The sequence below is a fragment of the Bidens hawaiensis genome, unplaced genomic scaffold, assembly GCF_021521415.1.
Source record: "Bidens hawaiensis isolate Kalapana, Puna unplaced genomic scaffold, B.hawaiensis_p1.1 tig00419396_1, whole genome shotgun sequence".
Classification (NCBI taxonomy): Eukaryota; Viridiplantae; Streptophyta; class Magnoliopsida; order Asterales; family Asteraceae; genus Bidens; species Bidens hawaiensis.
The window spans coordinates 1,047,781-1,119,869 of record NW_027504847.1 but is presented as its reverse complement, the minus strand read 5'-3'; the positions used below and the strand labels follow the sequence as shown (position 1 = coordinate 1,119,869).

Below are 72,089 nucleotides of genomic sequence, written 5' to 3'. Positions count from 1 at the left end.
GTTACTTGGTTTGAAATCTGGTTCACCGGATTCGCCTGTGTGATTTGCACTTGTAGTCTCGGGCACGCGTTCCGGAAATGACTGGCATCACAGCAGTTAAAGCACGATCTGGGTCGTGGGTTTTGGTAGGTTGGTTGAGGGTTTTGCGGGTAGACTGGTGGTGTTGGCGCAATTGGATTGGCGGGAAGGACTCTACAGTTTTCTGCAAGGTGACCAGCACGGCCACATCGGGTACAAAGTCGACATGGGACTTGAGGTGGGTGGTGGAGTCTACAGGTTGGGCAAAAGGGGTGGTTTCCTGTGTAAGGTTTCTTAGTTGGCGGGGCAGGGAGTGCTGGATTGGTTAAGGCATAGTTGTGGACTACAGGAGGTGTTGGGTAGGCTGACAGTGGGTTAGGCGCATAAACTGGAGGTTGGTATGCGGGTTGCTGGACTATGGGTGGGCTGGTAAGCGCGTAAGCTTGTCTGCGCCTACGTTTCTGGTTATGGTTTGAGGGTTCAGGTTTGGTTTCTGTTGGTCCAGGGGCAGTCTTGGTGAGTTTGGTCTTCTCAGATCCCCGCAGGAACAGGGTTCCTGCTCTGACATGGTTGTCGCTGAGCACAGCGGCCAACTCGATGGCGTCAGAGAGGGTAACTGGGTTTCTGGCCCATACAGAATCTTGAATTTCCATGGGGAGACCCCCAAGGAATTTCTCGATGGCTCGGCGGGAAGGGGTAACAAGGTGAGGGACAAGCAGGCTTAGTTCATGGAAGCGCGTCGCGTACTCGCGCGCTTCACCACTGTACTGCTTAAGATTCCAAAATTCCTCCTCCAGGCGCTTAACTTCGTTGGGAGGGCAGAATTCTCGCGTAAGAATTTCCTTGAATTCCTCCCATGTCATGCTAGAAGCAGCCTCTGCGCCACGCGCATGAGCTACTCCATTCCACCATGTAAGCGCTCTGGATTCCAGGACACTGGAAGCATATAGGGTTCGTCTGTCTGAGGGGCATTGGGTGTGGAGGAAAGTGTTTTCTATTTTCTCAAGCCACTGGAGCATCACGGTGGCTCCTTCAAGACCTGTGAACTTTGGAGGGTTACCCGCGTTGAAGGATTTAATGTTATAACTGGAGGTATTATTTTGGCTCAAGGCTTGGGCTATCGCGGCGGCCATTTCCTGGGAACGTTGCTGTCTACGCATGCGCGAGACTTCTCTTCTCTGAAATCGGCGAGATAGCGGAGGCATTCTATAAAAATTTTAATTTTAGTTAATATCTTGGTTTTAGCGCAAAGTTTTAATCTTATAAAGCTTGGTTTCGCGGAGTCAGTTACTGTCAAAAGTTAAAGTAAAATAAATGACCCTAAATGCAGACTTAATAAAGGTAACAAATTCGAATCAAGAATCGACAATTCATGTATCACCATGACTTTCCGAATTCCCAATTTAAAATATACGAGCAAACGAGTATTGGAGATTGACGATTCATGTATCACCATGACTTTTCAATCTTCAATATAAAATACACAAGAAAATGAGATTGGAGGTTGACAATTCATGTATCACCATGACTTTTCAAGTCTCCAACCTCAGAACATAATCGTAAATGGAAATTGAAAATCAACTATTCATGTATCACCATGACTTTTCGGATTTTCAAACCCAACAAACGAATATGTAAGAAAAATCAATAAAAATCGAAATTCAACAAAAATCGAAATATCGCGAAATAAAACATAAAATCATATACTGCGCAAGCGCGAGCATATTCATAAATAACGAGTAATTAACAATAAGCGCGCAAACATGAGATTTCTCTCATGCGCGAGAAGGGACTCTTAGGTATTCTAGGCCGTTACGTCTAACCACCTATCCTAAAGTCAACGAGCTCTGATACCAATCTGTAACACCCCGACCAAAGGCGGATTATACATCGGGGCGCCACATATTGTTTCATTACTCGTGACACTATTGGGTGTCAATATTTAGTAAATACATTTATTCGCGCACGCGCAAGGTAAACACAAGATAACATAAATCATCATAAATCAATATATTATAAATCATAATATTCGAACAGCAATAACTTGTCTTGATACATTTTAATCTAGGTCCAAAATAAAGAAAACTTCCTATGTGTCCACAAGCTCCAAAACAGCTACTGCAAACCTGAACATGTGTTAAAATAAACGTCAAACACTTGCGTGTTGGTGAGAAATCAAGTTTAATACAATACATAGATAACAATAAATCTGCGCGCAACATGTGTATGTCTGGTTTTCAACAAGGGTGTAACCTGATCGGGACCAACTCTAAGATTCATAGACTGCCAGTGCTCACAATTGAGCTCACAAACAAGACAAACTGTGCATGTGTAAACAAAAGAGAAAATCATAAACGATAGTTCTCCCGTGTTCATCTAATGGTACCATGAGAACTGCGGAATAGACCGACAAGACGGTTAATGATCCACACATACAAATAAACAGCCAAGTCTACGTCCTCAACACATGGGATACTGCGCGACTAAAGTTCATAAACAAGTTTAAGACTCTAAGTTTGTATGAACACATGAACATCCCAAAACATTAAAAGCAAAAAGGGATTAGGTACGAGATTACTCACTTGATAAACGATGCGGTGTAAGATAAAGCAAGAACCAACTTTAAACAAGCACAAGTTAACCTATAAATAAGATTATTGTTTTAATGATCTGTTTTAAGTCTTGATTATAAGTTAGCATAATTAATAAGTAAATTATTATATATAATATATATATATTACCGGAAGAGCAGGATAGAACAGGGAGGAAGACGGAGGCAGAGAGGAAGGCGGCAGAGAGAGCAAGGAGAACAGGAGAGATTAAGTGTTTTGTGTGTGTAGTGTTAGGAAAAATAATACTATTATTTATAGGGAAACCCTAGGAGACATGAATCCAGAAAAAGGGGAAAAGATTCCAAGACAAACAGAACAAGACAAAACAAAAGATAACAAAAGATATCAAAAGCAAGTAAAAGATATCAAGAGATATGGCAGCAGGGAAAAAGAGAAAAAGGCTGACAGGGAACAGTAAAAAGGCATGGGCCGGTCAGTTAAAGGTACTGGTCAAGCATGGCAAAAGCAGATCTCAAAAGATAATGTCAGTCACTTTTTCTGACAACCAATGGGGTTGGTGCGCATGCTGCGCCGAAAGTAACTTTTCAGACATAAAGCAGATTAGGTCAACAGCACAAAAGATAAGACAACACAAAAGCAAACGGCTAGATTAAACAGAAGAAAACTCAAAGGGTTAAACGTGAGAAGGCAGACACAGAAGGTCAAGAGAGCGCGAGCGCGAAGGCAGACAGAACCAACCTTAACGCGTCGCGGGAAGAACTACATTTCTAAGCGCGCCGCGGGAAGAATCACATTTCTTAGCGCGCCGCGGGAGGAACTAAAATTCCTAGCGCGCCGCGGGAAGAACTATAATTCTTCGCGCGTCGAGGGATGAACTACGATTCTTAGCGCGCTGCGAGAAGAACTACAATCCTTAGCGCGTCGCGGGAAGAACTACCGTTCTTAGCGCGCTGCGAGAAGAATTACAATTCTTAGCGCGCTGCGAGAAAAGTTCGTCTCGCGTATCGCTGAAACAGGTGGTCATCACGCAGGCTTCCTTGTAAAGAGTCTGGCGCGTGGAGCTGCGCAGACAACCTTAGGCGGGAAGGAACAAAGGACAAGGAAAGAGTTGGAAGAAAGAGGGAAACAAGGCTTAAGGGCGGAACGACGGCAAGAGAGAGAAAAAGGCGGGACGGCGACAAGAGGGAAAAGAAGGCGGAGAGAAGAAGAGGGACGGGACGGCGGAAAGGAAAAGAGAGGAAGAGGCGGGAAGGAAAACATTATTATTAAAAATAAAGTATAAGTATAAATAAATATCAAATCATAAAAGAAAGAGATCGGGTCAGAGAAACGGGTACCTGGGTCGGGTCGGATCGGGGCAGATGTTACAATCCGAACATTGTTCTCTCTTGTCCTCTGCGTGTAGAGGTGTGTACTCTGGGGAAGATCCCTTCCCAGTTGCTTCTCCGTCTCGGCAAAGCGCTTGGCCGCCGTCATGATGGCATCCCATGTTGATGGCATGCCATCCTTACCCGTCAATGTGCGGATAAGCTCTGGGTATTCGGCGCCCTGGATGAAAGCGGCGCGAACAAGATCTTCACTTATGTTGCGAGACTTAGCTTTTTGGAGTTGAAGCGAGTGATGAAGTCTAGTAAAGATTCATCCTCCTCTCTAACGCAGTTGAGGATCGTCCACTGTTCTTCAGTATATTTCCTCTGCTGGCTGAAGTGCTGGCTGAACTTGTTCTGAAAGTCCGCCCAATCATAAATGTGGTGGACCGGTAAATGGTCGAACCATGCCCTGGCCGCTCCAACCAGAGTCATCTGGAACATATAACACCACGTGGGTTCCGTCCAGTTACTGACGGTTGCCCAACTGGGCTCTGCTGGGACCTACCTCTTCAAAGTTTAACTTATCTGTACTTGAAGAGGTAGGTCCCAGCAGAGCCCAGTTGGACCCGCAAGACTCACCTTGAACAGGGACGTCTGCGCAACGACCAACTGCTCCAGCAGGACCCACCATGCTCAGAGAACCTTACGCGCAGTACGCCAGCTGTACCCGCAGGGAAAGCCTCCCAATGGTGAAGTACCCCGCCTGTTCCCGCAGTTGCGGATACAAGCCATCAGGGAAGGCTACTTGCACTAACAGCAAGGCTACACGCACAAGGCACTAGTTACTTCAGTAGTCACATGAAGGAATGAGCAAGGCGGGAATACTCCCGCCTAAATGAGCCAGTCCGTATGCTTCTGGAAGATCTTTTGTACTATACCTACTAAGGTATGGGCAGAACAGACGATTTGACCAGAACAGCCCATGAACCAATCACAGGGTGACAGCTCACCGACAACAGTACGAGGAGGAGCACCCTCTAGTACTGTTTCACTATTAGCCGCTGCCTACTCACCAACCCTTACGATGGGATGTGCGCAGCCTACAGTTGGTGGAACAGTGCGCAGCCGGCAGTAAAGGAACAGTGTACAGCCGACCTTGTTACTGTTGGCCGTAGCCTATCCACCAACCAGCATGGCCTGTGCGTAGTCCACTGTTGGTAGAACAGGAATACTATTCAGCCGGCTGTACCTTCTAGGAAACCTACCTCCGGCTATAAATACTCCAACACCTTGGAATGGTAAGGACAGGATCTGATATCTCAATCTTATCTAGCAATCTCTTAATATACACTTATATTCAGAGCAATCTAGTCTGATTCTCACGCCGGAGGGTGGTCACAAGGAGGAACCCCCCCTTCTCAGTGACGAGCTTACGGTGTCTGTTTTGCAGGTCCCCTGAAGAACAACCTTCTCTGCTGGACCTCATCCTCGTGGGAAACATTACTTAACCCCCAGATTATCTGTAATCTGCCCAGGGTTCACTTAGTGTTTCATCATTGGCGCCATCCGTGCATAAAAGCTAGAACTAATTATTAGTTTTTTCAAAATTTCTGAAGAAATGGTTAACGTTACTCCGGTCCCAAGGCCAGTAATCGACCAAGAAACCCCGGTAACCACAACCCCAGCAACTGGGGGGAACACCGGCGGTTATACAAATCTTACGAACACTACCCCGACTACCCAAGCCGGGGCAAGTGCAGTAAATATTCCACTGGGGTTCACTGATGCCCAGTTGGAAAAACGAACGAGGGTCCCTCGCCAAACACTAGATCAAGTGAAGGCATGGGCCGAAGCACGTCAGAGAGAGTTCCAAGCTGAATTGGATGAACGCTTGCGTTCAGTTCAACAGGCTGACGAATTCGGCAGTACTCGCAAACATCTCAATATGAACAGTGAGTGCGAGTACTCAGACGACGAGAGGGAAGAATCCGATACCGACGCAAACCCTCGCCATAAGGCGAAAGGGAAGCGTAAGGAAACGGACTTCCAACCGAAAAGGAATTTTGGGGAAGCTTTTAAACCAACAAATGCGGAGAGAAACCCGCGTGACTTCTCCAAAACCTTTAGACCAACTGCTACAAATGCAGGAAAGTCAAAGTTCGCAAGGGACATTGCGGAAGCAATCGCCCCGAGAAGTGCCAAACAAATGTCCAACATTGGCACTTATGATGGTCTATCCGACCCAGACGACCACTTGAACAGATTCATTGCGGGGGCAACCGTCAGTAACTGGACGGAACCCACGTGGTGTTATATGTTCCAGATGACTCTGGTTGGAGCGGCCAGGGCATGGTTCGATCGTTTACCGGTCCACCACATATATGATTGGGCGGACTTTCAGAACAAGTTCAGCCAGCACTTCAGCCAGCAGAGGAAATATACTGAAGAACAGTGGACGATCCTCAACTGCGTTAGAGAGGAGGATGAATCTTTACTAGACTTCATCACCCGCTTCAACTCCAAAAAGCTAAGTCTCGGCAACATAAGTGAAGATCTTGTTCGCGCCGCTTTCATCCAAGGCGCCGAATACCCAGAGCTTATCCGCACATTGACGGGTAAGGATGGCATGCCATCAACATGGGATGCCATCATGACGGCGGCCAAGCGCTTTGCCGAGACGGAGAAGCAACTGGGAAGGGATCTTCCCCAGAGTACACACCTCTACACGCAGAGGACAAGAGAGAACAATGTTCGGATCGCCCGGCAGAACAAAAAGAGGAAGCTAGGTATCTGGCAGTCAAGGGTAAACTTTGACACCTCATCCAGCTCTCACCCTCTTGTTGGCGGAAGAAATCACGCACACCCTTCAAGCCAAAAGCACCGGTGGACGCCACTCACCAAAAGCGTCACGGAGATATTTGCCACTGAAAAGCTACCATGGCCAAAAGCTCCAATGATCCGACAGCGACCTAATGCGGACCAGAGCAAATTCTGTGACTTCCACGGGACAAAAGGTCTTGGTACGGAAGAGTGTACATCCTTGAAGGATATCGTTGAAGCATTCGTCAAGGATGGAAGACTGGCACACCTGGTGGCATCAATCAAGAAGGGAGGAAGGAACGACAACCGGTACCGAGGCAACGGACGAAAGTCCGTTGACATCAGCATCAACATGGTTCATGGTAATATCAGAGGAAGAAAAAGGCGTACGACAGAACCATGTGCGTGGAAGGAAGCTGAGGTGCGCTTCCCGCGAGTGCCAGGAGGACCCAGCAAAGAAGGCCCTATCGTCATCAAAAGCCAGCTGGGGCACTACATCACTTCTCGCACTCTTGCTGACAATGGCGCCTCGTCTACGGTGATGTACAGGCAGTTCTTCGACAAGCTAGATGACGAAGACAAGGAACGCCTGGAAACGATCTGCGCCTCGATGGAAGGGTTTGATGGCAGCACAAACACCCCCCTGGGTATCCTATCTTTCCCCGTCACTCTTACGGATGGGAAACACTCCCGCATAGAAGATGTGGACTTTGTCGTGATGAGGAAGCAACACCACACATACGACATTCTCTTCGGGAGAGACGGGATGGCAAGATTCAACGCCGTGGTATCCTCAGTCCACGGCATGATGGGATGGCCAACAGCTGAGGGTGTAGCGATGATCACCGGCATTCCCCAGGTATGCATCGCATCTGTCTCATCTAAACCCAAACCAAAGATGGCTAAACCAACCATCACTGAACCAGAAAGATGGGCCTTCAACGGCAAGTACCCTGACCAGGCCGTCTCCATTGGCCCAACAATTGTTGATCCCACACGCACCTTACTCAAGCGCTTATTACAAAAAAACGCTGACATCTTCGCGTGGACACCAGCTGACATGACTGGTGTACCCCGAAGTAAGGCAGAGCATAAGCTCAAATGCGATCCGGCTGTTACGCCGATCGTACAAAAACGCAGAGTAATGGGGCCAGAACAAACTAACGCGTGTAGAACCCAAGTCAAGGAACTCCTTGACGCAGGCATCGTACGCGTTAGTAGATATCAAACTTGGGTTGCAAATCCCGTCATGGTACCGAAGAATAACAAACAATGGCGCATGTGCATAGATTTCAAAGACTTGAACAAAGCATGCCCCAAAGATTGTTATCCGTTACCCGAAATTGATCTTAAGGTGGACTCGTTGGCACCGTTCCGCCTTAAATGCTTCCTGGACGCGTATAAGGGGTACCATCAAATCCACATGGCCGTTGATGATCAGGACAAAACCGCTTTTCGGACGCCCGATGGCACATTTTGTTACCAAATGATGCCATTCGGACTTAAGAATGCCGGGTCCACATACCAACGCCTGATGGACAACCAGTTTCATGCCCAAATTGGGAGGAACTTGGAAGTCTACATGGATGACTTGGTCATCAAAAGCCCTGACCCAGAAGCGATGTTGAAAGACATCGAAGAGACTTTCAACACGCTCAGGAAGATAAACATGAAGCTCAACCCGAGCAAGTGTGCCTTTGGAATGGAAGAAGGGAAGTTCTTGGGGGTCATCGTCACTAAAGATGGCTTCAGAGCGAACCCTGAAAAGGTCGAAGCCATTATCAAAATGGAATCACCTACTACCATCAAACAGGCTCAGACACTGAATGGACGACTAGTGGCACTTAATCGCTTTTTGGCAAACCACGCGGATAAGTCGTTTCCCTTCGTGTCAACGTTGAGAAACTGTTTAAAGAAAACGCACTTCCGCTGGACACCAGAAGCGGAAGCAGCTTTTCAGGAGATTCTGTCACGCTTGATCGAACTCCCAACGCTCACAGCACCAAAAGCGGGAGAAGAGTTAATCCTATACCTTTCCGCAACAGATAGAGCAACCGGGGCAGTCCTGCTAGTAGAGCGAAAAGGCATCCAGATGCCAATCTATTATATCAGCCGTATCCTAACAGACGTAGAAACCCGGTACTCTACCCTCGAAAAATTAGTCTTAGCACTTATACACGCTTCACGCAGGTTAAGACGGTATTTCCAGGGTCACCCAATCACCATTCTCTCCAACTTCAAACTTGCAAACGTTCTAGGCAAACCCGAGTTATCAGGACGCCTAGCCAAATGGGCAATTGAGTTGGGGGAATACGCGATAAAGTATAAGCCAAGACCAGCCATAAAAGGCCAGGTTCTAGCCGACTTTATTGCAGAAGTGCCTGCATCGCGGGAAAAAGAGTGCCAGGAAGAGGCTCAACCCTCTCCAGCACAAGACATCAATGATGTCTGGCGACTCTACACTGATGGAGCAGCCAGTAACGAGGGTTCAGGCGCAGGGCTGAAACTAACCAACCCAGCAGGCCAAGAATACACTTACGCTATTCGACTGGATTTTCCAAGTACGAATAACGAAGCCGAGTATGAGGCATTCTTGGCTGGGCTGAGAATTGCGCGTAAGATGGGAGTGAAAAACTTGGAAGCCCACGTGGATTCCATGTTAGTAGCCAATCAAATCAACGGGACGTACACGGCCGTGAACGACACAATGGCCCTGTACCTCGCACAAGCAAAATCCCTTATGCGCGATTTCAACGACTGCAAAGTCATACACGTCAAGCGAAGTGAAAACAAATCTGCGGATGCGTTAAGCAAGCTTGCATCATTAGCCTTCACCCACTTAGGAAAGGATATCCGCATTGAACTCCTCGAGGCACCTTCGGTCCCGCACAAGGAAATTTGTGTCATCCAAACCGGCACGGAAACATGGATGACACCAATAATAAAATACCTTGCGGCAGGTACAATACCAGAATCAAAAACACAGGCAAGAAAACTACGCTGTAAAGCACTGAATTATCAACTCATCGATGACATCCTTTACAGACGTAACTTTCTTGGCCCACTCTTAAGATGCGTGGACAACCAAGATGCTGACTACCTCCTAAGGGAAGTACACGAAGGCATCTGTGGAGTACACGCAGGTCCCCGCGCTGTTGTAGCTAAGCTAAACAACGCGGGATACTTTTGGCCGGGGATGCATACGGATGCGCTGGCATACATCAGAAAATGCAGGTCTTGCCAGCTTTACGCACCCAACACGCACCGCCCGAAGAATGAACTTGTTCCAGTCACTTCTTCATGGCCATTTCAGAAGTGGGCCATCGATGTGACAGGCCCATTTCCTACAGCAGCAGGAAATGTTCAGTTCCTAGTGGTAGCCATCGACTACTTCACCAAGTGGATAGAAGCAAAACCCTTAGCCCAAACAACCGCAAAACATATCGAAAAATTTATTTGGGAATTTATTATTTTTCGTTTTGGACTTCCACAGAATTTGGTGAGCGATAACGGCACCAACTTTGCTGACAAGAAGCTACAACAGTGGCTGAAAGAACTTCAAATCACCCACACCTTTACCTCAGTGGCACACCCGCAAGGTAATGGTGAGGTGGAAAGAGCAAATAAGAGCATCGTCGAAGGCATCAAGAAAAGACTCTTGGAACACAGATCCGGCTGGGTGGACGAGCTTCCGCACGTCCTTTGGGCAAACAGAACGCTGAAGAAGGCCAGTACGGGAGAAACCCCGTTCAGCCTCACTTATGGCACGGAAGCCATGGTCCCGGTCGAAATTGGTTTACCCTCACCAAGGGTCTTGATTCAGCCAGAAGACAATGATGCGGAAAGACGGTTGGACCTTATGCTAACCGAGGAACGCAGAGACTTAGCCGCAGTGCGTGAAGAGAACTACAAGCGACAAATGCAAAAGTACTACAACACGCGGGTAAAACTCTGCAACTTCAAAGTAGGAGACTACATACTGCGTAACAACGAGGCTTCGAACCAAGAACGCCCAGGAAAGTTGGCCCCGGTCTGGGAAGGGCCATACATCATCAAAGAAGTCCTGGGAAAGGGCGCATACCGGCTCGAAAGGCTCGATGGCACTCCCATCCCAAGAACATGGAATGGAGCTCAATTACGCAAATGTTATATGTAGATCAATTCCAAACTTGTAAAGAAAAGGCCTAGAGCCACTTCTAATGGAAATGATTCTCCTTTCACAATGTGTTGATAGCCTTACCTTTATACTTATGAACTTCCCACACTAATGTGCCGGTATTCACCGCATAAATGGGGAAGAAGTAAGTCGCTACGTGTGGAAGGCGGCAAAACCCGCATAAACACAACGCTAGAAATCTCAAGTTTTAAGGAAAACCTACACGCAGGTCAGATGTAAGTAAAGTTTAGCCATCCTTATAAGTGCAAGTGACGGTCTTACCCGCACAATCACGAACAAGGAAGCAAAACTTCAACCTATCATCTACCACGTTCAAAGGTTAACTTATTCTGAACACTTAGAAAATTTCAAAGGAAAAGATGAGGAAAACTTCCACGCAGGTCGGATATAAGTAAAGTTAAGCCATCCTACTAAGTGTGACGGTCATATCCGCACAATCATGAAGGAGGAAGCGAAACAAACTTATAATTTGCCACGTTAAAAAGTTTAACTTATCTAAGTACTAAAGAAATTACTAAGTTAGATCAAAACATGCGTAAAATAAACAAGGCAAAGAACAAACACAATATTTATTTCATCAAATTCAAATATTACAAAGATAGCTATACAAAAGCAAAAATCTACGCTAATGGTGGAAAGGGATCTTCAGAATCAAGCTTCAGGACCACTTCCACTTGGACCCGCTCCATCAGTAGAGCGTGGTGGTTCAAGGAAGGCTTTAAGAATAGCTAGCCCATCATCAGCAGCAGCGACTTCGTTCACCTTCTCCACCACCGGATGCGGGAAGGCGGCATACTGGTTCACTGTTTGGTCGTAAATAGCTTCAGTATCCACATCATACAAAGGGAAGTTGGAAGGCGGGATGCCTTTCTCAACGAACCCTAGACCAAGCAGGAAGCCGGCCTTTTCCCCATCCTCATGAGAAGCGTTGAGGGCTGCGCTCATAGCATCGTCATAAGAGGTCTCTGAGAAGACCCGATGCACAACCTACAAAGAAAAAATACAAGTATCAGAACCTTTTCTATTTACAAAGAAAAGCGTGAAGACATGAAGCTAAACATACCTGAGACAACGCTTCTCGAAGAAGCCATTCCTTGGCAACCAGAGCTTCTTGGAGGGCAGCTTGAGCTTCGTTACGGGCGCGTTCGGCTTCACTCTTGTTGAGGTTGGCAAGCAACACATCTTTAGCCGCAGCCTCTTCGACGCCCTTTAGCTTACGCTCGGTATGGTCAAGCACCCCCCTCTGGTCCAGGATTTCTTGAAGCTTCTTAGCGTCCTCCATCGCCAAGGCACCCCCCTCTGCTGGAGAGCCTCTAATTTGGCTTTAAGCTCTTCATTCTCAAGGCGTAGAGGCTCAGCAACAGCTTCAGCCTTGGTGGCCCTTTCAGTCGCGTTCTTAGCAGTCTCCTTAGCCAGCCGAAGCTGTTCATTAACAGCTTGGGCAGCCTTGGACCGAGCCTCGAGACGGGCCTGAACCTCAACTTCAAGGGCCTTGAACGCCTTCTCCTTCTCCGCCGCCGCGGCGGAAAGCCTCCTATTCTCCTCCCGGACAGCCCGCGCCTGAGCTACTTCCTGAAGGCGAGCTGCTTTTAACTTGTCGTTTTCACGACAAAGCAGCTCGACGCGCGGCTGCATCCGGGCCAGGAGAACCCGAAGCTCATTGCTTAGCCTACCCTCCTGGTAGCTAGCCATGGCTTCCCCCAACGCACCACTGGGAGCAGCGTGACGAGCCCACTCCACGCACTCCACAGGTGTGCGAAGGGTTGTTCCTCGGCGAATGTTCCATCGTGGAACATACACTTCATTGGAATCCGACACTGCAAAAAACAAAGAGCAGTTAGGAAAAGATTATTGAAAAATATAAAATAGGCCAAAAGAACCCTACGCACCTGTAGGGTCAATAACAGGCCGATAGCCGCCGAACCCATCACCTGAACCCAAGGGAAATCCATCCAAGAGGTCAGGCAGATGGGAAGGTGGCAGAGTTCGGCGATACGCCCCATGCATACCTGAAGGATCGGCCGTCGTTGCCGATGACGGAGGAGGCATGGTAGCGGCCGCCGCGGTCGCCGCTGCGGAATCCACAGCAATAGTAACCGCCGGCTCGGTGAAAGATGCTGTAAAAATAGCACTCATAGCCGGCGGTGACGTCATCACAGCTGGAACAGTCGGCTCAAAGGAGTGAGCAACTGAACCAGCGGAAGCAGGCGCAGGCGCCTGGGTCGTCGCCTCAGGTAGGCTGACCAAGCCTACCGTCATTGGCGGAGAGGTACTCCTCTGCGCTCCACCCTGGAATGCGTCAACATCCATGCCTGCGTAAAGAAGATAAGTGTTAATGATATGAAGCTATGAAGTTAAAGAAAGGAAGTTTGTACTTACGGGTTTTCTTGAGCCTAAAGGTACGGAGAGGCGGGGACGAACCCGATGGAGCCGGCCTCTTTGCGCCGCTCACCGTCGTCTTCTTGGGCTCTCCGGAGGTGACAGTCGCAGCCTCCGGAGCGGTGGTCTTATCACCACCGGGATTCCCCGCCACCTCTTCGCTCTCGGTCTCCGAATCAGACCGAGGCACCGGATCGGCAGTGGAGGCCACCTTCTCCTTCCCCTTCCCGCCGGCAGCCTTCTTCTTCCGCACCAACGGAGGACCATCTGCGGATTCCTCATCAGAACATACGATTAGAGGAATTCCAGCAGAGGTTTCAACATTGAGGGGTCGAGGGTTGAATAGCGCCTTACCTGGCCGCCTGGCGCTCAGGATCTCATGGCCTAGCGGGTAGACCTCCACGAACCGATCCGCCGTTTGTTCTAGGATGGGCAACTCGTTCTCGTCTAGAGCGCGAGTACCCATCCGAGCGGGACCGTCAGCCTCCCGCGGGTTCAGGAGCGACTGCAAGTCGTTCCCCTCTGAAATAAACAGGAAAAAAGTTAGAAGAAATTCAGAATCAACAAAAAGAAACAAAGCATACCGTAAGGGACAGAGTTCGAACCGTATTCGAGGACGATCGGAATCTTTCGCGCATCCGCCTCCTTCCACACCCGGCTCATCCCCAGCATCACCATCCCGGACTCCGCAAACCGGTAAACCGGAGATTGGACTCGGGATATCTTCGAAAACCATTCCGCCTCCTCGTAGTTGGAGGCGTGAAGGCTGGGAAGTGCTTGCCCGTTCTTGAATTTCATGGCAAGGGGGATGGCGCGAGCGGATATGTAGAAGAACTCCCGCTTCCACGAGCGAAGACTGCGCTCGGTTGCGCAGATCTTCAAACCCTTAATCCGGGTTATCAATGTATACCACCCCTGGATGCACCTCCAAGTGTAGAAGGTCATCAGGCGGTCAACATAGGGCTCAATGCCCAGAATCCGGCACACCCACTCGAAGTGCCGAATCTTGGCAATCGCCATCGGGTGCACATCGGTCAGGTGCACACCGTGCCTCTCCAGGACACGGTAAACAAACTTTGTCAATGGGAACCTAAGATTCCCATAAACAAAGAATGCAGCATATACCCCGATCTTGCCTCTGGGGGCATCGTACACTGTCTGATGGGGTTCAGGAAACTCAGGCTCGAGAGACTCGAGCATGAACTTCCTGACGACGTACTGGTACAGATCGACAGGCAGAGCACACTGGCACTCGCCAGCAGTACTCTTGTCATCGACTGAAGACTCAAGATCACGAGACGACATCTTGCAGATGAAAGAAAACGATTTCGAGAAAAGGCTCGACTGAAAAGTTGAGTATTCACCGGAAATCGTTCTAAAGATGAAGAGAAAAGTGAAAGTGTGAATTACAAAGAACCCTCTCCCCCTTTATATACTACCAACAGTGGACCTCTGTAACATATTTGTTGTGAATCATGATACATAAAGATACGGTAGATAGAACAAATTATTCTATACATCATGTTTTTTGTAAGTTTAGAGTCATATCCAATAGGATTGGTAAAAAATTATGAATAAAACCAATAACACCGGTTGAGTTATAACTTATAAAGGTTAGCTTATACTCTAATAGATGGTTCCAAGTTTCAAGCTAGCATAAACCTTAAACCATAATCATGAATTAAACTGTTTAGAACTTTAGAACTCAAATTGGTCGACTTGCTCTAGTCGAAGCAGTTGCATCATTTTGAATGGTTTCAAGCACACCTAGAGTCGTATGAAACGACACATACTAAAATTTCACTCACTAAATTTCATAGTTACGTTTTTACCACTAAAACTAATATTTAACCAAAAACACATTGACGAGTTACTCTCTAAAATAAAATTTTCACTAGTTTTAACTGTAAAACTAATATTTAACAATATATACACGGTCTATCATAATTCATAATATAATTGTAAGTAATAATTAAAGGGTTGTGCACTTGTTTGACAATTTGGTGCCAAACCATTAAAATCTGATTGATAAAGAGGTAAATGGTTCAGCACATTCTAAAACTTAATAAGAGGCTTCATGAACCTTAAGAAATCTAGCAAACACATCTTATCTCTTATTGATTCAGATGTAGTTTTCTAATAAAATTATGAAAAAGTTACCGGACACCCCTAAATATAAATTTTATAAAGTACTCATGGTTGTATTGAAAGGACTTTTTTAAAACTATATTTGAAAACAAGAAACTTAATGTGTAAGAGAATTAAGATATTGTAACTTACTAAAATTGAACCGTACACTTTATATATAGATCGTCCTGCTTTGCTTTACCTGTTGATCTACATTTTTGTTTTAGAATCATTTGACCATTCATAAATCAAATAATTAAATATCAATATCTTAGTACCAATTAGAAACATGAACGTGATTAATTAAACAACAAAACACAATATTATGATACTAAGATGATGAAGATGAAGAAGATGTACGAATTAAATAACTCATACTCCGGTGACTTCTAGTTCGAGTAACCGGCGGTGACTCAAACGATGATGACAATGAAGAACCTGAAGATGAATAGAATCGCGTAGATCTACTCCTTAGTTTTTTCCTAAGTTCTTCGTCGTTGCATGCTTTGTTATCTTCGATTCCAACTTTAATCGAGCTTAAACTGGCCGGAATTATACAATTGCACAATGCACCTAACAAGTGAATGTAAATCAAAATCAAGGTCGAATTTGTGCCATGTCGCTTGTGGAATATAGGGGTGCGCCATGAAACCAAATAAACCAAACTGACATTATTAAACCAAAATAGAACCGACGTTTTGTTAATTGTTTTTCGTAAATGCCAAACTTTCTGTTCAGTTTTGGTTTTACGCGTAATCAAAACCAAAAAAAAAAAAGAAATCGAGTTTATAGATAATCATCTATTATTTTTCATTTTAAGTAATTTATAATAAATTAAAATATAGTTTAATCCAAATATCTTAGCCATAATGTATAACAATCAAAATACATTATCATTTATCAACAAATAAAATTTCTTTTGACCAAAATTCATTATTTTTGGCCTAACTTTTTTCCGGTTCAAAATTTTGAACCTAAAACTAGAAACCGAAAAACTGGACCCAACTTATAAAAAACAAAAAAGTCGAAAACAAACTATTTTTAAAAACTCTAACAAAATTTCGGTTTTTGGTTCATTTTAACTCAAAGTTGAACCGAACCGACCCATGCAAACCTTAACCAGCACATGAAATTAGCTATGATATGATTCGAGTCGTTTTACATACCTATTCTGGAGAGACGATTGATCCCGAGGCGGTTTGCTTCTTGGAGCGGGTGCAGAAGGTGGTCCACAGTGACTCGCAGAGCCAGAGGAACCAAAGATTTATATTTAGTAGAATAGACTTTGCGATTTAAAAGGGGATAGCGGCGCAGCTTGTTGCTCGCTTACCCATTATCCAGATATAGTTCGGTTTGTGTTATATATAAAAGGATCAATATTTTCGGAAATAGTTAATCCTTGACCGCATGTAGCAACTAGCATAGTGCATAACTGCATACAAATCGAACCTTGAGGTGACCATTTAAACATTTGCTTAAAAAAACAATTCACTTTCATTTTACTTAAAACAAAAAAGGTAATTTTATTGGCTTTTTCGATTAACACACTTTATTTTTCTATCTTGACACCAATATGACCCATATTTGGTCAATACAATTATGGGTCATATACTCCACACCAAACTTACAAAACTGCAAGTGGCAGTGTTAATCTGGCGACTTGGGCTATATGATTCATATTGATCAACATAACCATATTGACATAATTTTTCCCCACCCTGAAAATATACCGTAAGTTAGCCAGGCATATTGTCATAAACCGACTATATGATCTGTATAGTTGGGCATATATTGTCATAAACCAACCATATGAAACCTATAAATATACTATGACACATATTAGTGTGCCAATATCATGATCCAATTTTATTTTGTTTGGTTTGGTGTGATCCATTAATTTGTGAGTGTATATTGAAAAATCCTCCATCAACCATCAATCCATCATGATTTTGATTGGATCCATAATTATACTAGATTTTCGACCAACTAAAGGGATCCTATGTTGCTTCGATATTACTACTAAAAGAAGGAACATGAGATCTGGGTCCCCTTACAGGTTTTGTCGGGTCCTCCACAACTTACAAACAACCAAGGCTGTTTTTACCTTTAACTGTTCTTGTGAATATCAGAAAAAAATAATAATACTATTTTGCAATATTAATAGTTTAAAAATAAGTAAATATTTAAATATTTACTTATATTCATTTCTTAACTAAAAGTGTATAGGTTTGTATTTCTAACATATTTGTTGTGAATCATGATACATAAAGATACGGTAGATAGAACAAATTATTCTATACATCAGGTTTTTTGTAAGTTTAGAGTCATATCCAATAGGATTGGTAAAAAATTATGAATAAAACCAATAACACCGGTTGAGTTATAACTTATAAAGGTTAGCTTATACTCTAATAGATGGTTCCAAGTTTCAAGCTAGCATAAACCTTAAACCATAATCATGAATTAAACTGTTTAGAACTTTAGAACTCAAATTGGTCGACTTGCTCTAGTCGAAGCAGTTGCATCATTTTGAATGGTTTCAAGCACACCTAGAGTCGTATGAAACGACACGTACTAAAATTTCACTCACTAAATTTCATAGTTACGTTTTTACCACTAAAACTAATATTTAACCAAAAACACATTGACGAGTTACTCTCTAAAATAAAATTTTCACTAGTTTTAACTGTAAAACTAATATTTAACAATATATACACGGTCTATCATAATTCATAATATAATTGTAAGTAATAATTAAAGGGTTGTGCACTTGTTTGACAATTTGGTGCCAAACCATTAAAATCTGATTGATAAAGAGGTAAATGGTTCAGCACATTCTAAAACTTAATAAGAGGCTTCATGAACCTTAAGAAATCTAGCAAACACATCTTATCTCTTATTGATTCAGATGTAGTTTTCTAATAAAATTATGAAAAAGTTACCGGACACCCCTAAATATAAATTTTATAAAGTACTCATGGTTGTATTGAAAGGACTTTTTTAAAACTATATTTGAAAACAAGAAACTTAATGTGTAAGAGAATTAAGATATTGTAACTTACTAAAATTGAACCGTACACTTTATATATAGATCGTCTTGCTTTGCTTTACCTGTTGATCTACATTTTTGTTTTAGAATCATTTGACCATTCATAAATCAAATAATTAAATATCAATATCTTAGTACCAATTAGAAACATGAACGTGATTAATTAAACAACAAAACACAATATTATGATACTAAGATGATGAAGATGAAGAAGATGTACGAATTAAATAACTCATACTCCGGTGACTTCTAGTTCGAGTAACCGGCGGTGACTCAAACGATGATGACAATGAAGAACCTGAAGATGAATAGAATCGCGTAGATCTACTCCTTAGTTTTTTCCTAAGTTCTTCGTCGTTGCATGCTTTGTTATCTTCGATTCCAACTTTAATCGAGCTTAAACTGGCCGGAATTATACAATTGCACAATGCACCTAACAAGTGAATGTAAATCAAAATCAAGGTCGAATTTGTGCCATGTCGCTTGTGGAATATAGGGGTGCGCCATGAAACCAAATAAACCAAACTGACATTATTAAACCAAAATAGAACCGACGTTTTGTTAATTGTTTTTCGTAAATGCCAAACTTTCTGTTCAGTTTTGGTTTTACGCGTAATCAAAACCAAAAAAAAAAAAGAAATCGAGTTTATAGATAATCATCTATTATTTTTCATTTTAAGTAATTTATAATAAATTAAAATATAGTTTAATCCAAATATCTTAGCCATAATGTATAACAATCAAAATACATTATCATTTATCAACAAATAAAATTTCTTTTGACCAAAATTCATTATTTTTGGCCTAACTTTTTTCCGGTTCAAAATTTTGAACCTAAAACTAGAAACCGAAAAACTGGACCCAACTTATAAAAAACAAAAAAGTCGAAAACAAACTATTTTTAAAAACTCTAGCAAAATTTCGGTTTTTGGTTCATTTTAACTCAAAGTTGAACCGAACCGACCCATGCAAACCTTAACCAGCACATGAAATTAGCTATGATATGATTCGAGTCGTTTTACATACCTATTCTGGAGAGACGATTGATCCAACGTGGAATCGAGTTTCCAGTGAGTCTAAGACAAGCATCATTGCAAAAATGGTTACAGTTTTTAGTGATGAGATTATATGAAACACCTTTGTAATCTTCAGCAAGATCTTCCATCACTCGTCTAACTTCTCTTCGATTCTTCTCCGTAAATCCTATCAGAATCTGCTTTCGAAACGTAAATCCATCGCATTGCTTTGGTTCTCCTTCAAAGATTCCGGTACTGGAGTGTTCATGAGATCCAAATGCGTATTCAACTCCGTGAACTAGAATTCGAAAATTAAATTTCAAGTTCATTATAACTAGAATCTCGACTAAATCTAATAATAAATTAATCGATCAAACCACACGTGATAGTGGTATTAAACGGGTCGTGTTCACTAGTTAGAACCCAACCCGGACCGGAAAATCATGAAAGACACGTGACTATGAACACGGTCGCATTTTCATGGGTTATCTTGAACACGACCTGTTTGACCCGAAAGCTTTTTTTTATATATTTTATTTTTCAGCATATTAATACTTAAAATATACATTTTACAACAAAATGCATAGATTTATATAAAACACTTACATTTTAATTAGAAAATATTATGTTAATCTTCTTTCTAGTTTTAAATTTTGGAATAAAATACTAAATCAATTTAATTTGTTACATAAAACACATATTTAAAAAATATAATAAGAAATAATAAGTTTAACGGGTCAACCTGTGAACCCATCAGGCTCAACCCAAAACTGACCCGAACCCATTTCTACCAAACTCAAACCCACGAATTTCATGTTAGGCTCCTATTGGGTTTTCGTGTCATGTCAGAAATTCACAGTGCTAGCGATTAATAACTAATAATTGAGAAGAAATCTTAAATCAAACTCAATTAGAAGTTCATATAACTTATAATCATGATTAAATCGATAGAATCTATTACTTAATTACATCACATTGATTAAAATCGAAAACCAAACTGAATTTCAAGTTCATAGAAACTAGAATCACGATTAAACCGACACAATTGATTAAATCGTAAAATTACTAACTAGTAACTACATTGATCAACAAGTATTCAAAAACCAAACTCAACTTCCAATTTCAAAGAAACTACATTCTCAATTAACTCGACCGAACCCATTACTCGATTAAATGACACACGATTACTAACTACATTGATCAAAAAACCGAAACATATCATATTATTATATAAAAAAATGCAATGCAAACCTTGGACACCCGAGTGATAAACACCAATACCAAACCAGTAAGCATAGCCATTCATGGAAGTGAGATCATATACATTCAAGTGCACCGGATTCGACCCGTCTTTTGCTCGTTTTGTAGACTTGCCTCCACACAACATTTTACAACGTTGTAACGGAAAATTGAAAATAATAATGTATGTATAGAAGAAGTTGTTGCTTATATTTCGCTCAGGTTTGAAAATTTGAAATTATTTAAATAGAAGTTTGGAAGCTTCATAGAGAATAAAATATGGGTACAAAAATATAAAGGAAAACAAGTGTGTGAATGAAGATTAACTTTCATAAAATCATATTTAGAATTGCTTTATTGCCATAGGATAACTGTTATAAAAAATAAAAATAAAAAATATATACTCTAAAAAACATTTTTTTAGTTTGTATTTGTTTCTTTTAATTTAAAATATAAGGATGGTTACGGGGCGTTTATAGGAAAAGTATTGGTAATTTTTAAGTTTCATAATGTCACATATTTGTTGTATTACAAATTAAACATTGAGTATTGGGTATATTCGTTAGTTTGTTAATAATTATCTGTTAAGATATCAACATACATCTTTTACTTTTTTTATGAACGACTACGATCCACCCAGGACTTCTATATTTACATCAGTGTGGTCTACGAGAATTTTTTAAAACTTCGTGTGTCAGGACGAATAGAAAAAAAACACACCTAAAATCAGGGTTTTAATTATCGGGTAGATATTGAAAATTTTGTCAGTTTAAGTTGTATTTTCAAAGCTTAATACAAACCAAAGTAGAAGAATAATAATAAATAAGTTATTAAAATGACCCGTATAAGACTTAAAAGGATTTTTTTTTTATAATTTATTATAAAACGATTACAATAAAGTGGCAGGCAAACGGGCAACAATTTGCGCCACAACCACTTTTATGATATCTTTTACTATTTAAAAATTACATATTAGAAATTACATTCTCATTAAAGTTGTATATATTCTAGCATGGAAGGAGTGAACGAAACATCAAAGAATTAATGGCACTTGATTGCTTTGCATGACTATCGTGTAAATAACTAGCATTTATTTCCAAGACAACTACAAGTTCGTATGATATCATAAATGTTTATATTTTCCAAAACCTTTTTTTTAAGTTGGACTGTTGGAGCATTTACCAATATCTACTTTGTTGTTTCATGTCACATTTACCGTGATAACATTTTATGAGGGAGGCCGTAAAGATAAAATTTAGACATGTAATGGGTCTCTTTGTGTTCGATCAAAGCGGGTGGAATTGGTAGTATATGATTAAGTTCCATGAGCGGTGACGTGACACATCACTCACATGAGCACGCCACGCTAACACCATGGGCCCACATGCTAGTACGTAAGATATGGTCTTAACCAATTAAAGTTAGATTTTTAAAATAAATATTTCCGTTGTGTAGAAAAAACAAAATTTGTTTTTGATTTTAGCCTTTTAGGTGTTCCTCGAGCTGTTCTAAAATGGTTTTGACATATATGGTGGTAACTGGTAATAAAGTGTTGTATAAGATTTTGTCTTTGCAAGTTATAAGGATTCAATTTTAATAATGAATAAAATAGTGTAATTTAGAAGAACTAAAAAGGATGTGAATTAAAAAGAAATAAATTGGATTAGAGTATTTGAAAACATCAAAACCAAAACACGTTTTGAAAAATTTACAAAACAGAATGTCTAAACTGAGAAAATTAAATTTTAATTTTATTTCCTTTGAGAACCCAATCATAAATAGTCAACCAAAACATTACTTTAATCCACAATTTTGTTAATTACAAAAGCATTGGGATCAAGTTTAATAATTTATAACTTTTGTTTGTTTACCATCATTAATTGATTTTGGCTTCTGAAAAAAAAAAAAAAAAAAACTATCATCTAGAATATATATCTAAAGGCCGTTTTTACTTTGATTGGACACTAAGGTGGTAAAGAATATAGAATAAAAAGTCAATCATTCAATCGTTATAAGGGGTGACGGGTGGTCCGTGATGGCCACTTCATCACGCGTTGTGGCACTTGGAACACCGCCGCCGGTCCCCCCCTCACTCGTGATGGGGTTCGGCCGTGATGGCCATCACGTGTAGAAGACCGAGGAGTTGAACGTTGGGGTGACCATTGGGGCTTTTTAAAATAAAGTTTATGGGCTGCCGGAGCTTCGCCGACGTCACCGGAATTGATGGGTCACCGGAAAAATGTGGGAATAAGGAGTTACTGTTGCTGCGTTTTGTTATTATTATTATATTATATTTAAATATAATTTACACAATTAACCCCTTAACTTTCACATTTCTTTTAACTAGAATTTAGAATATATTTACGAATTAAACCTTGAACTTTTGAATGCTATAAAAATCATTTTCGGCTAAGTTGACGGAAACGTGACGAAGCGTATATCAACCATTTTTTTGTCGGTTTTTTTTAATTTATTTATCTTTGTAACATTTAATCTTGCTTTATTTTTTATTTAATTTAATCTTGTTTTAGTATTTATTTAACCTTGTTGTATTTTTTTATAAAATTTTAAAAAAAACCCAAACCATCACACCCCCACCCCACTAAAATTCCATCACTAGTAATGAAAAGTAGTGGGGTGATGTGACATACCCACATTGAGTGTTGCAAGTGATGGTTTTTGAACCACCCCCACCCTCCTAAAGAGTAACAATTTACCGTTCAAAGGAAAACAATATATATCAAAAGGGTGATTGGTGGCTTCATTTTTCAAAGATTTATTCGTCACCAAACAAACCTAAAAAATTGAAAGGCCAATCAAAATAAATACATAGGGTAAAGTTTGATTCCTCGTTATACATGTGTTATATTTTGTGTTTTATTCATGTGATTAAAAATCAAGAAAAACCAATAATAGATATATTCTTTTTATCCCTTTAAAAAAAGCTAAATTAAGGTTCGTGTCCTTTTTTAGTTTCCTTGCAGGCGGTATCCTTTAAACATTTTTTTCCTACACGTTATGTCCTTTACGCTAACTGGGTTAGAAAAACTCAGTTAAATGCCCTCACGTGAGGCGCATGTGAGGGCATTTTTGTCTTTTCGTTTGTACCTGCAAATTGATAACACCTTCTCCTCCTTTCTCTCTTCTTTCTCTCTCTAAGCCACCACCATCACCACACCATCATCATACCATAACCACAACCTTCTCTTTTCCTTCTCTCTCTCTATATTCTACCACACATCACCATACCACAACCACTCCTCAAACACCATCACCATCGCCACCACACCAATATGAACCACATAACAACAACAGCTGAAACCAAAGAAACCACCCGATCCATTTCTCAAAACCGGATCCGGGTGTGAAGCTTTCTCATGAACCAACCACTCAGATCAAGAAATTTGAAATACCCAGAAGCCTAAACTAAAAACCGACTTCAAGAAACAACTAAAAAGATGAAATTTTCACAAACCCATATGCAAATCTAATCAATTAGGCCTAAATAAAGAAAACCCAGTTGAGGAAACAGTTGAATTGATGGAATTTGAGGGTTTTGCCGGCGGCGGCGCATGGGTCTCCGAGAGAGGCCAGGTGGGCGGATCCGGTGGTGGTGGAGGTAGAGGCGAAATGGGTTGGAGGTGGCCGGATCCGGTGGTGGTGGATGTAGAGGCGAAATGGGTTGGAGGTGGCCGGATCCGGTGGTGGATGGGTTGGAGGTGGCCGGGTTTCGACCAGGAGGTTTAATGGAGAGTTGACCGGGTGGTGGTGGTGGTTGACGGCGGCGGTGGGAATGGAATGGAATCTGCAACGGGGTGGGTGGGGGTATGATGGCCGGAGTGGTTGTGATATGGTGATCGTGGTGGCATAGACGAAAAGAAGAAGAAGAAGAAGAAGAAGAAGAAAGGAGGGGAAATGTGTTAGTAAGAAGAAGAAGAAGAAGAAGTTGCAGGTACAGACGAAAAGACAAAAATGCCCTCACATGCGCCTCACGTGAGGGCATTTAATTGAGTTTTTCTAACCTAGTTAGCGTAAAGAACATAACATGTAGGAAAAAGAATGTTTAAAGGATACCGCCTGCAAGGAAACTAAAAAAAGGACACGAACCGTAATTTGGCTTTTTTTAAAGGACAAAATTTGTAATTCTGTCTTTTATCATTGAGTAAAAAATAATCAAAACTAGTTAAGTAAATTTTAAAACAATTATGGAATGATTTACCCAATCTTTGTAGGCTTAGATATTCAAAATGTCATTCATGACAATGATTAAAGCATCGGGTAAAAAGACGATATAATCATCAACTAATGTACCAAGAAAAGTTATTTTGGTTAATAAACATACAAGGTCAAAAAGGGTCATTACGAAGATCGTGTGTAGTGGATTGAGCCTCTATGAGGGCGTTGTACGCTATGTGACGTCACGCTATCATAGAGGCTTTATGGTTAAAATGAGTGTAGTGATGAAACTTATATCAGTCATTACCTTTTTATTATTTAATTATTTATATTTTATCTAAAAAAAATAATAAGCCACCAATCACATTCCACTTTCCCCTTCCCCTCCATGGTGCCCATATCGCCCCGGGGGCAGTGTTCCCGGCACTATGGGGCTCTAGAAAAGGGGATGACGCCCAAAACAAAATGGTCTAAATAAATAAGTGGCATTTGTTCTAGCAATATCTAGGTGTTTTAACGTTTAAAATTTGTTTTTCGCAATGGTATGGACTCATACCTTCAAGGCCTAGGCTTATAAAAAATGTAATTTATTGTATATGAGTTGTTATAAACAAATAGTTTTCTTATAGGAGATGTCTTCCTATGTGAAGTATTTATTTTATTTTAAATTATAAAAAAATAAACATTATTTTATATAGTATTTTCTGTTACATATAAGCCTAGATGGAGATTATTTCCAAACAAAAATGTACAAGAAAAAATGCATGTGTTTAAAAAAAGAGAGAAATATAAAAAAGATTAAAAAAAATCCTCAAATCAAGGTGTAATTTATATATTTTTTTTCATTCACGCATATATATAATGTTGTCACTCCCATATCAATCCTTACAATTTGAAACCAATCCCTTAAAACAATTCATTATCTTTTATTTGTTAATCGATAACTAATAATACTAATTTGAAGAACAAAAATAACTACATAAAATACTTAAAATGTTTTAAAAAATACTATACAACTCTCTTAACAATGTACAATAAGTTTATTATTTCTGTATTTTGCTTAGTTATTAAATATTATTGTTTCATAAATTACTCATATAGTAAACGAGTCTCAAGCTAGTTAAACATATATCATTTTTCCTATATATTAACGACATCACCGATTAATAAGAAAACCGATTAGTCAATGTTTCGTCCTAATATTCACAATGCTATTTTGGTCATCAATTAAACGACTATCAAACATGTTGTTTAGAAAGATAAGTATAAACTAAGGGTAGCCCAACTAAAAACAGGACCGGTTAGTGTCATTGATTAAAGATTGGACCATGCTTTATATGCCAAACTGAGACTTGGGGGGCACTTGGCTCGTTAATAATAACTGGCTAAAAACATGACATTAAAGAATCAACTAGACATAGCCACATAGGTCCATGACCAACTTTAATAGGACCAGCCTACAAGAGCATTTGGGCCAGGTCCGGGCCCAACTAGAAGCAATATCTTTTATTTTTTTCCATGTGGGGGTAGAGATGTAAAAAAACCAGTTTAAAAGCGGTTCACTGCAAATTGACCCGAATCAGTTTGACAAAAAACCGGTTTCAACTGAACTGGGTCCCTGAAGAGAGACGGATATGGTATTTGGGTCTTTTTGGTACCCTACCTCTATAGTCCCAAACATACCTAGCCCGCCGGTTCTATAACTGGTCCCCCTTCTAAACTATCAAACCTTTAAGTTGAACCAATTTGAGAAAAAACCGGTTTAAACCAGTTCTAAACCGAACCAAATTGATTTGGACTAGTTCGGCCTTTCATGCTCCTAAACCGGTTTCTGAGTCGAACCAGTTTGAGTCAAACTGGTTTGGTTTGACAAAAAAACCGGTTTTGTACACCTCTATGTGGGGGTACACTTCACAAATAGGAGTGAAATAACACACTATACCCGAGTTATTCTTTACGCGTCGAGTATCAAGTATACCCACGGGTATTAGATATACAAGTTAGCCTTTTAATCTCCTCAAATACATTTCTTACTTTAACCCAGAAATAAGAAATATAAAGACTTATACGTCAGTGAACTAGTAGTTACTTTAGTTATTCCCAGGAAAATAAATATATATAAGAATAATCATATTTACATATATATGGCTCAATTAAACTGGTATGTATGTTTGATAATCGGGTATACTCGTCTCAAACCAGTCAAAAATATTAAAACTAATCTCATACCATGTTATATCAAATCCTAATATTTTGTCTAATCACATTTTTATGAATGTTTCATGTTTCAAGTTGTTGATCATGTTCGGGTTCAATTGTCATTCATGTTCACAAATGAATCTTTGCATATCAAATTAGTTAAGAATTAGAGGATTAACATGCGTATCAACTGTCAACTGTCAAGTCAACTGCATAACATGTTTTTTTGTAACTCTCTCCGAATCATTTTAGATGATCCATCATGTTACAAACGTGTTATGAACATATAATGTTGATTCAAGATAATAATAATATAATGATATGTCCTAGTAGTGTTATCTATTATTGGTATAAAGAATATATAATCTAAATTATCACTTGCTCAAAATTTATAAGTTTCAATAACTGACGAACAAATTACAAACATTTGCAACCCAAAAAAGTTAAACAAGAAAATAGAACATAAGGTTATCAAAGTTTGAGTGACAAATCTAGCTTTTGCAACTGATCATCTTGACTACTTTTCAAATAATCACCACCAATGTTCATCCTCGACGATGACCCAACACGATGGTGCTCTAGTGGTGTGAGCCCTGACATCCACGGTGGAGGTCCAATAGGCTTCTTCGTGTCGAAAAAACCATTTGGTGGATTATGAACTATCCTAGAGTGAGCTTGTAACCCAAAGGAAGTGACGGTAGAACGCCGATGAGTGGACACATTGCTAACCTTATTATTTCTGTGCTTTGTGATTATTCTTTCTCTCTTATGCGCGTTTTGGTGGCCTCCAAGTGCTTGCGAACTGAAGAACTTTCGTCGGCAATAGTTGCAAGAGAATACTCTTGGTGATGTTTGGTTGCTGGTGTGGTTCGGATCAAGATTCGGGTTTTGATTATAAGCCTCTAGTGATAAACGAAGGTCCAAGTTAGGATCATAAACACATGGATAAGATGACTTGTTTTTCATGTCAAGACCAAAGTATACTGCCAATGGTTTACTAATTAACAAGATGACCTACTTGTGTTGCTTTATATACTAAACTTAGTAATAATGTCTTTTTTCTAAAACTCAATTTTATAAAAGAAGTTTTTTTTTTCTTTTTCATGAAAAGATGTTTATTCGTAACATGCTTTATATGAGTAAGAATGTTATAGAATAATTAAATTTGATAAAGAAAAATGGAAGATTAATAAAATTTTGTTTTAAAACACATACCAAAAGTTGAATCCATCCTAAGTTCCTAACAACTAACATAATGACCAAAAGACGTTTGGCTTAATGGTATCTGGTGGTGTAATAGGTGTCATCTCACTTAAGAGGTTAAAGGTTTGGATCTCGCACTAGACGGGTTAGATAGATTTAGGAGTAGAAATCTAAATGCTGAAAAAAAACTGACACAACGTCGTAAGTAATGTAAGTATTCTACATTCAATACTAATGTTTTCCTTGGTTAATTTGTAATCCATAGCCAATAATAAGATTTTAGGAAAAAAATTCCTAAATTTCTCAAACATTTTTCGACGGGAACACTTTTCAGACGAACTATCTCTCGAAAAGGCCTTAGTGTTAGAGTTAAGATGTGATCCCGCTGGCTTTAGATTTTTAAGAAGACGCGAACCAAATTAAAAAAGAGGGTCTTAGGGGTCGGGGGAGGCAACGTCTGAATCATGGTATGTTTATTTGTTAACGCGCTAAGTGACGCTAGTCACGTTGCCTTTTATTGTAATCAAATATATAATCGACATATGATTATTCATGGCTTTCTGTTAGGATACTTATTTTAACACATGTACGAACATGTTATATTTGCACTAGTCATGCTCCTGGCTATCTATGAATTGTTTTTAATATAAAGTAACAATTGTTATATTTCTAATGTTTTTTTGTTACAACAGTTATTGTAGTTCCATTTATCTCTAGATCAAGTGCAAACTTGAATACTTGATAAACCAACAACTCAGATCAGTGAGATACCAATAGATATGGTTTTCAACTAATCATGATACAAAATAGAGAAAATATGAAAGATTATGATTAAAAACCGACTAGATGCAATCAACAAACATGATTCAATTAGATATTAACCGAAGATACAAAGTGGTACGTTCATGCTATGCTATTACAACCGGGAATGAAAGAAAACTAACACGAGCCTATTACATATTAATTCGATGACGAAATCAGAAGAACAAAAGAGAACACCATTTTATAAGCAGGGCAAGTGTCGCTGACAGATTAGCAACAACCCTTCAAAGTGTCCCAATTTGTTGGCGACACTTTAAGTGTCGCTAGTAGACACCAAAATATCATAATTTTGGCCGACACTAGGAAGTTTCGCACTTTCGTTGTATTTTTTATCGTACATTGCTCTACGAAGAAGGTGCTGAGCTGGAATCTTATTCTAATTCTAACTAAGTGTGTCTGCCGGGGAATAAAAAAACACATTTGTAGAGATATGGTACTAAACCTACCCATAAACATAACATACCTCCGCGGGCTATAAGGTCACGCGCCATGCAAAGGTCACGGCGCAACATATTATATCTCCAGGCGCCAAACATTCCCTGACACCTCGGGAATGGGAGCGCCAAAGATCTCAATGGGTATGGTGCAAAAAGTAGGTATATTCATAGTAAATAACACCCAACCAATGAGGAATGGACAACACATAGTCAATAGTACTACATAGTGCGACATGTCAACATCAAATGGCCATCATGTCTACCAACTATCCTTAACACACGTCCAAGGAGCCTAATTGGTGGATAGCCTGACAGGACTGGCGGCCATATCCTCTCTCTATCTCCTTCAACGGCTATAAATACCAAGCCACCTCCAAATGGTAAAGGATCTGGACTCTCAATACAACTCTCTAGAAAAATATTATCCATATTGATTCTCACGCCGGAGGGTAGTTACGATAGGATCCCCCCATATTCTCTCGTAACGAGCTCACGGTGCTTTGTTTTGTAGGTGTATTACTCATTTGCGCTAAGAAGATATCCAACCCATCGTGGGATATACTTAATCATTAGACTAAGCAATTAGACTAAAGGGGGATTTCGTGTTTCTTCAACATTAAAAACCATATCTTTGCCACGTTATCAATCCCATCTCGATTCCATCTTTGAAAAAAAAACATTAAAACCGTAGATGCTACAATTTTTTTTATATTGTTGAACGTGTTATTTAAATTTATTGAAAACGATATGAATAATTTTGCAAAGAAAAAGTAAATTAGCAGACAACTTTCTCTAGGAATTCAATCAATCTGATGGATACGTTCGTCGGTAAAAGCATTGTGTCTTTTATTGTGGCTCGAATAGGAATGATGCCAACGTCTCTATCCTAGTCTTCATGAATCGGCTTCTATTCATCTCAACATCATCAACTCTATCCACTTCGTCAACCTAAATACATATCCTTAAACATCAGTCGACTATGTCCTCTATTCTCAGCTCAAAAATCTCATGTTCGTGGTCATGGTTTCGGCCAGTTTTGACCCTAATTAGTAGCTCGTTTGATGACCGGCTTAACCATGCGTGCTTTTTTCGGTTCTTGGTTTAACTATAAGCTAAAACACCATTTAAGAAAAATACGACAATTAAGAAATCACTAAAAGATATTAGAGGATGTTATGTTTGATGTTATCTTTGTCGGTATGATCGACAAGTCACCTCTTGACTACAATCAGTCACCACTTATTACACTATATAACTACAAGTCTACAACATACTATAACAAATATTAATTATTTAATATAAAAAATATTTTTTGTATTCAATTAGTCATGGCACATCAGCCTACATTCAACCCGACATGAAAATTTTAACCCTTCGTTTTGAGTCATTTTGGATTCTTTTGACAATTATTTATTCTTTGATTTGATACATTTGGAAGCAAAGGAACGCAAAGATTTTCACTCAGAGAGTTTTGTCTTCGAAGCTACTTTAGAGTTTTGTCTTAGACGCTACTTTTGGAAGAGATCAAAATGAAATTATATGGTTGGATTAGGTCTAGATCAGGCATAACGATTTAAACTAGGCGAGTTTGGATGGAGTCGCCTCTTTGTGGCTTGGTTGTTTTCTCATTTTGTTTTTGTAATACTTGGTTGTCCTTCAGTTTCTGGCTTGTTCATTGTTCTATTCATATTAAAATTGCATTGTCTTTCAAAAAATAAAAATTAAAACTAAAACAAGTTAGAAAATTGTTCCGGTCCGATATAAATATTACTTATTAGTTTGTTTAACATTCTAGCTAGTTTAATGACGTATAATTAGTGACGGTGTATCAAAATAGATTAAAGAATGTTTGTGTAATTAGATTAAAGATTTAGTTATACATGTTCATGTACTCTTTTTAACAATGCCTTTTCATAAATGATAATTGCATCTAGATTTTTTTGGACAAAATGGCAAAACAGGTCCTTTATGTTTTCATGGTTTTTCAATAATCGTCCTTTGGAAAACTTAATGACAGAAAACGTATTTCATGTTTCAAATTATGTTCACGTCACGTCCTTTGGTACTAACCTAGTTAAATTTTTTCGTTAAATATGATCATGTGCTTTGCACATGAGGGCAGTGTGTTCATTTTACCCTTTTAAGGATTGTTTGTGTAATTAGATTAAAGATTTAGCCTTTTAAAAAAATATTCATCTCTCTCTCTCTCTCATCCCACCAATCTTCTTCATCAAACACCATAACCAAACACCTGTACAAAACCTTGATTAGATCTAATAATCAATGTTCAATGCAAAGTGATTAGATCTATTTCTTACCCAGTAGTATTTCCTTTTAATTAATAAATGGTTAGATCTAATCAATGCAACCACCCACCACCATTCCTTCGGTCACCGCCTCTCCCAAGCTTCCACCTTTCTCCTTCTTCCCACATAACCATGTACAATCATATAATTTTCAAAACCCTAACATTAAACTGAACTCCCGTTGATATCTAATTACAGCAACACTCCATAAACTAATACAATTAATTAATTCATTCCTCTAAGTCTTATTGTAGTAAAATAAAGCAACAATTAGGTTTGTGATCGAAAAGTAAGAAACAGAATTGGTGATGAAAATTGGTGGAATTGATTATATTGTATACCGGAATCGAAGAAGATTGAAGTTGAAAACCGTACGGATTAGCTGCAATTAATTGTGCTAGGGTCTATTATTGATTGGTTGACGGCGGCAGAAGGATACCGTGAACGACGAAAGGATGCAATCAACGACACGATTCCTTTATTTTTTGGGTACATTGATTAGATCTTTGTAACAATGGTAGATCTAGGGTTTCTGAGATGATGATGATGATGATGATGATGATGGGTGGTGGGTGGTTGCACAGGTGTTTGGTTATGGTGTTTGATGGTTGGGTTATGAATCGGGGAAGAAGATAATGGTTAAAAACTTTTATTTATTTATCAACCAAAATTTTAAGTCAATTACATAAATAACCTCTGAGGGTAAAAAGGCTAAATTGCTCTCACATGAGGTGCACATGACTGGATTTAACGAGAAAAACTAACCCTCGTTAGTGAAAAGGACGAACCGTGCAAGGTTTTTTGAACATAAAGGATGTTTTCTATCATTAAGTTTTCCAAATGACGACTATTGAAAAACCATGAAAACATAAAGGACCTGTTTTGCCACTTTGCCATTTTTTTTATTTTTTATTTTTCAAACACAATGAAATTATATAACCAAGAACTAGCGAGGACAAAAAGCAAACACAATCTTTCTTTTAAATGATAAGCAAAACACCACTACGCAATCTTGTAAAAATTTGTTGTTAAAAAAATATGTTTTCAATTTTTAAACTGTCAACTATTTTAAATCAATATTAGTCATATTATTAATTTGATTAAATACTCATGATACCTTTTATAGTTACCAACCGGGTCGGTGATCTATTGATAAAGACAAAATCTTAAAAAACACTTAGATTTAAAGGTTTTTGATTCAAATCCAATAGACGACAAGATTAAAGAAATTCATCGTTCTAAACAGAAAACACATGTTATAGTTTTTAGGGATCATATGCATGTCAATTTTCGAAATAGATTTCACTATTTGAACTTTAAACAATGTGACGTAGAGTTGATAATGAGATTTGAAGTAGTTAGGCAAAATTCCTCAAAAGTAAAGGTAGGGTGTCCGATGAAGGAATCTTTCTTTTAAATCCAATCATGTCACATAATCTTGTTTTGTTTTTATTGTTTAGGTCCTTTAGGATCAAGACGGGCCATAATTTATTATCATGTTTACTCAATGCTTTTTTTCTTCGTTTTTTTATATTTTTTTTATTTCTAAACTTTGGTATAATTTAATATACTTTCCCGTATATGAATACGCAAAGGCTGATCGTTGTGGGTTAACGGTGGTGTCACCATTGGTCCAAGTCAGCAACACTTTTTCATGTAGAGAGATGCCAAACACCGTGCTAGAGGGGCGGTAAAGTGTGCATGCTCGAAGGAGCGGAGGGGGTAGCGTGATGGAGATTTGCAAGTGGTGACCAATGTGGATGTGGTGGTGCTAAACTTAAGTAATATCATATTTCTCCGAACCATGCTTAAAGAGCATTGTAGATTATGAATTAAGAACTAGTATTCTTGAGGAATATGCTATTGTTTAAGATTAAGATTAGAGGAGGATATATGCAATTGTTCCATGTTAAAATACAACCCAAATTCTTAAGTAGGTTTGGGTGTTATGCTTGAATATAATGAATTGTGTTATATGGTTCTGCAAATAAGAGGAGTGCAGGAGAGAATTTACGATTAGGGTTGAGAAAACGACGCCGAAAACAGAGGAAAAGGAAAAGAAGATGTGGGTGGAAGAAAAAGGACAGATGGTTACAAACATAAAAGCTAAGGGTACAAATCAATTAAGCTTAAAATAAATGAATAGTATCAATTGTTTGATAACCTTTTTGCAAATTGTAATTATATAAATAATACATGAAGTTCAATTACAAACTTTATCCTTACTTTATAAAATGGATAATTTATTAACTGTAGTGGATATTGATGAGAGAGAACGAACATGATTACCATATTTAGTTCATAAGTGATACTTATTTTTGTAGTAGCTAACTTGTTTTTGTTAAATAAAAAAAAGGAAAAAGAAATAATCTAAACTCAAATGGTCATCTTTTTTCTACCGGTCAATATCACTAGTCTTTAAGCAAAAGTCTATCAACACAACCTTAAAAGATATACATTTTGTTGCTTTTCCCAGTGTCATATCTATGTACTTTTGTTTCTACACATTGTTTTCTATGGACTTAAGTATTGCCCTTGATTGTAGATAGTTTCATCATTTCGAATTTCATCAACACTCGTTTGATCAGAATTGCAACGATAAGTTATTTGATAAAAAAACTAGACCAAAGATGGGTCTTGAATACTGGAAGTCTTGAACGCTGAACATAATAGTCATTATCCGATTCCAATCAACGAAATGTTGGAGAATATCAATTATGAAGAGCATCAATAACATTGTTTCGAAGAATGTTAGGAGAGTCACACCATTCGATTAATTTTTTTTTATTCCTATAATAACATTGTTTTTTTATATCATTTTTTTACAATAACATTATTGTGGAGACGGGTTGCATCTACATACCAAAGGTAATTTCTTGTTGTAAAATATAGAGTTGCTTACACCCTTAAATTCGGTATTATATAGTCTGCTTGAAATATGTTTTGTCTCAACTCTCGAAACATGAAATTATAATTTTACGTCATCTTTATACCAATTGTTATGATCAATCCTAATAAAACAATAATCTTATGACATTTATAGGCTAAATAAGACGCATAAAAATGACCAAACGTTTATGGGCTAATTTAGCATGCTAAAAAATGACACTTGACGGTGTAAATAAATATACCGAATTATAAATGATTTAACTAAAAAATCGAGTTGAATAATTGAACCAATTAAGAAGTCGATGGCTCAATTATTGTTTTTTAATAACTTAACCAATCAGCGATTATAGTGGTTCAGTTATACATATTAACGTAAAAAATATAAGAAAAGAAAAAATACAATGAGAACAAAATGAACACATTGATTTGTAATTTAATATGATGTCATCATTTGAGAACAATAGTATGTATTATGAAACATTACAACAGTTCACAAAATGATAAAATGGTCACTAAAACTTTACAGTTATGCTCTAAAATGAGATTTGGTACTGATGAGAAGCGCGGGTGGGTCATGAACAATCGTTCACTTGAAGCTAGTCATATCAGATTTCAAACATCATCCGCTATAATCATTAGTGTATAGTGAGTGCTAGAAAATTGTAAAAAAACTTGCGCCCTCTACTTGATGATGAGTCCCTCTATTAGGTTGGGGAATACCCTCTTTTTCCTCACGCGTGACGTGAGTTGGCAAAGGAGTCGTCCCACATGGTATATGTTGTGGCAGAGGGTCGCGCGCGTGACACCTTTGGAACACCACCCTTCCCCTTTGTTGGCCACGCGTGACGTGAGGATGGTTACCATGGTCACTCCAGTCACACACTCCCTCTCCTTTTTTGTACTAAATAAAAAAAAATTGAAAATGAAGAATGACGGAGAATGAGGAAATTGTGTATACCACTATGTTGAATGATGGGTGGAAAACTATCGTGACACGGACATGACGAGTAAAGGAAAATGAGACAAATGGTGTATACCCTTTTAGACTTATAGTAAGATAAAAAGAACAATATATCTTAGTTGGAAAAACTGAAGGCGGATGGAGATATTAGATATGGATTTGGTCCATATGGATATGGATTCACCAAAGTAAAGGTCATATCTTTAATGCTGTTCATTCTTATTCATACTTTTTGTTGTAAATGTGGTTCATTTATATCAAAACTAAAACAACAATGGAAATGTGATGGATGTTGCCACATTTGCCGTAGTTAACAAAAAAGAAATTTTCAAAATTAAATTTGAAAATTTATGCTAATGAAAAAAGGAAATTAAAAGAAAGGATAAAAGGTTAGAATAAATTTCAAATTAATACAAATAATCGTTGCTAGTACGTCAAAAACAAAAATGAATGAAATGCATATTTCGTTCTTTACGTATATACATACATAAAAAGCGAAATATGTAATTTACTTAAAGAGACGCAGTTTTTTAACTAATAAGAATAGTTGCGAGATATTAAATACCTTGTGAGAGCGCCTGCTCACTGATCCTTTTATTTTTAATAAAAAAATTTTATATAGATTACTTGAATAATAATAAATATTTTATTTTGATACTTTTTTTTATTATTTTGTAGGTTTTTGTTGAAAAATAATAAACGTGCCCAATGACACTAAAAGAACCGTTGTTGAACACGGTAGTGAAGATGAATTGAACAATAACTTGATTAATCCTAGAATCATGATGTTCATAATCAGATTAGACTAATTGAGAGTACACCCAACGTTTAATCGGATTAGACTAAAAACTTTAAGAACGAATTTGATAATTAATCGAGAAAATAAACGTGTATTGTTCCATGATTTTATCTATACTAGGGTATAGACCCGCGTGACATGCGGGTGAAAGAACATGTCACTACAAATAATAAATTTAAACATACGGTCAAATTAAGATAATAGTGGTTGATAGTTTGTTACAGAACTATTATCAAATTACATTGTCTAAACATTCAAACTTAAAAATTTACAATAACTTAAATTAAACAGTACCAACAAAAGACATTAACAAAACCGCTAAACAGGTTCTTGATATTAAAACATCATCCAAATCTTCAAAAGTTAAACCAACACAAACTTCAAATTCCTAAACACCTGAAAATTTGTAAAAACAAAACAAAAATTCATTAAAATTAATTAAACATAACAACATGTTTAATAATTAATAACATCTAAGCGTGGTTACTAAGTCTAAAAAAGTGTTGTCAATATAATTCTTTTATTAAATCTATGTCTAATATGTAATGTAAAGTATTAATATATTACCTTCTACTTCCTAATCGGACAACAAACTTTCGGAATAACAATCATAATAACTTTGATAGTGTAAAAAGGTCTTTAACATCTACTACTTGTATTAAATATAACAACAATACGAACAGAGTTATATTTTACCTTAATGTTCGTCATCAGACTCAAAATTGTCGGGAAAATCTTCATAATCACTCTCATAGTTAGAACATTCTTCTAACCATTTGACCTTCGAACTAACCTCAGCTTCCAACTCAAGATGCGCAAGTTCTTTTCTTGCATTTGCTAACTTTAACACGCCAAGCTCTCTCAACAGCACCAAATCATCACACGACAATAGTTGTTTCGGCTTAAAATTCTTATACTCTCCATTCTCGAACCAGACAACAACCTTGTTTTGATAAGGGTAAAAGAGCCACTCCCTTACATGTTCATAAGGTAAAGCCTCTTGATAAAGATCATGAAAGAAATTATGTAAAACATTTATCAAATTTGTTTCTTGTTGACATGGCAAATTCTTCCTAAGACCGATCTGATGTATCTGATGTTTAAACTGATTATCGAACAACATGACTGATTCAATATTATATTTTTCTAATGTTGTTAAATTGCTAAATACAATTGATACTTACGGAATAGTTTACAATACCTCCAGTTCATAATCGTAGCCATTAAAGGAGTTTAGTTATCTTGAGAAACTTAGTATTGTTAAAGAAAAATAAGAAGAATAAGATTAAAATGGAAAATTAAAAAATAGATATAAGAAGTGACTGTTTTATTGTTCCAAGAAAATTAATGATGAAATCTATCTAGTTATTATAATGTATAGTTACCCTATAGTTAATAATATTTAATTAGATAGTATGATAAATATCTTAAATAATTTAAATTAAAAAGTAAATATTGAAAATGTATGTTATAAAACGAATTTAAACAAACAGGTTTATATCCAGAAAATTTATGTATAATATTAAAAATAAAAAATTATTTATAATTAAATAAAAAAATTAAATATAGGATACCAAAAATATATTAAATACAAAAAGTTAAGTACAAATGTTGTAAAGTATAGAACAAAATAAATTACATTATAACCATTACATTTATTATGATATTCCAAATCGAATTACATAGGAAATTTAAACAATTAACATTCTATGTTTCCAAAAATCTCCTTGTAAACAACATTTGTTGTTTTATTTATAAGCTTTGATTCTTTGTCGAGTATCACTAACTTAATACCATCTCTAGTCTTCACTCGTGACAAAGCAACATAAAGCTGACCGTGAGAAAATAATGGATCTTTAAGATACAATCCAACTCTTGACAATGATTGACCTTGACTCTTGTTGATTGTCATGGCAAAACATACAGATATAGGAAACTGTCTTCTTTTTAATTTGAACGGAAGTTTCTTATCAGTTGGTGTAAGACTTACTCGACTAATTAGAGTGCGATATCCGATATTCGTACCAGATACAACTTTTGCTTCAATTACACGCCTACCGAGACTAACAACTTGAAGGCGCGTACCATTGCACAAACCCTTTTTGTGATTAATATTCCTTAATAGCATGATCGGAACACCAACTTTGAGGGCCAATCTATGATTAGGCATGCCTGACATCTTTAAACCATTTAACAAATCAGGAGAGTACAACTGTGGATCAAAATCCTCAGAAATGTCTTCACTTTCAGCTAAACTGTCGGAAGTTAGATACTCTACTTCTTCACCTGGAAAGAGGTCTAACATACGTTCATTAATTTATTGAACGACCTCATTCAAAGGTGCCAACAGTGCACGATCCTGAAAGTAAGTAAGTTCGTTGAATCTATCTAATATATTAGGATAGACAAACCTTATTAAACTCCCATCGGATCTACTGAGTTCAATATCAAAAGATCATCGGGAATATCAATAACCGCCTCTCCAGTATTTGGACCGCCAACGTTTCCTTGGCCTATGTCTAATAGCCAATCAGCAAACTCTGTAATATTTTGAATGTCTGAAGATCGACATCCAACTGTAAGCCTCATGTTCTTAGTTAGTTTAAGAACTTTACATTTTGACCATATATAAGAAGAATTGATGCAAGCATTGACACATTTACTTCTTGTACCGTTGGTTACAACAGGCAAAATTTGGCGAAAATCACCGCCAAAAACAACAACCTTACCTCCAAATACCGCTCCTGAAGTATTGGCCGAATCACCATTTATAACATCATTTAAAGTCCTGTCCAACGCTTCAAATGCATGCTTATGAATCATCGGTGCCTCATCCCAAATTATTAGGCTTGTCTTTTTCAATAATTCATATACGTCGGTATTTCCTTTAACCTAATTTATGAAATAATAAAAAAACATAACCAAATTAAGATATTTAAATGTAATTTGATATTAAAATAACAGACAAAGACATATATACTAAAAAAATTATTAATATAAAATTAAAATAAAGTGAGTGGTAATATTACCAGACAAATTGAATCTTCGGTCAAATTAATAGGTATTAAAAATCTCGATTGTGCCGTTCTACCACCCTCCAAAAGCAAAGAAGCTATACCGCTTGAAGCAACATTCAACACAACTTCTCCCTTTGACCTTATCGATGCAGATAAAGTTTTCCATAAATAAGTTTTTCCAGTACCGCCGTAACCATAAACAAAATAAACTCCACCTTTTTTATCAATCAAAGCACTCATTATTTCATTATAAATACCTCGTTGTTCATCTGTTAACGAATCAAAGAGATTATTAAATTCGTTATTCATGGTCTCGGTATCATATGAGAGCTCTTCCACCATTAACGGATTAGTTGCTCTTGAAATTGTCTCCATATCTGGAAAGGGCATTTGTTTATATCTTCTAAGACTGGAGTTGTTTGATATTAGAAAATTTTCAATTTCCAAGAGTGCTAGATTTTTTAACTGTTATTCATTAAGAATCAAACCTGAAAATAAAATAAGAAAGTAATATAATTAAATATTTATATTATTATAATGGATATTATATATTTGCAATAATATAAATAATTAAAAAAATGAGTTAATCTTACCGGGGTTATTTTGATCTTTTTGTTGTTTGTATAGAATACCGTCAACTAACAGTTGCCAAGTGCTTTCCCAAAAAAATGAGGTCTAGATAAACTATAAGTAATCAACATTGTAGCAAATAAATTTCTTAAATAATATTCAGTAGAGGTATGACTTGCTTCTTCAATGGCTTCTATGTATTCCTTATCATCATCTAAAAGACCTCTTTTGTAACATGCATCTCGAAAAGTTTCACACACAACTCCATCAACAGTTCGAATGTCTTCAAAACATTCTGGGCCTTTAACCTTATTTTATAATATTCTTAGATAGTAAGCCTCGTCGAATGCGGGTGGAACAGCATGAACTCTACCTATTGCAAAACCCCCTAGGCGAGGTTCCCATTTACGTAACTGTTTTTTCCAGACATACTTTGTTGGAAACTCTACGTATGTGAGAGTTTTTGCAAGGTCATGTTTCTTATTACACTCAAACCAGCAGGTAAACATCGAAGAAGCAATAGTTGTCTTGTTTAAAATATCTTCAATATCTTTGTTAGCACCATATATTACCTGTTGCTCATCGGGTAAATGAAAAGCAAGTCTCATAACATACGGAATCCTATAATGCACATCAAATGAAAATATCCGCCATGATGTCTCGCATGCAGAGACATATCTACAATCATAAAACGCTTTGATTTCATCTAAATTAGGATCATAGTTATCATCATTGTTAGTTTGTACAAGAGAAATTGGTGCTCGGTCTGGACCCTTATTAATGTATTTGAACAAATACTTTATCGATCCATCTTGATTACACCACTCAACATTAATATGTGCTTGAAATTGTTTTAATAAAGTCTTGTTGTATGGAACAACAGTTCTATTATCCATCATTATATCTGACTTGACAACATATTGCCCGTTATCTCTTCTTTTGTATACCGGAAAACCTTGCGAATCAACAGCTGTCTCATCATTAAACATTTTTGGGAAACCTTTGGAGCATTTTTTGTTTACCATGCACGTGCAATTCGGATTAGCATCACCACACGGACCATGAATCATATGATCAGATACAAGCTTGTATAGGTCTGGATCAGTGTCTTTGTTTGGAATCTCAGCAGAAATAAATTTATCAACATCTTATGGATTATGAATCTTGCTAGATGGATGCATAAATATGCAAATATGAGCATGCGGTAGCCCCCTTTTTTGAAACTCTATCGTGTAAACAACTGCAACATGCATAATAAAAGTAAATATTACACAAGTTTTAATAGGTAAAGAAATAAACTGTTTATTTAAATTGAAATTCAAGTATATACAAAGTAAAATATTAAATTAGATGATGATTATAAATTTATACTAAACAAATCAAAGAAAATTACCTGCTTGAACCTTTCCAAAGATAGACTTATCTTTCACCAATTTAATCAGTGCATCAAGTTTGACCTTAAAAAGCCGACATAAAATATCAGGTCTATCCTCTGACTTTAACGTTGTATCCTTAAGAAATCTTTTAACTTCTGGCCAATTGGGATTACAGGTTATGGTTATGAAAAATCGGGATAACCAAACCATCTAAGAGACACATAGCGTCTAGGTAACTTTGCATCATATATCTTGCTCCGCCAGTAAATGAGGATGGTAGAATAACACGTTGACCAGCACTTGAAACATTAGTATTTCCAACAGATTGCATACCTCGTAAACTTTGGTAAGTATCACATCGTAGCTCATGTTGTTTACCGCGTATAAAATGTAATCGTTGTGCCTCAATCATCGTATATTTGTCAACTAATATTTGCTGAAACAAACGCCTACCATTTAACATGGTTGAAAACCGATTTGGCCTGTCTTGAATATGATAAGCAAAAAACTCACGCATTGTAACCTTCTTGCGTGCTGCGGTTGATGATGATGAAACATGCTTATGAAGTATATTAACCTGATAACCATCTTCACCAAAAGGATGAAACAATGGGTATTGAAGAGGTGTATACGATGGATGAAATTCACTGATACGCTTTAAGGAACCTGATTGCTTGGTAACAATTATGTCTCGGTTATCTACAGCGTCACCAATATCACCGACAATTAAAGCGGCAACTTCAGAACTGGATGGTAGGTTATATTGTCTCGCATCATGCTGTCTTGTTCCAATAATACGCAACTTCAAATCGAGTTGTGGGTTTTCTTCAAAACAATCTCTTACCATCCGATAAGCTTGGACCAAATGATTATTTGAATCTAACATCGTCTTCAAATAATTTATAATATAGATCTCTAGCTCATCGTCCATTGATTTATTATCACTGCCAACAAAAAAAAATTTCTAAGATTATAAATAATATAAAAGAAACTAAAAATTAATAACAAAACAAAAGTCGAGGAATATCGTTAAAAGTATTTACCCAAAAACACCCTGTCGGTTAGAAACCTCGTGTTCAGTGTCGTAAATGTAAAGGTGAGAAAACCTTGCTTTACAACCTTCTAATGGTAAAAGACTTCCCAAGCAATGATAGTTTTCACCGCTAAGGCGAAACGTATATGGCGCATTGCCTCTGTTTATGGAATGGTCAATATTTCCTCCCATAGACGTAAACGAAAACATCGAATTGAAATGTCTAATGTTTTTCAAGAAATACTTACTCATGGCGGTCCCACCACGAAATAATTCAAGATAAGTATCATCTGGTTGTCTAACATCGTGAAGTTCGACTTTGCCATTATAACAACAAAGGGAAAAGGCTCCTTCTTCATTACTACTACTTGGTCTGTTAACTTAGGCTTTCCACAACAAAGCATTGCAACTTGGACACATAACGGATTGATTACCATGATCAAGATATTTTAGTAAAATTTCAATATAAGATTTTGGAATTAATTAGTATACATAAATTCTTAATAAATAATTTAAAGTAAATTATGAAATAAATATCATACCTGACGATATTCATATATAAACGTCTACAACATTTGGATAATGAATAGTTGTTGCATGTTCATTTAAATCAGCCATAGGTATAAGTACTATAGGGGTTCTTTTTCTTGACCTTCTGCGAAAGGTTGTAGACGACTCCGGAATGTCATTAACAACACAAGATGCGTTTGATCGTTCTTGGACATTATATTTATTTATAAAACCTGTTCAATACTATAAAGGTTGTCAACAAAATATTTAAAACTACACATATGATATTTCAAAAGATAAATTGAAAATTTATTTTTTAATTACTCTATATTAAATTTAATATATGAAATATTATGATGTGTTAAATTGTAACATCTTTAAGTTAAAAAATTATGAAACGTTTCATTATACAATGTTAATATTATAAGTTGCTGTAAAATCAGGACGGAAGTGCAAAATGTATATAATATAATCTTTTTTTAATAGAAGGCTTATTATTTAAATGAAATTATTCTTAAAATTTAATAGCATTCAGTTTACTTTTAAGTGTTTCAATAAAAAAAAAGACCAAAAAATGATAATAATAGTTAAATTAAAAACAAAATATACCTGAAGAGTTAATTTGGACACCAGTTTTGCTCCGGTTAACAGATGCAGTTCTTTTGGAATCTAATATTAATCATCTATCTTTTCTTTTGGAGGCAGCAGAGTTCACAAATGGTGTTGATGTTTTAGAGTCTTGAATATAAAGGTGATGATGTAAATATTTAAGCATAACAAAAGGCTTTCAAAGACGTTTACTTATAAATTTTTAAAAACACTAACCGTTGTTTAATAAAATCGAAGAGTAGAGATTTGGCGATGTTGATGCAGACAGGTTCTCCTTATTAGATTGTACACGCGTTAATGGTGTGGATGATTGTAATTCTTCAAATTGTGAAAATCTCGATTACCTGAATATTTTAAAATATTAATCATAAACATGAGAAATAAAATTAGATGAACACAATACATAGTGAACAACAATTTAATAATATACCAGGGACACAAGGAATCAATGAATTATATGTTGTCTGTGGAAAATAATTTTGTTTGTTGCTTAAACCACTAAGAGGTATATTTGAAGAACCTGCAATAGACATTTGATTTGATAATTTATTTTTAAAAATAAATTTTATAATAAAAAATAATAAATTTAATATTATTATACATCTAGCAAATTGTACTACGCCATATGGTTATCATTTATTAACAAAAAAAAACAAAAAATGTAAATTATTAATTATAAAGAAAATTCAATATACCTGAACATGTATTTTTTAGAACATCTTTCTTCCCGTAAACGGAGGAAGTTCTTTTTTCATCTAAAATTGATCGTCTTTCTTTCCTTTTTGACCTTGCAGAGTTGAATAACGGTGTACATCGTTGAGGGTCTTCAAATTAAAAAGGTTGTAATATTAGTATTTTAAAACCAAAAAAAAGGTTTTATAAAAAATAAAAATATTCAAAGAGTATAGTTATGTTGCAAACAATTGGTAAAGACTAACCGTTGTTTAGTACATTCGAATAGTCGACATTCGAATTTGTTGATGGAGACACGTTCTCCTTATTAGATTGTAAACACGATAGTTGTGTTGATGATGAAATATTTTGCAAGGTCTCAAAGATGCGATTAACTGTAACGTATTACATATTAAAAAAACAAAATGAGAAACAAATAATAATAAATAATAAAGTAATAATGATTATTTAATTAACGTACCAGGGACACAAGAATTAAAGGAGGAATAGGTTAGATGCGGATAAGAATTTGTATTATTAGATAAACGATCTATATTATCTTGGTAACTATTAAGCGGTAAAATACAACCACCTAAATTTAAGAATATCAAATATTATTTTATTTTAAATATGATTTAAAATTGAAAATCATGATTTAATAAAATTTAAATACTTGCTTGATATGGTAGAGTGACAATCGGTGTTGATTGATAATGGATGTAGTTTGTATTGTTGGATATGGTAAATAATGGTAAAGATTGATTTTGGCCTACATTTAAAAAAATGAAAAATTAAATAATAACATTATTGCTTCTCAAAAACAAATTAATTTTTTTCAAATATCATTGATTGGGTAGAAAAAGATAAAATCATTCAACCTACCACTATTACTTGGGTTATTTTGAGAAGATGAAGCTCCTTCATTTTTTCGTTTCTTTTTGGATGTAGACATCTTCCAAAAATATAGATATCAAGCCTCAAAGTTGTGTTAAGCAAACTTTATAGAACCATAACATACGAAAATAAAGTCTTATAAATTATATCTTCAAAAGACTCTTAAATATTATAACTCAAAATGAAAAAAAGATTATTGAACAATAACTGAAAATCATAAACAATAAAATTTTAAACACAAATCAGAAAACAAACTGCTTTCTTAAGAATCAATTTTATATATCTATATATTTGAATTTGTACAAACATCAAAATCGGCAAATTAGTTAATTATAAATGAAATTCAAATTAACAAAACTTTAAAATGGGTATTTGAGAACGCAAAATCAAACCGGAAATTATTGTTTAAATATAAGCAATCTGTGTTTTCGGCCAAACATAAACCTATGACATGATTAAAAACCTAATCAGAAAATTTTCGGAAGTAAAGTATAGAACGTAGAAAACACTTACAAAATCAATTATTCCATTGGCTTATAAAGAACATGTATGAAGACACGAAAATTAAGTTATGATGTTGAAGAAGTTTATTTATAATGAAAAGTGAGAAAGTATATATAAACCAAAATTTTATAATATATTCTTTAAATGGAAACAATCATTGTAATAATATTAGGATTTGTTTATTTTTAGATGAAATATGATAATAGTAAATTTGAAATATGAGGACTAAAATAAAAAATATTACTGCAATTAATGTATGATAATAAATTTAACGATAATATAGTTAATTTAATTAGTAATCATAAAAATAAATAACATATACGTATTCGTATTTAATAATTTTAAATCATTTTTAAATTAAATATTTTATAGCAGAGATAATTATATAGGATTTATTGTATGGAATAATTAATTTATGGCATTCAAGTTGACGTTGTATATAGTTGTTTCCTAATGAAAGTATGATCATATTAGTTGTAGGTAATAATTCTTAAAAATATACATGTGTATACTTATATTTCAATACATACAAGACAACTAATGACAATGAACTTATAATTATAACCTAAAAACCATAACATAAAGTGATAATTAGTAGTACAAAACATACATATTAAATCTAACAAAATAAGTAGGATAATTAACATAAGTAAACCTAACAAAATACATATAGAACCTGTTAGCAAAATGGTAGTGTTTAAACCCTAATATATTTAACAATCCATTATCAACTTCAACATCAACCAAGAACATCAGTGAGTATCAACGAATGTGTAGCCTCGTTGTACTCGAAAACCACCAAAGTGCCATACAGAAGGCCATTCAACCGAACAAAAGTTGTCCAATTTCGAACCCTATACCGCTCATTATTGCCATTCAGTTCAATAGCAATTTCAGTGGAGACATCAACACCATTTGAATTTATTAAAACCAAATCTGATTCGTAATCCAAGTTATTGTTCCGTGCAAACTCAAACGGCAAACGCTATAAATAAAAGTAGAATTACAAAGTTATTTGTTTGAAGATATATCATATGAAATTAAAGTACATGTATAAAATCAGTTTCTTACCAGCCTATCCCGTACTATCACTTCCAAAATGTTATCTTCATGCACCTGAGGAACAATAATATCCAAGATCGGCTCATCAACGTCTAACATACCAACATCATCTTCGATAGCGACATCGAGTCCTAAAAATACACATCAAATATGTTATAAAGTAATTAATAAACTAAAGTGTACAAAAATATAAAAGATATAAAAAATTGACAAAAATACCTTCATCAACGTTGTGAGGTTGAGATTCGTCATCACTTTCAATCTCGATAACCATTGGAACATAACCGAGTTCGGGATGTAGATTTGGACCGGTGTATAACAAATCATTATTAAAATTTACACGCTCGATACCACGGTTATCAAAAACATACATTCTAAATGTCCACGTACCTTGAAGACGTTGAAACACAAGATAATTATTAACAGCAAGCTTATAATGCTTGGCCATGTCTTCCCACTCACCAGTAATACCAAATCTCGGAGTAGTAAGTTTGACGCACTGAATGTATAGATTCCATTTAAATCCATCAATAGCCTCAACAACGATATGATCATACTGTCCTGGCTGTAAACTAAAGTAGCATCTAACCTGATCATCTCTCAGTGGCTACAAACATATAAAAAAAATATAGTATAATAAAATTTAATCCTGTCTTATATGAGTAAAAGGTTTGTTCAATATTTAATAACTCATTTACAAAGTTACTTACAAGATATTTAAGAGTAGGGTAATGAACGAAAGCATCAACAACCATGTTGTCATGAACTGGTTGATCTCTAACGTAAATGAATGTCCATTCATTTTGGTCAATTGGAGAAAAAACCAAGACATCTCCGAACATCAACCGATTGTCTACAACAAATTGGTCCCACCCATTTTGAAAAACATAACGTCCGTTTATGAATTCAATTTCAATAAACCAATCTTTGTCTTTGTGATATAAAACAACCGGGTGCACATTATGTAAGGCCCCGTTACCGGTAACCCTAATTTCGTGTTGGATTTACTCATAAACACAGTTCTAAATATCAGAGTTACTTAAAACATTTACGCGGAATATAAAACTTTCATAAAACATTACAATATTTCATAACTTGTCTCAAAACATCCTTTGTCTTTCACATTTAAACATTAAAATTAAAACATCATAAGTCTTCAGATGCCAGACTCTTGTTCAGTGCCATGTGTCTCCTCAAGCGAGCTGCCTCATCCTACTCACCTGCGTGCATACTAAAAGTCAGCTACGCTGAGTGAGTTCTAGATAATCACATAATCATACCATTCACATAACATTATATTCTTTCATTCATACTTTCATACTTTTAATACTTTCTTACTTTCTTACTTTCTTTTGTATTAACTTACCTTCATATCTTACGTTATAAAGAGCATTACGCCCTACATTCCTCAAGTATTATTAGGGCTCGGTACCCTCTTTCCTCGAGTATTATTAGGGCTCGGTACCCTCTTTCCTCGAGTATTATTAGGGCTCGGTACCCTCTTTCCTCGAGTATTATTAGGGCTCGGTACCCTCTTTCCTCGAGTATTATTAGGACTCGGTACCCTCCTTCCTCGAGTATTATTAGGGCTCGGTACCCTCTTTCCTCGAATATTAGTAGGGTTCGGTTCCCTAGTTCTCGAATATTAGTAGGGTTCGATTCCCTCTTCGTTACCATTCAACCATCCTTTCCTTCTTTTATTAACTTTATCACATTCATACACATAAGCATACATATCATACTTACCTTATACTTAGCGTTACAACCTGACAGTACGTGCAATATCCGAAGATCGTTCACGTACCATCAAGCAATCATTCATACATATCACATCATTCACATAAGGCATACACTTATCTCTTAGGATAAGCGTATTAACAAACATATCGAGTATGCACACAGCCCCGAAAACATAACACATAAATGGGGCTAGAAACTCACCTGAACACGGTTACGTTCACCGTTAATCGTAATCCCTTTCTTCAGTTGTGTGCGGCTGACTGTATAACAAGTATACGTATCAATTAACTATCACTTCTCATAATGTATTTCTATCTTTATATGACCCACAACGAACGGGGGTCCGGGGGCAGCGCCCCTGGCAGCGGGGTCTAGGGGCGGCAGCCCCTAGCAGGGTCCAAGGGGCAGAGCCCCTGGCTGGGGTCGAGCTGCCAGGTCAGCTTGGAAAAATTTTATTTCCATTAACTGTCTTAACACATTTTTCATTAGGTTTTTAATTTATTTTCTAATCGAACTTGGCTTTAGGCGAAGTTAAACCTCAGGCGAACTTAGCTTTAGGCGAATTTAAACCTCAGGCGAACTTAGCTTTAGGCGAAGTTAAACCTCAGGCGAACTTGGCTTTAGGCGAAGTTAAACCTCAGGCGAACTTAGCTTTAGGCGAAGTTAAACCTCAGGCGAACTTATCACCAGGCGAACTTAGCTTGCAGGCGAAGTTCATCAGGCGAACTTAGCTTGCAGGCGAAGTTCATCGCTTGAAGGCGAAGTTGCCCAGATGAAGGCGAAGTTGCCCAGATGTCCGCTGTTTCGGTTTCTGATCAACATTTCGGGCGATTTTAACACCCTTGTTAAGGTTCAATACCACCCACTACACTTCCCGACCATTTTCGGTCGTTTATACACTAAAAGCTCGGATCTTTAAACTTCCAAGATCAAGAATCATACCTTTTGAGCTTGTTTGGATCTCGTTTATCTTGGTATCACCACTAATCTTTCTCTCTTACCCGGACCTCGCTCGATCCTTCCTTCTTTCTCGGCCCGGCCGGCGGCGGTTTTGGGTGTGCTTGGTGTGTGTGTATGTGTGTGTTTAGGAGAGTGGGGGAAAATGAAGATATTTTGGGATTTTGGGGGTATTTATATCCCTGAAATCCCATTCTCATTTGACCCATCTCAATTAATCCAAGTCCAAGACCCGCTCCTTCCCCGACATTAATCAATTACGCGAAATCACTAAACATAACTTGCTTTATTCATCATTAAAATTTTAGGATGTTACACATTAGCACCAGGTTCAAAAATATCTTGACAAAACAAAGCTGGAAGTGTCTGAAATAAATTTTATGTTGTAGTTAAAGTATAATACAATAATTGAAACATAATTAAAGAGTTTATAATACATACCGTTTCTCCGTTTACATTGTGATAGAAAATGCAAACCGCAGGAATAACATTCTGTTTATTTACAATTTAATATGAGTTAATAAAAAATGTTAAATACACTAACTGATATGTTATTATTGTCAATTATATATACATATATTGTCAATGATAATTATATGATTATTTTAAAATCTTAATTATCACTATAAAAACATGTTTATGACAAAATCTTAACAAAGCAAATACATTGACACATAACAATAATAAACTAAGAATCTGAAAACAATAACTTGTTATCTCCAAACTTATAACAAAATAATCGATGTTTAAAATACTAATATTACAGCTAACACCATAAAGCATGCACAGAGCGTATAATCAGTTTATAATTTAGTTGAAGACGAACTAAAGAGAAAACCTAAATATTATATTCCAAAAACATGCAAAACAACATTAAAGATTCTGACTAAAAATCATCTTCGGCTAATATAAATTAGGGCTAAAACGATTAGAACAATATTAACTAAGAATATTAACAAAATTAAAGTAGATCACAGTATAGTACTTAAATTCTCCATTGATTGAGATCTATATCAAAGAAGAAGAAGCTTTTCTAAAAGTTGAGTCAATCTTCGGTAACAATGGCCGGAATTTTCAGAAAAATCGAGGTAAAATAATTTTGGAGGATAATTAACATTAATAAGCGAAGAGTCGTTTATTTTAAAAAGTTGTGTACAGAAAATATTGGTATGGGCCTAATGGAATGGGCTTTTTCTATTGGATCATGTTTAAACTTTATAAAATTAGCAAATATCTATAACAAAATTTTTATAATTTAATAAATAATTTCTGTTACTGATTAGCTACCAAATTATGATTCTGAAATCAATTTGATATAAAGATATTGTTAGAAATAATTATTAAATAACATTTTTATTAATTGTAACGTTTAGTTTATTATTTAAAAAAAGTGGAATTTCCCACCAGTGTTTTATAATATTTATGAACATTAGACATGTTTTTGTATTTAGTTTATAATATAGTCAACTGATAAGTTATGTAATGCATATGAAACATATGATGGTATAGATAAAATAAAATGTAATATAGTAGGATAAATTCAAGAACTTATGTTGTTTTAGATTAATATGAACATATGTTGTTTTCAAAGTCAGACCTACAACAACTAAACATTAATTTAATAAAGTTAAATAAAAACTTAAATATGATCACTCAACCAAAGAAAATGAAATTGTTCATCTCAACCAACATTCAAAAACAATCGTTCAACGTAAACAAAAGAGAAAAACCAAACATAAAATATCCAAACATCTCAAAAAAACATAAGTGTAAACCGACATAAATGAAAATGTTCAGTTAGATTACTTCTTCACTTTGGGAGTTAAAAAGGCTGCTCATTCGCCTGACTGACTGGTGGTTCCCATCTCTTCGATATTCTTAGACTTCAACTTAGTGGCCGACATGCTAGCATCATCGTCAACTTCAAAAACTTCAACCATTTTTCTCTTCAGTTTATCGTCAGAAGAGGTTGACGTTCCTTTTGTATCAGTTGCCAAATCCAGAGGCTCAACATTTGAACTTGGAGTTTGATTATCTCAAAATTCAGAAAGCTGTTATTAAAAAAGCATTATTAATACACAATCATGTTACACATCTTTCTGTTAAATATATTTATTAGTTTGAACGAATATATTAAAAAAAATCCATACCTTAACAGAAACAGAACCGGATGACAGGAATTCAGAAAGAGATGCTCCCAACGTTAAAGAATTAGAATCTGATTGCTGATAAGACAAAAATGGAATATCAACATATGTCAGTAGAAATAATTATGAAATATAATAAAATAAAAAAATATTTCAAATTATGTTATTACTAAACGAACATCAAGCCTTTTGTGTAACTCTGTGATAATATTGGTGTCATCAGTAAGCTTGCTTATACCATAGTCCTCGACATTGTTCCTAAAGTTAAAATCAGCCACATCTACCTTAAAAGTGAATTTCTTTTCTAAGATAGAATCCAATTTAGCAGGGAATCCACCATTTTCCACCTTATTCTGTAATAAAATTAGACGACAAAGAAACAAATATAATATCTTAAATCTGTTAAACTTACCATATCTTATATGGATGACTATTACAATTAAAAAAGTATTTTACTTATAAACAAACCTCATTTTGAGAATCAATCAATTCTTTAGCTGTTTTCTTAGTTAATATTTTAGCATCTCTATCAAAAAGAGTCAACGACACAACTCCAGTGGAATCCTGCACCCTTGTTTTGATCTTGAACCTATAAAAGTGTATAAATAGGTAAATTGAAAGAAAAAGATATAATTTTACAATGCACTAATTAGACATTTGAATTTGAATTGAATAAATACCTAGGTGTAGGGAAAGCACCTAAAACATTGCATCTTACTGTCTTGCATTCATACTCCTTTCCATCTTCACCATTATTTTCCATGAGCTTACGGCTACAAATATTACACCCAATGTAATACCATTCCGTATCTGGGCAAATTGCCTTAATTGTACCAAGGATAATGATACTTTTAGGCTGCATTATAGTACATGTCGACTTAATAAATATACAATTAATTTTGAAGATAATTAGGATAAAATAAAGATTGTAATAATTAACTTACAGATATAATGGTACAAATATCACCGATGTTAAAAAAATATGTTGCTCTCAAAAACTCATCATCAACAGACGACAGCATCTTCACCGGAATCGGTTTACGAACAGAAACATCATTGGCATTTAGCAGATCCACCAAACTACAAAATTAAATATTTAATGAATTTAGGAATAAGTAATATAATAATAAATTTACAAACTTAATACATAAATGAAAAGAATATTGGTTTAATAATATACCTGTTTTTGTATTCTTCAATCTTAAATAAATAGTCGTTAATAAAGAAACGGCTAAAATTAGATCCAAAAGAATTCGACACATAAACTTTTTCTAAAAAAAGGAAAATTATAATACGACACATTAGTTTAAGTTAGTGACGTGTTAAAACATGCGAAAGTTAAAAACAGTAGACATAGTTACCTTTATCATCAGAACCGATGTAATACTTAACCCTACCAAACTGAAGTATAACTATCGCATGGCCTTCATCAAAATGTTCAATAACATATTTGGAGAGCTCATAAACATAATGATCCCATAGTGTGAGATACACACAGTTTCCACTGAAATTACAGAAGCGTTACAAACAGTCATAAGTATAAAGTTTATTAACCTAAATATGTAATCAAATGTTAGGTGTAATAGTAATACCGTAAATCACATATCTCCATTGTACGCTTGTTTTTGTCCTTCACGTTTGAAGCATTGCTCTTGAACACATGAACCACGTGACCAATAATATCTAACACAAAGAAAAATAAATAAATAATTTATTAACAGATTTAATGGAAATCTAAGACTAAAATTATAAATCTATTTATTTGGATGTCAAAAATTTATTTTATAACAACTGTCGGTTTCAAAGAAATATCTTTATTTATTAAAGATTCAAAAGAAATCATCTTAAAACCAAACAGACGACCATCAAACTCCTGACATGAATTCAAATGTGTGTTTGGTCCCAACACCAATTTGTTGGGACAGTCAATCACACGGTAGTTTGATCCATTTAAACCAACGCTCGGATTAACTATAGTCAGAGTTGAGCTTTCCTTGAGAAATCTTTTGAATCTAAAGATATCATGTTTGTAAACTGTTGCCTGGATTCGATTCTCCTGTCATTAAAGCAAAAAAAATATATGAGAATTAAGATATTTAAGTAAAACATTATATTAAATACGTACATTTTCATCCATGAGCACCATCTCGATCAGAATCCTCATTCACATTTTTGTTGTCTTTTATGCTCCATATTCTTAAAACTCTAACCTTCAGAGTCGATGGTGATGTTTTTAGAACATCAATCTCATTAAGCATGGTAAATTTTTGATCTTCCTCTGACCTATGAATAAAATAAAAATATAAAAGAATAGAAGAAATTATTTGAAACATAAACAAAATGAATAAAAAGGGATGAGCTTACATTGTTGGAGAATTTTTAGTTATGAACACTATGTTAATGGCTTATGTGACTACCTAGATATTTATATAGCAGAATGTATAAACTATAAATTATGGTAAACGTATTATCTTTAGAAAGTTTATAAATAAAAAATGAAACGAATTTTAGCGGTTTATTTTAGGTATACTTATTCCAAAAATAAAAGATATATTATATTTATAAATTTTAAGATTATTTTATGGTTAACGGAAAAAGTCAATGAAATCATATATTCTTTACTTAATTATTAATTATTGATATTATTGTCAATTTGAAAAAAAAAATTGTTTGTTTATAAGAAATCACAATTATTATTTCAAAACTTTCTAAATTTATAATCTTAACAAAATTAAATTGAGATTTCACAATGAAAAGTGTTTTTTGAAAATATTCCTTAATATTTTCCTTAATTTAGAATTATTTTATGGTAAACGGAAAAAGTGAAGGGAATCATAAATTAGTTAGTTAATTATGTTATTATTGATTCTTTGAAAAAATATTCTTTGTTTCAAAAAATCACAATTATTATTTAAAAACTTACTAAACTAATAGTCTGAACAAAATTAAAATATCACATTTACTATTTACTAATTTCGATATTTATGGTTCTAATTATTTTATTTTATTGTTAGATAATTTATTAATAAAATCAGTTACTGAAATCATTAATTGTTTACTTAATTACTTAATCATTGTTATTATCGCCAAATTTAAAATGATTAGTTTGTTTTACAAAATCACAATTATGATTTAGAAAACTTACTAAACTTATAATCTTAACAAAATTAAAAGTTTCTGTTATTTGATAAAACTAAAAATAAAGTTGCCGGAAAATTAAATTAGACGGAAATTAGCCGGAAATCATAATTAACATCGAACAAATAAAACAATTATAAATTATAAATTTAACACAAATAGATCAGAAGATTGGTCGGATAAAAATTAATTAATTAAAATTATGTTTCAATAACAATACAAAAACCAACGGGAAAATAAATTGAATGGAAATTAGCCGAAATTTCAAATATAAATATTTGAATAACAAAAATATAAGAACAGGTTAGCCGGGAAATTTATTTACTGAGACAAATAAAGAAAAATATAAATTCTACAGAAATATATAAACAAATCGGAAGTTTATTATGGATTCAAGGAAACTTTTGCAGGAAGAATAAGTGGAAATCATTAAACAAAAAAATTATTTACTAACTGAAACAATCAGTAACATCAGTAAACATAAAATAGGCGTATGACAGATTTGCCTTAACGATTGACAATAAAACAACTGTATTTGAAAAATTGGATTGATAGTTACCTTCAATATAATCATCTGATAATCAAATCCCACTATTTTGATGTATCCAATCGGTTCAAATACAAAGGTCACAAATAGGGCTCGTATTGTTGATAAATAATGTAGAGGTTCCATGGTGGATATGAACGACGGATGTAGGATTCATGGTGGATATCAAAGGTAGAATAGATTGTAGATCTTGCCGCCGGAATTAGGGTTGGTAAAATCATCGGGAGATTAGAGAGAGAATCGATGGTGGAGATAATTTTTTTTGTGAAAAAAAACCGGGTTTTGTTTAATTGTCAATATGGAGACCCGGACACGTGGCGCAATATTAGACAATCTGAGATAGGAAACTGCTGACTGGATTGCCAATGTGGACAGCCTAGTTGAAGGCCATGTGTCCACATTGTATTGATTTAATAGTATTTAAATATTCTCGTTTTTGCCACCGGCCCATGCTGTAATCTAAACTCAAAGCCCAAGTTTTATGGTTTCTAGGGCCAATTGGACTTAGAGGTGCACAAATCGGGTTTTTCAATACCCGGATTCGGATATGGAACCGGGTTTGGGTATGACCGGGTATTGGCCATATATGGGTCGGGTTCGGGTTCAGGTATTGTCTCTAAAACCATACCCTATGTATCGGGTTCGGGTCGGGTATAGAACCGAGTATTCTAAAACTGGATATTTGAATACCCTATTTCTAGTTATTGAAAAAACCATATTTTCATGTTTTTATGGCTTTACGGATGTATATTGAATTTTCTAAGGGGTTGCACCTTTTAGGATTAGTTTTTGGGGTATTTCTCGGGTATAGATCGGGTATTTGAAAAACCAAGTTCTGGGTATTTGTAAAACCCGGTTCGGGTATGGAAACGGTTCTGGTTTTCGGGTATTACCGGGTACAAATCGGGTCCGGTCCCAGGTACGGGTTTTGATGATGAAATGCATACCCTATCCATACCCTACAGGTAGGGTCGGGTACCGGTTCGGGTTTTGAAAACCCGGGTATAAAAAAACGGTTACGGGTATTTTTATCGGATCTGGTTCCGGTTTTGGTTTTTTTTCACCTCTAATTGGACTTGCTTCATGACTTCTAAACTCATTTTGAATTCAAGTCCACAATTTGTGTTATAAAACACCAAGCCCAATTAACTAATATGTATAGTATAGCCCAAATAGAGCTATAGTGTAACCGACAAAACACGAAACATATTATTAAACGAGTCTTCTCTCTGACATCTCCTAGCTCATTAATAAATAAGATTGTTTATTAAATCATCAAGTTAACCCAACAACACTTAAATCATGTTGATAAGTGATAACACTAAAATTACCTACCGTTTTAACCAATTTTAGCTATACGAAGAAATTAAGCTAAGTATGAGCTCAAACACAAAAAAATATCTGTAACAACGTGAAAATTTCGAGTTCAAAGCATCAACTTTCCAAAGTCTAGGGACTAAAATTGCCAAATTCTAAACTTGAGGGTTAAAAATGAAAAATCTGACTTTTTGTCCTATCGCGCTACGCGATGAACAAAAGGAGGAGCCCATCGCGTACCACTATGGAGCTTCTGACACGTTGTGACACGTGTGCCACGTGGCACTAGGTGCTGCCACGTGTCACCACGTGGCAATACTGCTGCCACGTGTTGCCACATGGAGCGGCGTCTGCCACGTGGCAGGTCTACGCTGTGTGTCAGCAGAACTATATCGCGGTACTCGATAGGTCTGCTCAGGGACCCATCGCGTACAGGGATGGGGACCAAAATAATGTCTATAAATAGCAAGGTCCCGGATCTCATTTGATGCATCCCAAATCCAGTACTCCTTTCTCTCTCTAACCTCTCACTAGAATTCCAAGTTCGTATAAGCGATTTGCCGCGATAAACGTGTCATAATTCTTTGAGAAACGTGTCCCGAGCCTTCGTTTGTGTATAACGTTTCCTCGAAGTGCGTGCCACCCTCCACCCACATACCAAGACGATGTTTGTTGAAATGGCAATGAATCTCGATAAGCGTGTCATCGAGTGTTGAAGTTTGGCGTTATCGTTTGACGACAAAAGAGATCAAGCGGCGTTGGAGTGCTGCTCAAGTCCCTAGGATTTCTATACGCCACTAAGGTTAGGCGTAATAATGAATTCAATATAATTCAATATTATATTAAAGGCATAAGCCCTAAGTCGAGGTTATACTCGATACCTCGATAAAAAAAAGAAAACATAACAAAGAAATGAATGAAAGAACGAGTATTGAATATTATGGTTGCATATATGTGTGTGTAAATATATATGTATATATTCTTTGTTATGAAAATATTATTTAATGAATAAAGAGTATTCTTAAATAATAAAAGAAAAAGATTACGTTTCTTAGAGAAGAAGAAACGTCGGGTTTTTATTATAAACTAAAGGTTTATAATTTACTTTTAAACTAAAGGTTTTTAAGTAAAAGAAAATGAACTAAAGGTTCATCGAGGATTGATATAAGACTAAAGGTCTTAAGCCGGATCGTGTATCCGACTAACAAATATTTATACTCGTACTATAGGTGCGAGATAAAGAAAGGGAAAGACCCTTGGAGGGTGAGTGAAATAATTGTTTATGTGTTTTAGGGATAAGATAGGAAATAATTGTTTATGTGTTTTAGGGATAAGATAGGAAATAATATACTCGTACTATCAGAGCCATCGATCTTAGCGAATTGGGTATCATAAAACAATACCCAAGCTTCGATCCAAGTATAGGAAATAATTGTTTATGTGTTTTAGGGATAAGATAGGCTGGTAACCTTTCTTTCCCTCTCTACATTCTAAACCACCCTTAATAGATGTCATTCAAAGCTCACATAGAAGAATTTGTGCGCAAGGAAAAGGAAGTCGGAATTGCCGAACCTTACCCCGAAGACAATATGAGCGATGGTTATTATGAAGCATACTTTGACCAAGATATGGAACGAGACTTGTCCAAACCCGTATACTACCCCGGAAGTAGACACTACCCAATAGATGTTCCCGATGGTCCACCAAAACAAGGAATTGAGTCACCAAGACACTCAAGCTACCATCCACCGACAATATCGATGTATAATCCCTCCGAAGTACCGACATACCATCCAACAGAGATCCCCACTTACCAACCCTCGGAGATACCACAATATTATCCAACCGAATACTTACCAAACTCTCAACCATCCTCCGAGTGGATGAAATATCTCTCTGAACAACAAGAATGGCATGCGGGAAGCTCCACCTTCAAAAAAGTTAGTTCCCAACCAAACAATGGTGAAGGACCGTCCCGTAGACCCAAGATGAGAATAATGATGCCTTCTGAGACTTTCTAGATGATCCCAATAAACAATGAAACTACACAACCCATGGAGGAAGATGAACCAGAAGAGGAGGAACCGGAAGAGGAAGAAGAACCAGAAGAGGAGGAAGATCCTGAAGAAGATGAAGAAACCGAGGAGGAGTCTGGAGAAGAACCGGAAGAAGAGCATCCTGATAACCTTCATGAGATGTCAAGTCCAATGGAAGGATCACTCACTTCCCAAAACGCAAGCTATGGCTCTGTGGATCCACATGTCCAGCACCTTGAGAAACTTAGGAATCAAGCTTCGTCAAGCTTCCCACCATTTCAAGGAGAAATTCCATAAATTCAAGAGCAAGCCGACGAGATCCGAGAGCAGAACCAAGCTGCCAAGACCTTCCTCTACCTTTCATCTGACATGGACTATGTTCCGTATCCAGAACCAAGGAATCACTACGAGATGGTGACACTAGGTTACCGCGACCCACCTCCGCAGTATGGATACCCCAATGTAGTCCCACAATCATATGAAGAACATCTGGATCGTGCACTGCACGAAACCGACGATTGGAGGAAGAAGGTAGATGAGGAAGAGAAGAAAAAGAAGAAAGTTGGAGAAACACTCCTTCGTAAATGCAACAAACTAACGAAGGTTGTGAAGAAGTTCTTGAAGAACTGAAGATGAGGGAATACGATGTGAAGTTATGTGTATAAAAATAGTCCTGTATGTTATGTGTATAAATAAAGAACATTTGAAACGTTCTTATATAAGGATAGGGCAAACTATATATATCGTTGAAACGATATATATACTAATGTGTAATATGAAATATATATATCCTTGTGATATATATAAATGTGAATAAATAAAAGTGTGTGTTTGATAAAAGAAATGTTGTTAAAATTTCTGACTTAATTGAAAAAGAAAGAGAAATATGTCTGAACAAAGTAACAACAATAATGCTCATAGAGAGAAAGAGATAAAAGATAAGGGGAAAGGCCCTGAAAATGAGAACGAGCGAGAGGAAGAAATTCCTGAAAAATACATGAATAAAATCCAAAAGATGATTAAGCAAGCCATTAGGGAAGAAACCAAGTTTAGATCTCAATCTAGACAAACCAAACATTCCCGAACTGTTAATCCTTCCGTTCATCCTTAGAAATCCGTGAAATCCCGTCTGAAACCCTCTCATGAGGAGGGTAGTTTTCATGAATCTAACGCCGACAATGGAGTTATACGTGAGTTCAAGAAACTCAAGATAAGTGGTTGTTCGTTCAAGGATTTTAAATACTATGGACCGAAAGAGTTCCATGGTGACAAGGGAGCTATCACAACCGTGAGATGGCTCGAGGAGATGGAAACTATTGTTATCACGAGTAAGTGCTCTGAGGAGGAAAAGATCCAATATTCCGCCTTTATGTTTAAAGGGAAGCGCATGAGTGGTGGAATGCGCTGTTGATGAGTAAGGGAAGAGATGTAATGTACGGCCTGACATGGGATGAGTTTAAGGCCATGGTGATGGAAAAGTTTTGTCCTATGCACGAGACCGATCAGATCCAAACAAAATTCCTCAATCATAAGGTCGTAGGGACAAACCTCCGAGAGTACAATACCAAATTCCTCGAGTACTGTCGCCTTGTTCCCCAGCTGGTTAACCCTGAGTCCAGCAAACTCACAAGATACATATGGGGATTTTCTTGGGAAATCTGCGACATGGTGAGATCACACTTGCCTCAAACCGCTGACTCTGCAATGGAGTTGGCTGGTTACTTGATAGGCGGCATGGTCTGCAACAAAGAAGAGGACAAGAAGGTGACACCAACAACTGCTCAAGGAAAGACTGGAGGAAGTTCCAACTTTAGAAGCAAGGGCGTAAACCGAAACAATTCTACGCCATGCAAGACGTGTAGGAGGTACCACAAGGGTCGATGTAATTTCGCCCCGTTTCCTAAAGTCTGTGAATCCTGTAATCGTACGGGACATGATGCTGCCAATTGTTGGAAGAAGAAGATGACTTGCTTTAATTGCAAAGAAATGGGCCATATAAGTTTCGAGTGCCCAAAGAACAAACCCGCTGCTGGTGGTACAGGTGGAAGTGGCCAGAACAAGAAAGGAAACGCTCGAGTCTTCGTACTCGACACAAAGAAGGCCGCTGATATGCCGGAAACCATAACCGGTACGTTTCTAGTCAACGACACCTATGCTAGAGTTTTGTTTGATTCAGGTGCCAATCTAAGTTTTATAGATTATAGTTTTTGTAGTCTATTAAACGAACCATTAACAAAATTAAATAAAACTCTAAGCGTCGAAACTGCTAGTGGCGAAATCGTTAAGATCTCCGAAGCCCTTGAAAAAGGAAAAATACTTCTAGCTGGTTATATTCTGCCTATTTTTTTGTTACCCATGAGTCTGGCTGTCTTTGATATTGTACTTGGTATGGATTGGTTATCCAATAACCATGCTCGTATCATCTGTAATAGCAAAACTATTGAACTTCAAGCCCTCGATAAACGAACAATTCGAATAGAAGGGGACAAAGACGCTGGCCAAGTTAGCATAATTTATATGATTAGGGCTAAAAAATGTTTGAATCAAGGATGCCTCACATTCATGGCCTACGTCACTGAAGAATCAAAGCCAAAAGAAATCAAAGACGTCCCTATTGTTTCTAACTTTTCTGACGCCTTTCCTGATGAACTTCCTGGAATTCCTCCCGATCGTGAAGTAGAGTTTAGGATTGATCTTATTCCTGGTACTGCTCCGATCGCCAAAGCTCCGTATCGTTTAGCGCCGACCGAAATGAAGGAGTTGAAGAAACAGCTCGATGAACTTTTGGAGAAAGGTTTCATTCGACCGAGTTCGTCGCCTTGGGGAGCGCCAATTCTATTCGTCAAGAAGAAAGATGGTTCCATGCGAATGTGTATCGATTATCGTGCGTTGAACAAAGTCACAATCAAGAACCGATATCCACTACCTCGTATCGATGATATTTTCGACCAACTTCAAGGTGCTAGCTACTAAAATCGATCTTCGTTCCGGCTATCACCAACTCAAAGTTCAATCTGAAGATATTCCGAAAATCGCCTTTCGAACAAGGTATGGCCATTATGAGTTCACCGTTATGCCATTCGGACTTACTAATACGCCAGCTGCGTTCATGGATATGATGAACCGAATCTGTAAGCCTTACTTGGATAAATTTGTTATCGTTTTCATCGACGACATACTCATTTATTCTAAGTCTAAGGATGATCATGAAATTCATCTTCGAACGTTTCTTGAAATTCTTAGAACCGAGAAGTTGTACGCCAAGTTCTCGAAATGCGAGTTCTGGTTGCACGAGGTACAATTTCTTGGACATATCATTAACGTAAACGGTATTCAAGTGGACCCCGCTAAGATTGAAACTATCTCTAAATGGGAAGTCCCAAAGTCGCCAACCGAAATTCGAAGTTTCTTAGATTTGGCCGGCTACTACCGTAGGTTCATCGAGAATTTTTCTCAAATCATCGTTCCTCTAACTTCCTTAACTCGTAAGAAGATCAAGTATGAATGGGGAACGAAGCAACAAGAGGCGTTCGATATACTCAAACAAAATCTCGCCCAAGCACCTATCTTGGCTTTGCCAGAAGGTACTGAGGATTTTGTAGTCTTTAGTGACGCGTCTCACTCGGGTTTGGGATGCGTACTAATGCAACGCAAGAAAGTAATCGCTTACGCCTCTCGTCAACTCAAAGTACACGAAAAGAACTGCACGACTCACGATCTAGAGTTAGGCGCCATAATCTTTGCACTTAAGATATGGAGGCACTATCTCTATGGAGTAAGATTTACCGTGTACATTGATCATAAGAGTTTGAAACATATTTTCGACCAAAAAGAGCTCAACATGCGCCAACGGAGATGGATGGAAACGCTCAATGACTACGACTGTGAGACCGTTTATCACGAAGGTAAAGCCAACGTTGTGGCTGAAGCCTTAAGTCGTAAGGAATACGAGAAGCCAAAAAGAGTCCGAGCGTTACGTCTAGAACTTCAAATTGATCTCATTGAACAAATCAAATCCGTGAGAAAATCTTGAACGAAGCTCATAAGTCGAAATACATGATGCATCCCGGAAGTGATAAGATGTACCATAATCTTAAAGCAAACTATTGGTGGAATGGAATGAAAAGGGATGCCGCTTCGCATGTTGCGAAATGTTTAACTTGCTTGCAAGTCAAGGCTGAACATCAAAAGCCTTCGGGATTGCTTCAGCAACCTGAACTTCCCGTTTGGAAGTGGGAGTTAATCACTATGGATTTCATTACCAAACTCCCAAAGACGACTCGACAACATAATGCGATATGGGTAATAGTGGATCGTTTAACGAAGTCCGCATACTTTATACCCATCAATGAGTCGTACTCAATGAATAGACTAGCGCGTATTTATGTGAACAACATTGTTGCCTTACATGGAGTACCGCTATCTATAATATTTGATCGAGACAGTCGTTTTACGTCTCATTTCTGGAAAAGCTTCCAACAAGCTCTTGGTACGAAGTTAAACCTGAGCACTGCCTATCATCCGCAAACCGATGGGCAAAGTGAAAGAACGATTCAAACGTTGGAAGATATGCTCCTCGCTTGTGTGATCAACTTATGTGGAAGTTGGGACGACCACTTACCCCTAATAGAATTCTCGTACAATAATAGCTATCACACAAGTATTCAAGCCCGCACCATTCGAGGCGTTATATGGTCGAAAGTGTAGAACGCCCGTGTGCTGGTCTGAAATCGGAGACAATCAATTATCTGGACCCGAGATAGTTCAAGAAACCACTGACAAGATACTTCAAATCCGAGAACGAATTAAAACGGCGCGTGATCGACAAAAGAGTTACGCTGATGTCCACCGTAAGCCGTTAGAATTTAATGTCGGTGACAAGGTATTATTGAAAGTTTCGCCTTGGAAAGGCGTTATTCGCTTCGGTAAGAAACGAAAGTTAAGTCCTCGATTCGTTGGACCTTTTGAGATACTCGAACGAATCGGCAATGTTCCATACCGTTTGCGATTGCCCGAGGAAATGAAAGGAATACATGATGTATTCCATGTTTCGAATCTGCGTAAATGTTTGACCGACGAATCTTTGGCTATGCCATTAAAAGACGTAGAAATAAATGAGAATTTAAAATTCGTAAAACATCCAATTAAAATTGAAGATTCGAAAACAAAGAAATTGAAGAGACGAACTTTGAAAATTGTGAAAGTTAAATGGGACTCGCGTAGAAGGCCCGAATATACTTGGGAACTCGAATCGGAAATTAAAGAAAGTACCCACACTTGTTCGAGTAAAGCAATCTCGAGAACGAGATTTGTTTCAAGGCGGGGAGGATGTAACAACGTGAAAATTTCGAGTTCAAAGTATCAACTTTCCAATGTCTAGGGACTAAAATTGCCAAATTCTAAACTTGAGGGTTAAAAATGAAAAATCTGATTTCTTGTCCTATCGCGCTACGCGATGGACAAAAGGAGAAGCTCATCGCGTACCGCGATGGAGCTTCTGACACGTTGTGGCACGTGTGCCACGTGGCACACGGTGGCACTAGGTGCTGCCACGTGTCACCACGTAGCAACACTGCTGCCACGTGGAGCGGCGTCTGCCACGTGGCAGGTCTACGCTGTGCGTCAGCAGACCTATATCGCGGTACGCGATAGGTCTGCTCAGGGACCCATCGCGTACAGCGTAGCAAGGTCCCGGATCTCATTTGATGCATCCCAAATCCAGTACTCCTTTCTGTCTCTAACCTCTCATTAGAATTCCAAGTTCGTATAAGCGATTTGCCTCGATAAACGTGTCATAATTCTTTGAGAAACATGTCCCGAGCCTTCGTTTGTGTATAACGTTTCCTCAAAGTGCGTGCCACCCTCCACCCACATACCAAGACGATGTTTGTTGAAATGGCAATGAATCTCGATAAGCGTGTCATCGAGTGTTGAAGTTTGGCGTTATCGTTTGACGACCAAAGAGATCAAGCGGCGTTGGAGTGCTGCTCAAGTCCCTAAGATTTCTATACGCCACTAAGGTTAGGCGTAATAATGAATTCAATATAATTCAATATTATATTAAAGGCTTAAGCCCTAAGTCGAGGTTATACTCGATACCTCGATAAAAGAAAAGAAAACATAACAAAGAAATGAATGAAAGAACGAGTATTGAATATTATGGTTGCATATATATGTGTGTAAATATATATGTATATATTCTTTGTTATGAAAATATTATTTAATGAATAAAGAGTATTCTTAAATAATAAAAGAAAAAGATTACGTTTCTTAGAGAAGAAGAAACGTCGGGTTTTTATTATAAACTAAAGGTTTATAATTTACTTTTAAACTAAAGGTTTTTAAGTAAAATAAAATGAACTAAAGGTTCATCGAGGATTGATATAAGACTAAAGGTCTTAAGCCGGATCGTGTATCCGACTAACAAATATTTATACTCGTACTATAGGTGCGAGATAAAGAAAGGGAAAGACCCTTGGACGGTGAGTGAAACCAATCCTAAAGAGACAAGGTGAATACGCCCCCAAACTTTTAAACTTGAATTCAAATGAGTTAAACTTGTTATATGAAATTGTTTACAAGGAACTATGTGTTCCTAAAACCGTTATAACTATGGGTATAAACCTAGCCCTTAGGCTATGGTATACGTATGTCTGGATCCTTACATAGGTGGTAATATGCAATGTATGGGCATGATCGCACCACCCTTGGTCGTAGGACGCTCTCCTGCAGGGAGTACGACCTTATGTGTATATTTACAAGTACTTGACTAAGTCGAACGCTGCGGTGTTTGCTGAGGTGACATTGAGTAGAGGCTCAAGTTTATAATGTGTTATTTGACTTTGTTATTCCTAAGCCATGTTGGGCCGAGGTAGGCGTAGTCTCGATGGGTAAAAAGTAAAAGAAGTTATTTTGCGTCAGCGTGTTCACCAGCATTCGTTGCTGACGTATTTTCTTACCTTTTGCAGGTGAACAAGTTTAGCACTTGGAGTGACGAAGTGCTTATATATCCGATGGCTCGGATTTTATTTTGTATAAACATAAATGGTGGTTTGTAAATATAAACAAGTAATACTTTTTTTAACTTAAACGGGTATTTTATAATCTCGTCTTTTATATATATAAGTTACATTTTCGATCCTTAAAGTTTTATAAGTCTTCCGCAAATAAACAGAACTCTGATTTATTTACAATATTGGTACCAACTATTGGGTCACACTCCTAGGCCTAAGATGCGGGTGTGACACTATCAAACATACTTTGGTTTCAATTTCAAATATATTGGACTTCAATTAAGGTACATAAGGATAAGGAATGAAGTTAATCATGCTAATTTATTTCTTTGAACGGTTAATCGGTCTGAATAAACACTTGATTCGTAAGAGAAGCTAGACTTTAGGCAGCCCATAAAATCAAAAGAAATAATAAAAAGGAACGCAACGGTTTGGATCGGCAGTTTCTTCAATCCATATTAATCGTTTCGTTCATCTTCATGGTAGCATAGTTCATTCCTGTAATCGTAACTGGGACTACAGTTTAGTTATCTGTGTTTAACTTTAATGTCTATAGTATATGTATTCTACACTTGAATATGACTCACCACAACCCAATCTAACCTTCTAAAACCTACCATGACCTATTAGTGCCATCAACCCCTATTAAGGACGATTATGACGCTTAAGGCCAATTAGGATTCTTATGAACAATTGTGAGTCTTAAATATTAAGACATGTACAAACCATTATAACCATTTACGATCTAATATGACTTGTTAAAACCTAACATAACCAATTAATAACTAATATATCCTATTAACGCCATCAGTCTAACTAAGAGATATAATGTCCGTTAAAACTTAAAACCCTATCTGGCACAATAAGACATGAGTTAGTCCAAACATAGATTTAATTACTAAAACATAACCATAACCAATTAAACATAGACATACTTGGTTTATCATAGTTACATAAAACCTAATCATGTATGGTATGACTTTTTGAGACTACCATGCTACATTGCTACGTTAAGAGTTGTCATGACTTTCAAGACTACACTATAACACATAACAACCTAATGTGATGACCCACTCTTAACTTATTACCACATATCTAAACTCATATAGTCAAAGATAATCAATTAGGATTAAACTAATTAAATCATAATTAATCATAGCCAAACTTGGTCAACATAAACTTAAACTCTTGTTTGGATTAAACTGCAATGAATTTTTAAACATTTATTTCTAGTCACTAAGGACATGGAAGGAACTTTTAAGGGGTGAGGAGGGGTTCCGGACTTCCAATCTCTCATGTTTGGGCTAAGAAACTTTAAACATAGCCCATATATTTTCGATAAATTTTAGCACATATACTTCCAATAGTATTTTTGGGCTTAGGGGTGGTAATATATGAGTTTTAATAGCTCATACCAAACCAACTAAAAGAACTAATTATGCTTTTTTAGGATTTGTGATTTATATTTGATGAAAAATATTTGTTTATTTTATGTTTAATAACTTAATATTATTTTTTTATATTTTCGACCCCTCCTATTTAACAGCTCCAGTTTTTCCAGTGACTATGTAGGTGATCTTCGAAACAAGGTCAATGTAAGATTCGCTAAAAAGTGTTACAAATTTGTCCTGGAAGTCATATTTATTCGATATGATTTAATAGGAAAGATCCTACACTTCAAGCATCACACTTCCAAGATACAACAATTACATGTATTACTATATAACCGTAACTATATATGTACCCATAAAATCTCCATTAACTCGTTGTACCAGTCACTTCATTTGAAGGCTTCTTAATGGAGCACGTATAAGCTCTTATGAGTAGCTGCCGATGGCAACACAGAGGTGATCATTTAAAATGAGTTTCTTTGGTTATCTTCTAAAGCTATGTGTTTGAGATTTATTAGGATCATTGCCATCTTCTTCGGGCAGCTTAACCGCGGTGTAAATGCCTGCACCGGCTAGTGCGCCAAGGATGGGAGCCGTGAGGTAGATCCATAAGCCTTTGAAGTTATTTGCAGCTATCGCAGGTCCCAGAGTTCTTACCGGATTCATTGATCCTCCAGTGACTGGCCTGTATTAAGACCAATATATTATATGTGAAATGAGAGAATGAAAAAATTAGATGTAATGAATATTGGTTGAAGAAATTAAAATCATGATTTTATTTATAAAAATGTGATTAGTTTAAAACAAATCGGATTTTAATAACCAGGTGTTTGTTGACCAATAATAATCTATACTGAAATTGTGACTAATCGCATTCTTAACTTTCATTTTCCTTTTATTTTATCTAATTTGACACATTTAATATTTATTAAAATAACTAACCCGAACTGACACATCTATAAGTAGACGGGTCTAAAATATCATCTTAGTTAGTTGCTTAAATCAATTTAATCAACGGGTCAACACAACCCGACCAGGCCTATATTTATTCTACATCAAAATTTGACTCGTTACCATGCCTTTACACATGTATTTTACATTTTTACTGCTTGATTATACCACTTATCTTCATGTTCTCATGAAGAGTACAAATTCTTATTATCTCGTGACTTTATGATTGAAAATAACATAAGTGGTGCAAGAAAAAAGTTGAGCTTTGTACCCGGCTATGAGAATATTAAGCATCACTGTTGCCCCTACAGCGATTCCTGCTAGCTCGCCAACCTGTGTCAAAACGAGAATCTGATTATATTCATTCCATTTGGATGCAACAATGACGGGTCTAGAAATTTATAAACTAAAGTGTACTACCCATTTATACCGTAAATTTAAAAAAAACAACATTTTGTCTACAAAATATCAAATCTTTGGATGATATTTTTCAAATCCAAGTTGATTTAAGTATTAAGAACAACATGCAACAGGTAATAAACTAATAAGAATTCATGAGGGCAAATCTACATGATCAAGAACAGTCCAAAAATTGTATTAATATAAATTGACATGTATATGTCTCACCATGAGTTAATTATTAGAATATATATAATTGAAGTTTCAGGGAACATGGACTTTTAAGTTTTTAACTTTCATCATTGACTCATGAGTCCCTTTGTCTTGGATCTAGCATGAATTATATTACAATAATTCATGTATACTATACTGCATGTGAGCTTGAATTTAATGCACCAATTTGTACCGTTAGCATAAGAAAACTAATATCTTAATATATACAATAACAACCATATCCATATCCATATCCCTTAAAAATGTTACTAACAACAGAGTTATTAGCAGACTCTGCCCGTCTGATGAGATGTAGGCAAACCGTTTATCTATCCCAAAAAACATAGATGTTGCTTCCAAAGAGACCCAGCTCAAAAGTCATATGCATGCGATCGAATAAACGTGACACAAAGTTTAAACACTAGACCTCTAGATGGCGGAGAAAAAACCAAATAAATACAATAAATAAAAAAGCAGTACGTATCATTAATAAAAGGGAAAATTCCCAAAATGACCCAAATGAAGAGAGAGAAAAAATAAATGATCCAAAAAGTCACCAGATTCTCAAAATAGCCCAATGAATTTGTACTGAGGCGACGCTTTGGAAATATAACCGACGGGATTGTAGAACCAACTAAAACGTGACACGTGGCAAGAATCTGACAAATCCGACCGTATTTTTGAAAATCTTGAGGTTTTCATCCAAATCTGTTCTTTAAATCATTTTGTAAAAAACAGTCTCTCTAGACGGTTTTTTTATGTTTCATACCTAGTCCGTTCAGATTATGATTATTCCTAACTTTTTTCTTTTTCATCTTCATCTTCACAAATCTTCATCTTTATCTTCACAAAAACTAGAAACTAGTAATCAAAGCAACATATACACAAGAACTCAAAAACAAAACCCAGAAACAGAACTAAGGTTTCAAATTGATATTATTATTAATAATATTATTAATTAATTAATAATAATAATAATAATAATAACGTCATGGACGCCGATATGATGGATACCGACGCTCCGGCGACATCTCCGACGCCACCACCGCCGGAACGTTCTTCAGTTGATGTGACCAGAAAATTACTTACAGTTGCTCGCTAACTCATTGATCAAGGCATGGCAATCTGAAGCTCTTCAAGTGGTAATTATTATTATTATTATTATTATTATTATTATTATTATTATTATTATTATTATTATTATTATTATTATTATTATTATTATTATTACTCTAGCAACTTGGGTTCTGATAGTTTGCTGTTGATTAATACCTGGTGTGCTTCGATAATAGAATGTTAAATGGGTATTTGTTGTAGATAAAAGAACAAGTAGATGATGATGATGATGATGAAGATGTTGTTGAAGAAGATGAAGATGTAGAAAAAGTCAGGGATAATCATAATTTGAACGGACCAGACAAGAAATATAAAAAACCGTCTAGAGAGACTGCTTTTTACAAAATGATTTAAATTAGAAATATGGACGAAAACCCCAAGATTTTTAAAAATCTCGTCGGAAATATCAGAAACTTTCCAAGTGTCATGTTTTAATTGGTTGTAAATCCCGTTGGTTATAATATCAATGTGTCGGCTCAGTACAAATTTCATGAGTTATTTTGGAAATCTTGTTTCTTTTTAAATCATTTTTTTTTCTCTCCTATTTTGAGTCATTTTAAGAATTTTCCCATTAATAAAATTAGTAGCAGTGTCCATAATACTAAATAAATAATTAAAGTGATAACAATAATGAATAATGGACCGTGCAGTCAAGACACTGAGACACATTTCTAACCAAAAACTCTATGTATCCCCTAAAAGTCCTAACTTTAATTCTACGTCTTCTAAAACGGCGATGTATTCGGGGCGATGTATTCGGGCTCACTGACATATCTCATATCTCTTCATAGCCCAGGATGGCGTCAGTCAGCTCTATATTAAGTGATACCATAGATATTTGTTTGTTTTTTTCACTGAAATTTAAATTTAAATAATTTAAACTATGATTTATTAGCCGATTATATAATCCATACCGTTAACTTTCACGTATGTTGCCCACTACAGTTTTACTAGCATAATTATCATAGATATACATTCGATTTCGGTCACAAGGAAGATATGTTTCCTCATTTCTCTCGTAAGTTAATAATAATAATTCTGCGAGAGTGATTGTTTTTGGTAACAAAAGTGAGGGCGGAAATAATATTAAAAGTAAAAGAAGTAAAGGTTCTTACAGCTCTTGTGTCGGTGGCAACAGCAGTGACAACAAACATGAGATTAAAGCTAATGATGAACTCCAAAGCATAAGCTTGTCCATAACTCACTGAAGGAACAGTCACACCACCTCCCATCATTGGATCAAACACCACTTTTAATGTAAAAGCTGCACATATTGAAGCCAACACTTGTGCTCCTATGTACAATGGTACCTAATCAAACACAATCTAGTTAGTAGCCACGTGGCAAAAGCTGATTTGATTAAGTAATATAAAGTGTAGGTCAATATTGGTTACATGTTTCCATGGGAAGTGTTTGAGGGCTGCAAAAGCAATGGTGATTGATGGGTTCAAATGCGCACCCGAGATATGACCGGTAGATAATATAACGATCATGACTGCGAGCCCAGACGAGCCTGCTAGCCCGATCAGGGTCTCTGACCCTGGTGTCTTTTGGTTCACTATGGCGGTAGCCGTCCCTGCGAAGATCAAGATCATGGTGCCTATGAATTCCGCTCCAACCTGTTAAACCGTTACATAAAGTCATAAACCATTCAATTACCCATTTATTTTATTATTATTATTATTACTAACAAAAATTTATAGGACCCCACCAGTATTCTGTTGTTAACTAATGGGATCAGATAAATCGGACTAACCTTTCTTGCTAGGGAGATAGGGGGAGGGGGTAGGTAACAAGTAACACTAGGTAGTGTGCCTTCTTCTTTAGCCAAAGTTTCAACACTAAAACATTTGAAGCTACTTAGAAGTGATTTTCTAAAGGTATTTGAACCATGGTTCCTATCCGGTCTGAACCCACTGAAGAGCAGTGCACCGGGTGTCCCTGGTGTGACCGGGGTCGATGGTGCTGAGCCATTGTCTTCACTGTCCATCTTTCACTATAGGCAGACTATTTAGAGCACAATGAAATGTAATATTTTTTGTTATACTAGTGATGATAATGATAATAATGATGGTGATGATTGCTAGTAGTTGAGAGACTTATATAGACTAGAAACAAGCATCTTTGGTGATAGTTGACTTGGGAATAATAATAATAGTAATAATAATAATGATAATAATAATAATAATAAATAATGAAGTAATAATAAGTGGAAGAAAATGATGCATAGGGTTAAAAGTGAAATGGCTTTCCTCCTCTCATAGTGGGCTCTGTGGATGTCATTTATCTTCTTCCATCTATGCATTGACATGGTTCTTGGTTTCCTTGTCCCCTAGCCCCCCCCCCCCCTCCACACCCACACCCACACACACACACA

At 36.5% G+C, this 72,089-nt stretch overlaps 5 protein-coding genes across 5 annotated transcripts; all 5 read right to left on the bottom strand.

Annotated features, from left to right (window-relative positions):
- Window positions 1-18,569: 18,569 nt before the first annotated feature.
- LOC143608555 (deSI-like protein At4g17486) lies at window positions 18,570-20,900 on the bottom strand. Its single transcript, XM_077083569.1, has 3 exons — window positions 20,721-20,900; window positions 19,480-19,767; window positions 18,570-18,886 (listed from the first exon to the last, which is right to left on the bottom strand). Exons 1-3 carry the CDS (start codon window positions 20,854-20,856, stop codon window positions 18,645-18,647), a joined length of 666 nt encoding a protein of 221 aa, XP_076939684.1. The 5' UTR covers window positions 20,857-20,900; the 3' UTR covers window positions 18,570-18,644.
- Window positions 20,901-27,554: 6,654 nt separating this feature from the next.
- Window positions 27,555-28,049, bottom strand: LOC143608587 (zinc finger protein 7-like). The gene has a single exon (XM_077083596.1). It carries the CDS (start codon window positions 28,047-28,049, stop codon window positions 27,555-27,557), a length of 495 nt encoding a protein of 164 aa, XP_076939711.1.
- A 10,866-nt stretch (window positions 28,050-38,915) lies between these two features.
- On the bottom strand, window positions 38,916-39,892 carry LOC143608586 (uncharacterized). Its single transcript, XM_077083595.1, has 2 exons — window positions 39,530-39,892; window positions 38,916-39,392 (listed from the first exon to the last, which is right to left on the bottom strand). Exons 1-2 carry the CDS (start codon window positions 39,890-39,892, stop codon window positions 38,916-38,918), a joined length of 840 nt encoding a protein of 279 aa, XP_076939710.1.
- Window positions 39,893-49,756: 9,864 nt separating this feature from the next.
- LOC143608585 (uncharacterized) lies at window positions 49,757-52,893 on the bottom strand. The gene is made up of 8 exons (XM_077083594.1): window positions 52,772-52,893; window positions 52,536-52,671; window positions 52,272-52,447; window positions 52,060-52,180; window positions 51,771-51,944; window positions 51,595-51,669; window positions 49,886-49,936; window positions 49,757-49,810 (listed from the first exon to the last, which is right to left on the bottom strand). The coding sequence occupies exons 1-8, from the start codon at window positions 52,891-52,893 to the stop codon at window positions 49,757-49,759; spliced, it is 909 nt and encodes a 302-aa protein (XP_076939709.1).
- A 14,417-nt stretch (window positions 52,894-67,310) lies between these two features.
- On the bottom strand, window positions 67,311-71,859 carry LOC143608537 (aquaporin NIP6-1-like). Its single transcript, XM_077083555.1, has 5 exons — window positions 71,469-71,859; window positions 71,107-71,331; window positions 70,828-71,022; window positions 68,256-68,317; window positions 67,311-67,718 (listed from the first exon to the last, which is right to left on the bottom strand). Exons 1-5 carry the CDS (start codon window positions 71,700-71,702, stop codon window positions 67,517-67,519), a joined length of 918 nt encoding a protein of 305 aa, XP_076939670.1. The 5' UTR covers window positions 71,703-71,859; the 3' UTR covers window positions 67,311-67,516.
- Between the last annotated feature and the right edge of the window lie 230 nt (window positions 71,860-72,089).

Bases quoted from the DNA above. Each gene is read 5' to 3' on its own strand.
- LOC143608555 (XM_077083569.1), bottom strand. From the start codon at position 20,856: ATGTTGTGTGGAGGCAAGTCTACAAAACGAGCAAAAGACGGGTCGAAT. The intron at 19,768-20,720 runs GTTTGCATTGCA...TTCGAATTCTAG, and splicing joins TTATCACTCGGGTGTCCAAG to TTCACGGAGTTGAATACGCA. The intron at 18,887-19,479 runs GTATGTAAAACG...TTCACTTGTTAG, and splicing joins CAATCGTCTCTCCAGAATAG to GTGCATTGTGCAATTGTATA.
- LOC143608587 (XM_077083596.1), bottom strand. From the start codon at position 28,049: ATGAAAAACAAGTCATCTTATCCATGTGTTTATGATCCTAACTTGGAC.
- LOC143608586 (XM_077083595.1), bottom strand. From the start codon at position 39,892: ATGGAGACAATTTCAAGAGCAACTAATCCGTTAATGGTGGAAGAGCTC. The intron at 39,393-39,529 runs GTAATATTACCA...TTCATAAATTAG, and splicing joins CCGAAGATTCAATTTGTCTG to GTTAAAGGAAATACCGACGT.
- LOC143608585 (XM_077083594.1), bottom strand. From the start codon at position 52,893: ATGTGTCGTATTATAATTTTCCTTTTTTTAGAAAAAGTTTATGTGTCG. The intron at 52,181-52,271 runs GTATTTATTCAA...ACACTTTTATAG, and splicing joins GGTGCTTTCCCTACACCTAG to GTTCAAGATCAAAACAAGGG. The intron at 51,670-51,770 runs GTTCGTTTAGTA...TTGTCTTATCAG, and splicing joins AGTTACACAAAAGGCTTGAT to CAATCAGATTCTAATTCTTT.
- LOC143608537 (XM_077083555.1), bottom strand. From the start codon at position 71,702: ATGGACAGTGAAGACAATGGCTCAGCACCATCGACCCCGGTCACACCA. The intron at 71,332-71,468 runs GTTAGTCCGATT...ACGGTTTAACAG, and splicing joins CTATCTCCCTAGCAAGAAAG to GTTGGAGCGGAATTCATAGG. The intron at 67,719-68,255 runs GTACAAAGCTCA...GTCTTAATACAG, and splicing joins CTTAATATTCTCATAGCCGG to GCCAGTCACTGGAGGATCAA.